At 32.6% G+C, this 60,613-nt stretch overlaps 1 protein-coding gene across 1 annotated transcript; it reads left to right on the top strand.

The window, feature by feature from the left end:
- Nucleotides 1-6,059: 6,059 nt before the first annotated feature.
- Nucleotides 6,060-42,760, top strand: LOC129223813 (uncharacterized). The gene is made up of 5 exons (XM_054858171.1): nt 6,060-7,737; nt 25,420-25,585; nt 33,626-33,788; nt 39,041-39,793; nt 42,311-42,760. The coding sequence occupies exons 2-5, from the start codon at nt 25,424-25,426 to the stop codon at nt 42,418-42,420; spliced, it is 1,188 nt and encodes a 395-aa protein (XP_054714146.1). The 5' UTR covers nt 6,060-7,737; nt 25,420-25,423; the 3' UTR covers nt 42,421-42,760.
- Nucleotides 42,761-60,613: the final 17,853 nt, after the last annotated feature.

Here is a 60,613-nt window from a genome sequence, read left to right as displayed (position 1 = left end):
ACCAAAACTTTTATCCTCTGTCATGCGCAGATACAAGTTCAATATTTTTATGATTCTCAGTTTAGGAGTACGGAGTACGACGTGAGAAGAAAAGGTGTGGTTGGTATTGGTTCTAAAGTTGGTTAGATTTATAGTTAAATTATTGATGAAGAAAATTTAAATTCATATAAGTATCGAATTTTTCGTCTTTAAACCATTTTGCCTGCAAATTAAGTTTGATAATTAACGAGCTATCGTATCTAATTAGTGCAATTATTCGTAGATGGATACTTAGATCATATTCATCTGTCTTATCACACTGCTTTTCCTAAACTTATATTTCAATTACTTCAATGTAAATTATGAAGTTCTTAACAATTATCATTTGAAATGTATTACTGAAGTGTTTTGTTGTGATTAATGTTATGTATTTTTTGAGTTTTGATCAGCGTTCGTTGAATAAAATTACATTGATAGAAACTTCGATTGAAATCAAGTAAATAAAATAATCATTGATTTAAAATAATAACTTTAAGACTTTTGTTAACTGATATTACAGCTTCAGGAATTTAGAAATCTAAATATGAAATTTTTTTATTACGTTGCCCATATACCTTTGACCGAAAATCGGGCCAGTTAATTTAAAACATGGCGGTTCTCAAGATACAGGGCCGCCGCTTATATGAATCACATTTGTTCCCAGGGCCTGACTGACTAAAAGTGAGGCCCAAGGCCCACAATAATTTGGAGGCCCCCTGAAGGCTATTATTTTAAAAATGTGAATTTTTTGCATAGTTGTAATGCTATGCATAATGCTTTAAGTAATTTGAGGCCCCTTAGGAAGAGGGGGGGCCCAGACCTAGTAGGCCTGTGCGGTAATCAGGCCCTGTTTGTTCCAAACAGTTCTGATTGCATAAAACTGCTGATTCAATGAAGCAGTTAATTCAATAAAGCTGGATTATGTTCTGCTTTTGAGGATTTGATGCATTAAAGCGGTAGATTCAATCAACTACTACTAATTCAATTAGCTGTCTTCCACTGTATTTCTCTTTAAAGCATTTTTATCTCTGAAACACCACAAAACACTTTTGGTGCTTATTCACCAATTTATATGGGCAACCGCCCGGTCATTTTCAAGAGCACAGAGGCTCCCCCATCCACTTAATAAACATTCAAAAAATTAAAGTGTTGATTGATTCATGTGCTTTTAAGAAAAATAGACTTGGAAAATATGTACCTCATAACCAGACAAACATAAGTCACATAATCACAACTTTACAGGAGCAGAAAAACTGCTGCTTAGTGCATACAAAGGATTGGACTCTCGCTCTCAGCACTGGCAAATTATTGCAAAGAATTTTTTTTTTGAAATAATTTTGTTCTCTTGGCTTAATGCGGAGTAAGATTCTATTTGACATTCAATGCACTAATAAATGAAAAATCCCAATTTACGGACTTACTTAAGTTTGGCTCTGGGGTACAAAAATGTGTGTTCTGTATTTTTCTCGGGTTTTTATTTCACAAAAAATGAGACGGAACTCGGAATTGGAAGAAAAGTCTACTGAGGTCGGTTGTCCCGATTTTTGAGGCAGTGTTAAGATTTTTTTTGGTACATAATGATGTTAGAATACAATAATATAGCCCAATACCCCCCTCCAAACAAAAAAGATAGCTTTTAAAGAGTGCCCTTATCCTCACCCGCACACAATTTTTGATTTTGATGAAATTTCATGGTAATAAAACTTACATTTTTATAGAAAAATTTTATTTTGGAGGTATAGCTATTTTTTATACTATGTCCTGGAACTTACGTCCCAGTTTAGGATGTGTTGGCAAACATATATGGTGGAAAAGTTATAGAAAAACAAGTAAAGTTCATTTTTCTGTAAGTTATCTCCCCTAAGCCAGGGCTGTGGCAGAACTACATATTTCATCACCAAATGAGAGGGTTTTCTTCAGTTTAGGATTGATCCTTTTCAAACTTAGAAATGCACTTTCTGTATAAAAAACTTCAAAACTGGTATTTTGTTCTCTGTGGAAAGATCAAGAATAGACCTAATTAAAATATGTAAATGTTCACAAAAGATATCTCCAAGTCCAGATCTGTAGACCAAACGGGGGGGGGGGGGGGGGTCACGCTTTTATGCCAAGAAATTGAAAAAAAAAAATACAGTGGTGCTCAAATTATAAAGACAGCAGAAAAAAGACGTTTTTTGAAGTAATTCTGCGAAATTTATACACAAAATGACTTTTTATGCTAGAAATTGTGGAATGCCAAAATATTGGAAAATACGATATATAAATGTTTTTCCGTGAATAATACAAAATGGCATTGATAAAATTGTAAGGACAACTACTGTTTTGCCCTGAAAATCCCTACTACTCAATAATACAGTAGAAGACCATTATAAAGCACACCTTGGGACCAGAGCTTTTACGTTATACAGGTTATTGCATTATATAGATCATTTCACAAATTTTAAAACTAATATTCAGAATATATCTATATACAGTAAAACCTTGTTAAGTCGTCACTCAAGGGACCAAAAATTTTTGACCACTTATGCGGAGTGACTACTTATGTGGAGTGGAAAATTAAGGAAGAAAAAAAAAAAGCCTTACAAATATTTATGAATAGCAGTAGAATTCTGTGAGAAAAAAAAGCTTATGTAAGAAATGTCTATAAATTAGTGGAAATTTTAAAAAGGGGGGAAAATACTAATGAGATAGTTACTTTGTTTTATTTCCTCTTACTTATACATTACTCAATAACAACAACTTATTTTAATGTAGTCACGGTACATTTAAGACAATCCTTCAATGTCGACTGATGAAGTTGTTGCTTACGGAAAAGAACTATCTCTTCTAACGTACATCAAGCTTTAAATTTTGTGTTTTTGGTTCCTTGTGAACGGATGTTAAACACTGACTAACTTTCTCCAGCTATTAGATTTTGTCTGTCTTGCTGGAAGGAGTTATTCATATTCTCGGCATTTGACAGAGTCACAGCAAGAATTATGCTTTGATGACCAGAACCGAGGATCGAGATTTCAAGGAAAATAAATATCAAACAGCCTTTCAACTAAGTCCAACACAATTTTCTAAGCTCCGATAAGGAAAAGGAATTTTAGAAAACAACTTTTGAGTGACTAGTTAAGCGGGTAAAATTAAATTTGGTGACCAGTAAAGGAGGGTCATTTTACATTACTGTGAATGAGACCTTGTTGGGACCAAAGAAAAACGACCACTTAACCGGTCGACTACTTATTGAGGTTTCACTGTATTAGCATTTCAGAATGAGTTTTATTTGCAATGAGTATTAAAGCACCAATATTACAATTAGTTATTCACAAATAAATATGTTCCACAATCGAAAGAAAGTGCATTTTAGCTTCATGGTTTGCATAACAGCTGCAATTTCAAGAACCATCTGGTATTTTCGTTTACTATGAGTACTAATTTTCAATTTAAAAGTTTTGAATTAAGATGGAAAGATGAGAAACCTTCGAGATTTAATTTGCCTATCACTTTTTATGTTTGCAAAGCAAAACAGAGGGCTTTTTTAAACTTCAAAACCTCTTCTTTACTTCTGAAAAGTTGTGCAGTTTATTGAGAATTGCAGTATATAGGTCGGCATTATAACGGTCTTCTACTGTATCCCCTTTTTTTCCAATGTTTGTTGCAGGGGGCCTCAAAATTTATGGATCCAGTCCTGGATGTTGATTTATTTTTATGTAGCTCTATTGTCAATAATAGCCTTTTTCTTCTACTGACTAATGCAACTTGTTGAATCAAACTAAGTTTTGGGAGTTTTGATAGCACATCATTTAAAAAAAAATCCAAAACAGTCGAAAACTTCTTTTAGTGTATGAAATCAAAATTTATAAAGCTAACGGCCCTATTCTCAATACCGTCACAGCACGGAGATGAAACTCGGCTCCCCAAAACCGAGAAGTAAGGGAAAACTAGTTTCGAGCGCGGTGCGTATTCTTCAAGTCATTTCAAGCACAATTTAGGGGAGCCGAGTTTTAACTGAAGTAGAAATAAAACGGCTGTTACCATTGGGTAGAGTGACTCAAGTGACATCTTCTACCTGACTGCATTTCACGTGGTAGTAAATTCGCGCGCTGAAGAATGATTGACATATAATAAGAATTGGGAGTAGCAAAATGGATCTATAGTTCATGCAATTTTTTTTTTATTAGACTCAATTTGAAATTTAAAAACATCAATGCATTTTTTTAATGTTTCTGGAAAGTTTTTCATCTTGTTATTAATTAAATGTTTTTTTGTTCATATTGTTATTAATCAAGATGAAATAAAAACTAATTCAATAATATAGTCACGTTTTTGGCAAGGGTTTCCTCTGGACCGGGCTGTAATTTACGAAATCCGCCCCCTCCCCCCTCTTTCAAAAAGATGTTTTATGTAAATATTAAGTTCGTGCTATTTTTTAGAAACAACAACTTATTTTTATTTTGGTGTTATAACTATAGTTGCAATTAAAAAACGAGTTTAATTAGGAATAAATTCTATGTAAAATTTTCCCTAGACGCATATGTAACGTGCCCCGTCCAAGCGCAATATTGTGCTTTGTTTTCGTTGGCATTTTTGATTTAAGAAAAAATCGGGAAAAACTTCAGAGAATTAATTAAGATATTTTATTTTATTAACTTTGCAATCCACTTTGGGTGCAATTCCGGGGCAGACCATTGTCCCCCCCCCCCCTCTAGACACTCTACTGATTAATATATTAGTCTCTTTCTAATATTGAAAATCTGTCAGTCATAAATGTTTTTTTTTTTCTTGTGTGAGGTAAACATTTTTAAATAGTATAGATAGAAGCTTAATATTTTCTACTATATTGTGTATGCATTTGAAAGAAAGAAAGAAAAGAATTTAAAACATAGAAAAGAAAAATAATTTACAATAATATTAAAAACTTTTTACAATGTATTGGCTTTAGAACCCGATCCCCTCCCTCCTCCATCTGTTCCATTTCGTGAAACATTTGTTAACATTCATTGTCTTTAAAATCCATAAACTTATTAATATAAACGACACAGGACAAATTCATAAACTGCATTTTGCCCTGCATTAGTTTTCCATGTGAAGAACTTATTTTTCAGCAATACAGTCCTTTTTAAAAGTTGAAAAAATAATTTTATATTTTTATCATCCAAAAATTCAAGGGCACCCATATGGGGAGGGGGGCAAGTGGGAGCTCAAGGCCCCCCCCCCCTGAAAAATTAGAACTTCCTTGCTTTAGTATTTTTTTCTTTGCTAAAATGTAAAAACATTTCTTTTCCAGCCATTATTGAATAAGTAAAGATGTCAAATTTTATTCACTCTAATCTGTACTGAAACCGGTTTCCATGGGAAAATATCCTTCTAAAACATGTGGAAAATATCTGAGCCCCCCCCCCCCCCCCTTAAAATTTTGCATATGGACGCCCATGTAAAAATTCCTTGCTTATCATTCACACCTTAACTTTTACAATCACTTGTTTTTCAAAGCTCATTCTCTTCCCCTATCTTGTAATTATATGCGTGTTTGTACACAAAAATAAAGTCACGTTCTAATTGCTTCTATATTTACATTCCCTAGCATAAAATCAAATGTTATTTCATCCATTGAGAATATTTTTCCACATTAATGTGTTCATGAAGTTAGTAATAGTAATTTCTTCTGCAATTAAAAATCTCCTGAGCCGTTTTATTTATAATTATTGGAAACAAAGAAAATTTTAAATTCTTTTAGATATTATTGTGTTGCGCATTGAAATTTTGTGGAACATTCAGCTTCATTCTATCATTTTCTGTCTTGGAATGATTTATGTAATTCGGTCTCTCAATTGGACAAGATACCTTGCTACTTCAATAATTGATCTGAGTAAAAAAGTTGCAACAGGTACTACTGTTTAAGAAAAGAAATTGATTTTTCCAAGGGTCTCCCCCCCCTTCCCGAACACTACAAAGACCCCCCAAATTGGATGACCCTTCTAAAAAAAGAAATTATTCCTTGATCACCCCCCCCCCGAAAAATTTCATGGCATATTCTGTGCCATGACCCCTCCCTCCTCCCCCAGCTGAGTTGAGCACTCCTGATTATTTTGCTTCAGACCATTTTTTCATTTTTTTCCCCAAACTCATAAAAATAATGGTAAGTGCTATTTTGTCACATTTTTCACAAATTAAAAACAAAACTTTAGCAATTATTAAAGCTCCGTTGTGACGTTGTATGACTATAATTCAGGAAAGAATTTGTTTAAAAAACTATTAGCGGTTTAAAAATTGTTTGACCAGCATTTTAAAATTAAAGTAATGCTGCTTTAAAAAAAAAAATAAGTTTTCATGTTCCAGAAATTATTTGATAAAGGATAGTTTGTAATGGATGAAAGTGTTCTAAGATATTCTCTCAGAAGTGGCATCTAATCCCCCCCCCAAATAGTTATATTTTCATGCAGTATTCTTTTGTAACGTTTTTCTTGTTAATTGAGGCGAAAGTTTAAAATACGAAAAAACGGTGCGGCAGAAATAAATCAGATTTCAAAAAAAAAAAAAAAAGAAAAAATTTTCTTACCAGTCGCAACTTTTTCGCGCTACAGTGACATGAAAATTTATTTAAAAAAAATGATTTTTTTCGCACCATTCTGTTGAGCATTGCATTAATGTTTTCGGCCGTAATTTTTGATAACACCTATAACGAATGTTAATTCTGATTAAATTTTGTAATTAATCTTTGTTTCTATCAAGAATGTTTTATCAATAGTTTTTAGCATTTGCAAATCGCTCAAAATAATCCAAACGGCCGTCGTCCATTTTGTTTGCTCACAAAGGAATGATGGGAAGGAAATCTAGTTTTAAACTGTCGAAGTTCCGGTTACAAGCCGAGCTCTGGAAGTGGGCGTTCGGTCAAGGTTCCGTGACAGAGTTTAAAGCCAAACCGGGATGGAGAATAGAGTAGTTTTTCAGCTTCGAGGTTTAAGCCTCGGTCCGAGTTTTAACCGGAGTGGAGAATACCGGTGTAAGAAGTATTTGTTAGGGTAATTTTGTTATCAATATTGTAGTTTTAGACAGATTTTGGACAGAAATTTAGGTTTTTGACTTTATAATAAAAATCCAGTTATAAATATTTTTAGGATTCAGAGAAAGTCGCTAACTGTCAAAAACTTACTAACTCCCAATTTGTTTGGGAAAGTCGGCAGTTTTCAAGCAAGGACTTTAATGTCATGGCTTTAAAAAAAAATACCTAATCTGGTATATGAAAATATTTTTTCACAGGAGATGAAGATTTGATAAACAATAGGATAGGTTTATAAATCTCTGCAAACAGATTTTTTCTTAAAAACTTGTCTTAATATTTCTAGTGGTTAAGTTTTAACATACATGTTAGTTTTTTGTTGAGCCATTTTAAATTTTCCCGTTCGTTTTTTGTATTATGATAATAATTCTGCATTTTCTCATTTAACATGGTTAAAATTTCCTTTTTTTTTAAATTTTAATAATTTATTTACTTTTTTAAATTTTTTTAAAGAATTCTTTTGTTTTTGTCTGGAATTTATATCTTCCTGGCAGCATCCAATGAAAATTAATTTATATATTATGTTGCACTGTGTAGTTACAACAAACCACTGGTGTATAACAAATACTGAGATTCTTTTCTGTTTTCTCTTGTCACAGGTGAAATTTGATCAGTGTTCTGTTAAGAGTGTGAAAGGCGGAATCTCTGTCATACAGTCATCTCTGTTTTGAGTTGTAAGTTACTTTAATGCTTTCAGTTGTATTTTACTTTTCTATGAAAGTTTTCAGTGTATAAAATTAAGCTTAGAATATTAAAATAATTTGTTTGCCTACAGTAGACATTTTGTCTCATTTTATACACATACAAATGTGACAACCAGGCTCTGGAGCCCAGCTAGGCCTGTTCTAATCAGTTTATTAGTCCCCAATGAAGATCAATGGCCCTTTTAAACTATTTATCCTCTTACTCATTACAGCCTCTTTCAGTAAGCTGTTCCAAGTGCCCACAACTCTACTAAAATTATAATTTTTCCAGATAAGCTTGAGATTTGAATAGCTTAAAACATTGACCACTCATCCTGCTTTCCATGTAAATATTAACCCATTAACACTTTCATACTGATAAAGTTAAATAACTGAATCATGTCCCTTCTGACTTGCCTTTGTTCCAATCTATACATATTAAGACTGTTAAGCCTGGCATCATAATCTGAATCGGAAAGTCCCCTTACTAGTCTAGGTACCCTTCTTTTAACCCTTTCCAATAAGAAATATCTTTCTTCAGATAAGGAGACCAAAATTAAACAGTATATTCAAAATGAGGTCTCGCCAAACCTAATAGTGTTGAGAATACAGTGAAATCCGTTTAACACAAAAATGCTTAACATGAAAAATCGGTTTACGCAAACTGGTATAGTGATTCGGACTGTATACTGCACACTTAAATATAAATCTTTTAACACGAAATTCATTTATCATGAAATTTTTTTATGGTCCATTCAGCTTCGTGTTAAACACTTTTCACTGTATTCTTTGCTGAATTGATATTTTATTGTGATAAAACATTTTTGTTTAGTAAAAGGCTAAGTGTTTTTCACCTTTTTTTTCCTTTTTGTATAAATGCAGGGCTGCTCTAGAAAGCTAGGTTTTTGTAATACAAATACAAATACAAAAGTGACGACCAGCAACAGGCTCTGGGCCCAGCTAGACTGGTCCTAGTCAATTTACAATCCCCAGTGAAGGTCAATGGCCTTCTTAAAACTAGCTACTCCCTTGCTCATTACCACCTCTTCCGGTAAACTGTTCCAAGGTTCCACTACCCTGCTATAATAATAATTTTTCCTAATATCCATGTTAGCCTGAGATTTAAATAGCTTAAAACAATGACCCCTTGTCCTGTTTTCAGTGCTAAACTTCAGCCCCGTAACATCTTTCATTTTAATAAATTTAAACAACTGAATCATGTCCCCTCGGTCTCTTCTTTGCTCAAGACTGTACATTTTTAACCTTCTAAGCCTGGAATCATAGTCTAAGTGAGAAAGTCCATTTATTAGCCTTGTAGCTCGCCTTTGAACCCTTTCCAATGCATTAAGGCTCTTCTAAACCTCTCCGTAAAATCTGACACGGCGAAATCACGAAATCTGTGGCAACACAGAGGGTGTTTCTGGGAGGGTCTAACTCGATTTTTTTTGCACTGCTAATTGGTCAGATTTCATGATGGACAGCGTCAATCACTGAGTACGTGAATGGACAGCCATAAATCTAAGCTGTGCCCGAAGGTACTGTCTTTGCGATCGGACGAGGGCAGAGAGAGCTGCGAAAGATTCGAAGGATCCTGTTCCAAAACATGTTTCCCACCCGGCCTGTTTCCCCTCCGTAAATCAGTAAACATGTGTTTTCGTTTCAAAGTGTTTCTAGAGCTGACTGCTTACGATTTCCGAGAATTTAGTATTCAGCGAAAGGAATAGCAGGGAAAGCTGTCTGAGTTTTCCACTCAAGTTCTCCCGCCAAAGGGTGACAGAAGAAAAGAAGAAAGAAGACCATGTGTCAGGAAATTAACTTATTCTGCAAACTGTAAAATTTGCAGAATGCGTAGAAAATAGAATTGAGAAATGAAGGCAGAAAAAAAAGAGAGAAAAGAAAAGTTATAACATAAATTCAAGTGCTTTATTAATCATCTAAATTTCAATATTGAACATGGTGCGCACAAATGATGAACAAAATTTTTAAAAATCGAATTTCCGAAACTACTGCACATATCACAATAAGTGATACTTGAGAATAAATAGGAACATTCTAAGGTTTTTTTTCCCTTTTCAGTTACAAACAGGGGCGGAGGGCGGGAACAGAAATTAACGTTGCGAGGGGGGAGGGGGATGTATAATAGTCATTGAGATAAAAGGCGCAATTTCAAGAACTATCACTAACAAAAACAAAAACATATTCCACTATAAATATGGATGTTATTCTCAGACATTAGTCATTCGCCCTGAATAAAATTTTATCAGTTCCACAATGCTACAAGTTAGAAATAAATTCCCGTTCCTTGAATCTATTTTTTCATATCAACTGATGTATTTGACTGTACTCGGGTTTTCAACGCAACATTTCAATCCGAAGAAAGGAGCAAGTAATAAAAACTACCTAATAACATAACATAAAATCAAGTTACATGATATAAAGTGGAAACAATAGATCGCAGTCCGACGGAAAAGGTATTTCTACTTCTTTCATTCGATTTAAAACTGCTCAGGGTTTGAATTTTTTAATGCAGTAATGAAAATAATTCAGATCAATATCATTAAGTACAATAATGACACCTTGAGAACAAAAATTAACATTACACAAAAACGGTGAACTGTGCACTGGAAAATTGTTAAAAGCCATTTTATAACTGCCGAGCACAGACCAGGCATTAAAAAAAAAAAGGTTCAAAAGGTTCGCGTACATTCAAGGAGGATATGATAAAAATTCTAATTTTATCAACCCAGTATGTCGAAGGGAAACATGTTAGGAAATATTTTTTTATCATTTCATTGAACAAAAGAACCTTTCAGTAATTCATGCATTAGAGACGTACCGAGTAGCACTTTGGTCGAGTATCGAGTTCCAAGTTCCAATTATGTTTTAAGAAGAACCACCGACACACACGTGACGAATTTTGAACTCAGTGGTCAGTGGAAGAGTAGTACAGTCGACGCTCAATATAACGACCACACATTATAAAGACCGTCCCATTATAACGACCAGTGGTAGATGTCCCAACTTTGTTCCTATAAACTCTATGTTAATTTGCTTTCGTTATAACGACCGTTCTGTATCGACTAATCCAATACAGCGACCGAATCAGCGGACGCTATTTCTTGTGTTCTTTCCAATAAAACAAATTTGTAGCTTAAAATGACATTGATTATTGTTTACGGACATCTGCCTGCAGTTTTCAATGTCAAATCCAACTTTAAGTGGTTTAGGGTTCACCACAGCTTGCACAAAAAAAATAATGGGAGGAAAAATCGAGAAAATTCCAGATTCCTAAGAAAAGGGAGTTGACAGATGTATTGGTAGTTTGGTGTTTGAATCTAGTATTTTTAAAGATTTGGGGTTTTCGGGGGACTTTTAAATGTTTCTTTGGAAAGCAAGAGAAACACAATTTATCACCTATATCTGAAACAGAAAATAATGTTTTGTAAAAATCACGTCTGCTAAAAAGGCAGACCTCTGTTTCTGGTTTTATCTTCAGAAATTGTTGTGGTAGTAGTAGTAGTAGCAGATCTGAAAGTGCGTAACATTTTCCTCCCTATATTTTCTACTTTAAAACTTGTTTAATATTCTGTCATAATATTTTGCACACTACTTTTCTAAAAATTCCTATGATAAAAAACATTTGGGCATTTACTTGGGCATGCATGATGACGGTGTACATTTTTTAAATTTATACCTCTTATAACGACCACTCGTTATAAAGACCTTTTTCTCTGGGACGGAGATGGTCGTTATATCGAGCGTCGACTGTATATACCTCCATGTCCACACACACACACAAATAATAGTTTTAAAAACAAAATTCCAGCCGAAATTTAATTGCGCATTATTGAAAAGATTTGTTTCTGTCAATAATTTTGACAAATAAGTTATTTTTTAAATTAAAAATAAACAAATACATAAAAGGTAGTGTTAATCAAGTTGGAATTAAAACAAATTATATCAATCCATACTTCTAGTCCGCCAAACGTAAATAATGTTTAAAAGCAAGTGAAACAACGTTAACACACTCTCAGAAATGGACTTTCATATTCGACGAAATTTTCTTCGTTTCTGACTAAATCGCTTCCAGGGATATGCTCCGAGCGAACATTTCGTCAAATTGAGGAAACTGATTTCGTCTCTGGTTTGAAGATGCGAATTTCGTCAAATGTAACGAAATATTTCTTCATTCTAGTTTCGTCAAATCGACAATCATTTTCGTAGTTTTGAGAGTATTAGTTTCGTCAAATTAATTTCGTCATATTTGAGTATGTTAATTTCGTAATTTTTTGAGTTTATTTTTTATTTTAATTTTTCTTTTTTGAGCTGATTAGTTTTCTTTCTTTCTTTTTTTTTTTTTGACAATACTGACGAACCTCGTTAATTCGAACACGCTTAAAAAGAATTACTTCTAAAACGGACTTTTTTGTATTCTCTGTCCCATTGTTTTTGTTTTTCGAATAAGACGAATTCTGTTAAGAATAATCGATTTTAATGATCCATTAAAGTTCGTTTTAACGAGGTTCGACTGTATCTTATAAGATTTAGTCAAATCTTCACTTCAGAATCTTACCACCATAATTTCCCACTTTGATGCGCATAGTCACACTCACAGGCCCGTCATTTACGGGGGGGGGGGGGGGGGGTTGACATTCCCCCCCCCCTTGATTTTTGAACATTTATTCTTTACGTACGAAAGGCCGTGGTTTTAGTTGGTTCTCTATAAAAATTTTGAAGAGTGTACACCTTTTTCCACAATTGGAAAAAAAAATCGAAATGACTGGCCTGCACTCCCCCTCTCCGCCTAAAGCAAAAGGCAAGTATTTGTTGAAAAAAGAGACACATAAAAGATGTTAAAAAAAATTTTATTAATGTAAAAATACAAGCAGACAATTTCTTTAAAATGTAAAAATAATTATTGCAAATTCAAGTTAAAGAACAATGAAATGATGTCTGGGAATTAGGGCTTTACGATGCATCGTAAAGCCCTAAAATTAAAATTGGAACGGTTTGGTTCTTTTTTTGGCGTTCCAAAAACCACCTACGTTCCTACTCGGGTGCCCAAGTACCTCCCTGCCTTGTGTGTGTGTAACGGAAACAAACTGTTGATTATATATAACTAGCGACGATTATTCATAATTTTCAATAGACTTGGTAAATATGATACATTATGTAATGTTTATCAAATTTACTAGTTTATTCACATAATTTCCTATTCGTGGATAATGCAATAAATTAGGATTATTTGTGGAGTAATGAGATCTTAATTGTAAAAACTGAACATTTTCAAGCAACACCAGAAAACTCAATCGTCTAAAAAAAGAAAAATGTCTCGGTTGCAATTAAAATTTCTAATAATATTTCAATTAAAAAACTGAAATGTGCCTTTTTTTTTGTACATTACTTTCATTTCTTGCCTTGGAAAATGTATATTAGATAATAGTTTTAATTCTATAAAAAAAAAAGTTTATATTATTAACTATTTAATGTTTACCTAAACAAAACGGAACTTCAAATTTAATTACATATTTAGAATTCTATATAATGTCAAAGTCTTGAAAATTAAAGATCTGAAAGTAAATGCATAACACACAAAGCCTCGATATCAAAAAGCAAACCAAGCCAATATTCTAAAGAAGAACATTTTCTTGTAAGATAACCTATTCAGACTCATTCTGCTGTGACTTTCCGAATTATTAGCAACTTTTTTTACTAAACTTCATTTTCAAAGGCATCGTTGTGTGTGATATATCTGATCCTTCCAGAAAGAGACGATTATTTTTAATTAATATTGCTAGTTCAGGAACATTGTCAAGCAAAATATTTTTTCTATACAAACTGACCTGATTTTTAGAAAAGCTATGGACTTTTATTGTATTCACCACTACGAGTCAAGAAATATATTTGATAAATATTAAATAGTAGTCATACCCACACGGCTTTGCTTGTAGTAGAAAATTAAAAGGTCTTATGGTTCGCCTGTATAATTACAAAAAATGTATGGTGAATTTTTCGCCTATTGGCTTACCATATTACGGTTCCACGTTATGATAACTTGGTAATTTACTCGTCCGTCGTATGATAATTTTGCTCGGGAAAGTGTTCTTAAAATTGGAGTAGAAAAAGAACAAAATCGAATTTTCGAAAAATTGCTTCGAGGTGCACACCTCACGCTACAAACTAACTTTGTGCCAAATTTCCTGAAAATCGGCCGAACGGTCAAGCCACTATGCGCGTCACGGGAACCGGACATAACGTCCAGATCCATAACGTCCACGGACATAACATCCATGACCAAAACGTCCAACGGACGAAACATCCGAGGGACAAAACGTCCGACGGACATAACGTCACAGAGATCCAGACAACCAGACATCCAGACAGACTTCAGCTTTATTATAACAAAGACTATTTCCCAACTTTAGTGGCAATGGGGTTGATTCCAAAATTAAAATTTTTTTTTTTTTTTTTTCTGAAAGAGCATGCTTAAAAACATTCGCAACTCCAATAAACTATAGGGGGCGCTTCAATCACTGTCTAATAGTGGATGTAAAAGGTAAGAACAAACAGATGCCGTAACTTATAACCTGCTTTGACGGTGAATGACAGTAATTTTTGATCGTGTTTGTGGGAAGCTTTCATTTCTATTCTTCTGAAATTACATTACACAACAAACTGTCTGAAGCCTGTAATTTACCCAAAGAAAACACGTGGCATGGAATGTTTTACCTTTTTCTTTAATATTGTTAATCACCGCAAGGTAGCGTATTCGAGCTCTGGAGTTGCAAATAGAATCTGACCATTCTTTAAATAATTTGACTAAGTTTAATAATTTTAAAAATTTATTTTAATCGGTACGCTTTTATTATGTACGCTTCTGCCGATGACATCACAAATGATGAAATACCATTCACTGTTGCCATTCGTAGAGCGTAATATTTAATTCGCATCTTTACTCAAGTGTAATGGCAACGATATGGTTGATAGCAAACGTAGAGCGCAATATTTAATTCGCTTCTTGAATACAATAACGTGAAAACGCAAAACACAGATGCGCCTAAGTACATCATTTGTGACGTCATAAAGACCACGTCTTATTTTCAAAATCGGACATGTTAAAAAATAAGCATCTGGAAATGAAAGTTTTTTTCTCGCTTCATGTTTTTTTTTTTTTTTGCTTATTCTATCAATTTCAATGACTAAACATAGTACTTCTGACTGAAGGAAACAACCCCATTTTGAATAATCTCTGGGGAATATGTATAATTGCCAGATTAATCTCATTCTACTGCACATACACTCAGGAGTGGGAAATTTCATGATTTACTCGCCACTTTTCCCCTAATGTGGCTAGTGTATTTTAAGTGAATTCGTTTATATTTTTGCAAATTTCACATCGAGATATAAATCGCAATCACTGTACTTGGCTATATATTTTTTAAATTAATAATTTAATAAATAAATACATAAATAAAAATGGCATTTCGAATTTTTTTCCCATTATAAGATGCGGTAATTTTCACTGATTTTCCAAACAAAATAACTTCTACATTTAAACGGGGGTACTTATATTAAAACAGCATTGAAAAATATATCACCTAAATAATTTCAAAAACTTATCGAATAGAACTCGAAAGAAGAAAAAAACTTCTTTTTAGAACGAGTTTCGTCGATGTCACAGAAATACAAGACCAACACACAAAACGACAAAGAATGAATGGTCATTAGTAGGGATTCAGTAATTTATTGCCTGCCATTGAGGCAAAGCGGAGGAGCGGAGAAGCAGAAGACAAGACCCCAAGACCCTGAAGACCCTGGGGGAGAAGAGAAAGTGGCCCCTCAAAGTGGGAGGAAATGGGTGTGGTCTGGTGAAAGGCGTGTTTTTCGCAGTTTTTCACAATTTTTCGAAAACAAGGCTTTACTCCGTGGAGAATATCAATAGAACAAATTGTCTCAGAAACAAACTCAAAATATGTTTTTAAAGAGAAATGTTCAATCTTTTGCGCTCCTTTTTCAGTTTTTCCATATCATTTTTCAAACGTGTTAAAATAGTCGTTTAAAGTTTTAAAATGCTATTAAAAAAATTTCAAAATAATTACAGAAAAAATAAAAAAGCGCATATCTAGTTCTGTGTCATAGCCATCGTTTAAAACAAACCGCATGAAAATATTCCAGTAATTTCTCGTGTTATGCTTTGCACAGGTAGCAGATTTTCCCGTAGAGAAAGCATTAGCGTCGAAATCCAAGATGGACGGTATAGAAGAGCCTTAATGTCTTTTCTTAAGATAAGGAGACCAAAACTGAACAGCATACTCCAAATGAGGTCTTACCAAACTTCTATATAAGGGCAGAAGAACTTCTTTAGATTTGTTTGAAATAGATCTATTGATAAACCCAAGCATCTTATTGGCCTTGTTACTAGCAATGCTGCACTGTTGGCTAAACTTTAAATCCTGACTTATTAAGACCCCCAGATCAGTAACTTTGTCTGCCTGACTAATGACTGAACCTTGCAAATAATAACTTGTACACTTGTTTCCATGCCCTAAATGTAGCACTTGACATTTCCCAACATTAACAGCCATACCCCATTTATCAGCCCACTCCGTAATATGATCTAGATCCTCTTGCAGCTGTTTTGCTTGTTCTTCATTATCTACAGTCCCCATAACTTTGACATCATCAGCAAAACAATTCATGTTCCCAGAAATATTTTTGTGAATATCGTTCATAAAAACAATTAACAAAACAGGCCCTAACACTGATCCTTGAGGAACCCCGCTTAAAACCTCACTCCAATTAGAATAATTTCCCTTTACAACTACCCTTTGTTTCCTTCCGGTCAGCCAGTTTTTTACCCAAATGAAAGTTTTCCCTCCTATTCCTATATCAGCTAATTTGCTAAGTAGAGCAACATGCGGTACCTTATCGAAAGCTTTTTGAAAATCAATGTAAACAACATCTACAGGCTTCTTAGTGTCCAAAGCCATGGTAACAGGGTTCCCACGATCCTTAAAAGTCCTTAGAAACTCCTTATTTTTCACTTTCAAAAATAAGGGCCCTTAAAAGTACTTAGTTTTTGCTCAAGGTCCTTAAAATCCTTTGAAAGTCCTTAGTTTTCACTACTACTGGCAACTTTCTAAACAGGGGCACTTTCTAATGACAAAATTCAAAAATGTCTATAATCATTCGAGAACAAGGTTGTGTAAACGTAATTGCAGGCAATTTTTGAAGTTTGGAGAATTAAGAGGAATGGTTTAATAATCCTTAGGAGTGTTTGATCCCTTCGAATGTTTTGAAAGATACTGAAGTCGAAAAAAAGTTTAGGCTGTCTTTAGTGATGTAAAAATATTGGAGAGTGGTCCTTTTTGTTGAAAAAATTACAAAACTGGAGTCTTGAAAATGCTGAAGAATTAAAAGCTCTGTTTTAGGCTATCTTTGGGTGAATTCGGGAGAGAGGATTCTGAGGCTCTATCCAGAAAAAGTTTTGCAACTGAAGTCTTAAAACTTTTAGGCTGTCTCTTGTCTTGAGTAATACCAAGGTAAAGGGCAGAGGAGTTCTTTGTAGAAAAAATTAAAATCAATAGCCTTAAAGACTCAACTGTAGGTTATCTTTCATGAGTATAGGAGAGAGGTTCGGGGCTTGCTGACAAATTTTTGAAGCTGGATTAAAACATCTCAGCTGTCTTTAGCTCTTAGCTATCTTTCTATAACTTACGTATTTGGAGGCGGTCTTACGAAAATTTTTCGAATTTGTACTCTTAAAATTTTGGATGGTCTTTGGTAGCAGGGTTGGCAAAAACCCGGGTTTTTTAAAAAAAGCCCATGGACCCAGGGTTTTTTGGGTTTTTTTAAATAAAACCCAAAAAAACCCAACTAAAGCTGGGTTTTTTAAAAAGAAATGAGGGTTTTTTGTCTTTTTTTGGGGAAAATGTGGAGTACTTGTAACATATTGTAGCATAAGTATATGGGTAAAGTGCAAAAATTGTCTTGGGGTAAAAAAGCTGGAAAACTAGTTAAAATTCAGAGTTTTTTGAAGAAAAGTAAAAGACTACAAAACCCAAAAATGGTGAAGTTTCAGATTTTTTAGTTTCCATGATTACCAACAGTTAAGTCAAAGTTACTTCTCTCGTGATAAAATCTATTGTTCGTTTTTAATTACTATGATTTTTTTTCTTGCATTTTACTTTATTCTATTTCATTTTGTTATGCAAAACTACTGTAGAACCTCAAGTAGTTTAAAAATCCCTTTTTAGTGAATTCTAGCTTAATCAAGACTTTTCTTTGAACTTTATGTTGCTTATTTTTCTATTCCTGTGCAGAGTAAGAAATATTAAACTTTTTCGTAAGATAATGAAAATACTGTACATCCTATTCTGTTTTGTGTCTGACCATTTGAGAAACCTGTTGATTTCTAAAAAATATACCTTGTTTATACGAGATTTGTGACGTGTTGGTTTGCAGAAAATAATTCACATGAAAGCCTTTTAGCTAGAGTAGTTTCCTCTGTACAATCTACAAATATTGAGAAAATCAGACAGGACAGGACTAAGTCAAGATAATTTGAGTTATTTATTGACCAGTTAAAGAAAAAAGTTTAATATATTTATTTAAAATCTTTGAAGTATTTTTTAATGCCGCCAAGAGTTATAAGAAATACTATTAAAGTTCAAAATTCATTTTTTATGTACATTGCCTGTGGTAAAGAACAACTAAAAAAATAAGTTTAAATTGTGAAAGTATTTAAATTAATCAATTTTTTAAAAAATTTCTCAGAAAATTTAAAAAACCCAAAAGTGGGTAAAATAATGGGTTTTTTTAAATGGGTTTTTTCAAAAAAACCCATTGGGTCCAACCCAATTGGGTCCAATCCGGCCAACCCTGTTTGGTAGTGTAAAAATACTTTGGGTGCTCTCCCCAGATAAAAATCTGAAACTGAATCATTAAAAACGCAAATGTAAGCCATCTTCTGGTGAATTTATCCCAAGGATTTCAGGGGTAAAAAATTTCTTCAAACTCAAAACTCTTTCAAAAAAAATTTGAAGCTAGTATATTTAGAACTCTGCTTCAAGCAATCTTTGGTGATTCAATGGTGAGGAAAGTTTCGGACTCTCGTCCAAAAAATTTGAAGTCTTAAAACTTTTTGGATTGTCCTTGGTGATGGAAATATAGGAAGGACTGAGAAAAAATTCTGAAACTGGAGTCTTGAAAAATGCAAATTTTGGCCTTTGGTAAATGTAGGGGTAGGTGTTTGGTGATTCTCTTCTAGCCTCCGGAAATGTTTCAGAATTGATAATTTATCGGCCCAATTTTAAGCTGCTGTCTTTTGTTAAGTTAGGGGTTGGTGTGATTCCCCCCGAAAAATTTCCAAAGCTGACCTATATGTAAAGAACACTACTTTAGGAAATTTTTAAGTGACTTATGAGGGGAGAATTAGGAGCCACTCTGCCAAAAATAGTTTTAGTATTAAAGTCTTAAAACTTTTAGGCTGTGTTCGGTAAGATAAAAGTAAGGTTCTTCTTTGAAAAATTTTGAAACTGGAGTGTTAAAAATGCAAATTTAGGCCAATTTTTGTGAAGGCTGGAGGGCTCTCCCTCAAAAATTGTTCGTAGCTGAAGTTTTAAAAACACTATTTTAGGCCATCTTTAGATGATTTGAGGCTAAGGAGATTCAGGCGCTATTCTGTAATTTTTCTGAAATGGAAATTTTCAAAGCTCGACTTAAAAGCTTGCTTTTATGAAGTTCAATGAAAGGGTAACAGTGGGGGATGTTCTTCAAAAGTTTTTAAAACTGAAGTCTAAAAAACTAGTAGGCTCTCTTTGGAGATGTAGGGAGAGTAGTAAACTAATTTTAAATGGAAAAAACATTTGTTTTGTTAGTGAAGTTTTTGCATTCTTACTAAATAATGTTCCCAAACAAATCAGCGATCTCAATACATTTTGTGTTATTTTTGCTCATTTTTCATAGAAAAAATTAGTGCCTGAAATAGTATTATTGGCTAGGTGCATTCAAGTAACAAGGAGGAGTAGAAATATAACCTTATGAAAATGAAAAATTGGCTATAAGAGAAATCGGACCAATTTAGTTGGACAGTGAGAAGTCAGGGAAGATGATTTTGTTCTTCCTGTGGTCAGCTTGTGTATATCAAGGGCTAAAATTCAATTTCTTCAGTATGCCGGTATTGTAAAAATTTGTGCTTGGAGTGCTGTGCTTATCTCAAAATTTATACTAATTGTTAACAAGCAATTCTTTTTAATATAAGATAATGAAACTTCTTTGGGCAGGAATTTCCTGTCTAGACTATTTTCAAGGAAAGGATTTGAGAAAGCTCTGTATGTGTCATTCTGCCCTGAATTTTAGCCCTTGAATAAATGATTCAAGATAGTGATTTAATTTCTGTGTAAATATTTAATCATATTAAAAACTAAACTATTAAAATATGTACTATTAAATTAGTTCTCCCTCTCATGTTTTTTGGAAAAAAAATACGAATTGAGCTTTTTTTTTTCTTACATCAACTATTTTTAGTCTGACTTTGCAATGTTTAAAGTGTTTTTTTTTTCTGCCGAAAAATGCTTAAAAACTAAGACATATTTGCATGATACACATATATAGATTTAATAATAAATAAGTTGATGAGCAGTGGTCCTTAATTTATTTTAAAAAGGTCCTTAAAAAGTCCTTACTTTTTGTTTTGGTAAAAGAGTGCTAACCCTGGGTAACTTTGTCATAGAAATGTAATAAATTAGTTGCACAAGATTTGCCTTTCCTGAAACCGTACTGAAAACTAGTCAATAGATTATTAGTCTCTAGAAAATTTACTATCTTAATTTTTATCAATGTTTCAAAAATTTTGCAAACCACCGAAGTTAGACTCACAGGTCTATAATTTCCCACACTCCCTTTAGACCCTTTCTTGAAGAGCGGTGTAATGTTAGCCAGCTTCCAGTCCTCTGGCACTGTCCCCGAGTTATAAGAAGCATTGAAAATATTTACGATTACATCTGCTAATTCCTCCGCACATTCAACTAAAATTTTTGGATAAATATTATCAGGTCCCGGAGCCTTAGTCTCTTTAATTTTTTTCAAATGAAGTAAAACGTCATCCCTGGAAAATACAAAGTCCTCAAGCCTCAATGAATCCTGATTTCAAAAAGAAATGAATGTAAATTGTTTTTGGTTACTTTTTTTTAAATTATTATTTTGGACTTTAATTCCAAGTATTTACGGAATCATGGGTAGTAGCAGTAGGCTGGGGCTGTGTCTGCTTTTCCTCAACCTGATCTTCCTCTATGAATGAAATGCTGAAAGAATTATTGGTGTTAGATTCAGGGCTCATCTCTGAGTCAAGAAGGGGTTCTCAGGGAATGTAAAGATTTGAAGTTCTTTGGTGGTAAGTCCCATTGTTTGTACATGTTCAGAGTTTTAGGTGTTTTGCCAATTTAAGCATTAAAATTTGATATGAACACACAGATTTCGTTTAGCAGTTTCTCCAATTTGCCTTTCATGTAAGACAAGTAGAGAAACTATTAGGACTCTTGTTCTGAATCAGGCAACATGGCAGCAGTTAATGCTGTTTGAACTTATTGTAACTTTTTGTGTATTTCCAAGTTGTATAAGATTGTCCTAGTGTGATAGAAAATAAAAATGCTTCGGACGTAGCAAAAAGGAGAGTGTTCTGACAAGTGTGGAAATTCTTGAAAGTTGGTCGAGTCATGGAAAAATGTACAGTCGAACCCCTCTATAGCGATCCCCCGGTTGTAGCGAACCTTTTAATTGGTCCGAACTGAAGCCCTATGTCATTAATACAATTCCATATGCTTATAACGATCCTGAAACACGAAAAAATCGGCTATAACGATCCTAAAGTGTTTGAATTTTTAAGTTCTTCTTTGCACATGCCCCAAAGAAATTCTTTAGCAATTGTTCTCTCAGCACACTCCATCTTCTACAACGCTCACCCCTTTTTCTAGGAAATCCCCAGTCCAAACCACATTTCTCCTTTATTGTTCCTTGCAAGAGCAGCTGCTTCTTCAGGGGGGGGGGGGGGCGAGCCGGTTTGCAAGCTCCCTCAATTTTCTCTACTGGTTTTCGTCAGAGGACGAATTTATTGGTCACTCGTGCGTTTGCTCTGATTTTTAGCTTTCTTTCCATTGCGGATAATCGTGTGAACTAGGTAGAAATCATCATGGCCAGTGGAAATAAACGCAAAGCATTTTCTGTTGAAGACAAAGTGCAATTCGCAAATTAGAAAGTGGCGAAACTAGTGATGTGGATCGGGTAAATACCCAGTGGGTAGGTAAATATTTTTTGGGTATTTACCCGGATATTTACCCAAGGCCTGGGTAAATACCCAAAAACTGGGTACTTTATAAAAAAAAATGCAAAAAGTGAATGAGAATTTTTTTTTTAAAACTAAATATGAAACAATTGGTAAAACTGATACATACATATGTATTACACAGTTTATAATATTTTTTATCGAAAGACTTAATGAAATTATGAAAGAAACATATCACGAACCAAAGGATCTTTCTTTTCAATGCCATAATTGAAGAAGATGTTTGCTTTTTTTTTTTTTTTTTGTAACCAGTTAAGCTTTTTACATTTTGTAGAATTGCTTTTTATATGTGAAATTTGGCTATCAACATTGATTAGGCATATCCAACACATTTAATGTGAATATCAGATTGCTGAGTTGTTTCACACAATAATTCTTTAAATATGAGATCAAAATACAAATTTTAGGGAAAAATTTATTGTTTTGTATATAGTTGGTTATACAAGGTGTTTCCTTTTAACCTGCAAGACCTTTATTTTTGCAACCGTTAGTCCTAGATGCTTACTTCCAATTGCAAAAATATTCAGATGCAGAGTAAAGATATTGGAAGTTTGAAGCAAAAATAAAAATGAGTCAAAAGCTACAAAATTTAACTTTTTATACAGCTCTAGGTCCCCTAACTTATATTTAGAGAAATGATCTGAATTTAAAACTTACTGATACAAAAAAACTTGACATTTGTGCAATGAAAACTCAAGGAGATATTCCATTTGAAAGTTTTAAGGGACCATGCAGAAGATGAGATTAGAACTTATTACCCTTTCAGAATAATGACAGGTTGGCAAAGTAAAAAACACAAGGTATTACATTTTTCATTTCTACTCAAAAATTCATGCAATTTTTATGCCGTGATACGCAAAACATGCTGCAAAACCTTGAACAATTTGAAAAATCACTCTGCACACATATAATTTTATATAAACACTCATTAACTGCTATATTTTCCCCCAAAAGATGTTACTGACGGCGAGTGTAAAATGGTGTAAGTTACAAAACGCTGCGTTTCATATCTCAGTGAATATTGGTCGTACTAATGTCAAACTTTTTTTGTAATTGTTTTTCAGTGGAGATTATTTCCCTAAATATCAATAAGTCAGAGGATCTGGGGCCCGTGTAAAAAGTTAAAATTTGTATTTTTTTACTCATTTTTATTTTTACTTCAAATTTTCAATATCTTAAGTCTGCATCTGATTTTGAACATTTTTGCAATTGTAAGTGTGCATCTAGGACTAACGGTTGCAAAAATAGAGGTCTTGAAGATTAAAACAAAACGCTCTGTATATATACATAGTGGAATGAATACATACAGAAAAGTATTTTAGTTGAATATAAATTTTTGAAATAAATACCCGGGTAAATACCCATTTTGGGTATTTACCCAGGTATATACCCTGGGTATTTACCCCTAAAAATAAATACCCGAGTATTTTACATCACTAGGCGAAACCCAATCCTCACTTTGCAAAAAATTTTCGCTCTCAAAATCTATTGTAGCCACTATTTGGAAGAACCATGATGCAATTGTTTCTGCCTATGAAAGAAACATAAACGGCTGTAAAAAAATGCGAAAAGCAGAAAGGGAAAAATGTAGACGAAGCATTATTTAAGTGGTTCACTCTGCAGAGGAACAGAAATGTACCGATAACGGGAGCCATTCTGCAGGCAAAAGCAAATGAATTTGCCGAACATTTTAATGAAAAAGGTTTTGTCTGTTCTAACGGGTGGTTGGATAGATTCAAGAAACGGCACAACATAACGAGTGCAAAAGTTGTGGGTTGAGCTGCAAGTGTGTGCTCTTCTGATGTGAAGGAATGGATGCAAAATGTGTGGCCGGACATCATTCGAGATTACGACGAAAAAGATATTTTTAACGCCAACGAAGCGGACTTATTTTATAAGCTGACTCCAAATCAAACATTGATGTTAAAAGGTGAAAAATGTGTCGGCGGGAAACACTCCAACATACGGATAACCATTCTTGTTTGTGCTAACATGACTGGCTCTGAAAAACGAAAGTTGATTGTTATTGGAAAATCGAATAAACCGAGGTGCTTTAAGAACGTGAAAAAACTCCCTGTAGTTTATAAATCAAGCAAAAAGTCTTGGATGACTGCTGACTTGTTCCAGGGGGTATCTCCAACAATGGGATAAGGAGTTGTCCCAAGAGAAAAGAAAAATTATATTGTGCTGATAGATAATTGTTCCGCACACGTTGAACCACGGAATTTACAATGGATTAAATTAGTTTTTCTCCCTCCCAACACTACTTCAGTAATGCAACCGATGGATCATTGAGTAATTTGTGGCCTTAAATGTCATTACCGAAAACAGCGCATTTTAGAATGTTACGATAACAACAAGGACTGTGACCCTTCTTGATGCCATTGTTTTGGTTGAAAAATCTTGGAGGATGGTATCTAAGTCCACTATTAGAAATTGTTTTCGTCATGCTGGACATAGAAAAACGCAAAAGGATGAAGATACAGGCAATGATGAGGACGATGATGATTATAACCTTCCCATTTCCAAGTGGCTGGAAAAACACGGAGTGCACGTATTTCCTCAAAGTGAAATTGAATATTTCGAATCTTGTGGTCACGATGTAGCTACATCTGGCGAAGTTAGTGACAGCGATATCGTATCAGAAGTAAGCGAAAAGATGAACTTGACTTTAGATATGGATGACGATTCTTCGGACAATGATTAAGGAACGGCAGATGCAAATCAAGGACCGTCCATTTCTGCTGCAAAAGCAGCTGTAAATATTTTGAACAATTTTTTTGCGACTGAAAACATTGACTAACATTTTGTGGATTCTTTTGCAGTAGTTGAGAAAAAAATTGATGATATGTATATAAAATCCAAAAGTTTTCAACCGAAAATAATGTCTTTCTTCCATGCTACTGATAAATAAAAAAAAAGGTAAAATTTAAATTTGCTTATTATTAAGTAAAATATAGTTAGTAATTATTTCTAAAACTTCATTTTATTACCCTAACTACTAATGAAATCATTGTGCAATTATGATGTTTATGATTGTAAAATATTACTGAATTTTGACTATTTTTTTGGAAAATCGGATGTAGTGAACCCCCGGTTATAGCGATCTCTCAAGTCGGTCCGTTGAGTGTTCGTTATAGCGGGGCTTGACTGTATTAAATTTTGATGCTTTAAAATTTTGATGCATTGTTAGCAAATAAATACAAGTGTTTTAATCGGTTTGGTAGCATTCATAAATATTGAACAGTCTTGTTAAATATGAAATGAAGCAAAAATTCTTTACTGATTTATTTAAGACTCACATTCAATTTTTTTTTTTTAAACTTTGACAGAGTGATGGGCCGTACCTGCTCGGACATTGTTCCGTTCTTGAAAAGAGGACTGGAAAGAAAATTATATACAACGCTGCTGTATATTGATGAAGTATTTTGCATCGGAAGGGTAAAACTCCCCCGAAAGCATAAGCAATTGAGTTATTGTGAACAAGAGATGTTAAAGGTAAGTTGGTATTTCTTGAATTAACATATTTATTGTGATTTTCAGCCCAGGAGTTAAATTGCTGAATTTATAAGTTTTTGCTAACTTATTATGCACAGTAGAGTCTTGAAAGTTAGTACAATAGAGTCTCGAACATTACCTCGGATTATTAAAAACGTGGATTATCTGGAAAATTCTTCCAGATAAAAATTTAGTGTTCGGACGACATAAAGAGGAGCACCGTTTGCTTCTTTGAATACAGAAACAGAGCTATCGTCTTCACGAAAAATGTATCACTCAATTTTCAACATAAATTTCATTTTAATTGCATCTAGTGATGTAAAATACCCGGGTATTTATTTTTAGGGGGTAAATACCCAGGGAATATGCCCGGATAAATACCCAAAATGGGTATTTACCCAGGTATTTATTTCAAAAATTTATATTCTGCTAAAATACTTTTCTGTATGTATTTCACTATGTTTATATACAGGGTCTATTCCAAAAGTAATGCAAAGTTTTTTAAAAAGTAATTGAACAGATTTTCACAAACACTTAAAATTCTTCAAAGTAATGTACTTGGGCTTCTGTACATCTCTTCCATCGTCTCTGTCATGACTGGTAAGTGCCCTGAAAGGCGTTTTTGGGGAATTCTCCTAAGGTCTTCGTCATGGATGATTGATCTCTTCTAGGGATAAATGGGTTCATTTCAGGCCTGCCTTAATCCGAGGGAACAAAAAGAAGTCTGTCGGGGCGACGCCAGGACTATAGAGGGCTGGGACGGCGTTTTCACCTGGTGTTTAGCCAAGAACTTGCGGACTCGCAGCTCGTTATGGCAAGGTGCTTCAGCACTTTGTATTTAGAATGAAGACCAGGAAATAAAAACACATCATTTATTTAGCACTTTAAAATCCAAATAAAATGGCAGACTTTGCTTAAGCATTTTAACGAAACTAAAAACAACATCCAAGATTGAAACACAAACTCCAATGCCCCACCGCATGTGAGGCACACACGTTTTATCACAAGACCAACGCCTTCCCAGCGAGAGCCGCCGCGATCATAGCTACGGCGCACCCACGTGGTCCGCCAATCACCAAGAGGCGCAAGTGCATGTGTCATCTACGCGAAGGAGCGCTCCGATGACTTAATGCACCTCCGTTAGAAGTGATGCACGCGTCGCTTTCCCCTCTGCAATCAACGGAAACAGCGCATTCTGTGACTGCAGGAGAACTTACCGATCTTTGCACAGGGTGGCGACAGATCAGGGAAAAGTCAGGGAACTTTATAAGTCAGGGAAATATCAGGGAATTTTGAAAAAATAGTAACAAAAAATCAGGGAAAATTAATTTTATGAAGGAAATTTTTTTTTTTTTTTGCGTTACAAAATTAAGTACTCGAATTCCCGACGCTTTTCCGCCAATTATCTGTTCAAAAAAAAAGTAAAATTAATGAGGAGCGATTATACACTGCCGCATATTTGTGCATCTTTTTTCCTCAACGTCAAAGTATTGAATCTTACTTATTAACCACAAGATGAACTTCCTAAGATTGCTTCTGTGTCTGTTAGGTTGTTTATTTTACCTAGCTTGAAATTACCTTTTACGTTTTCAATTCTACTTAAAATAAACAACCATGCAGGCAAAGAGGAAGCCTTCATTAATGCCTGAGCTCCTTTGCCTTTATTTCATTCTCTCGAAGTAATTATCGTACTGCAATCACGATTTCAAGAAGAAATCTTTGGTTTTTGAATTAATACTATAAAAGCTTAAAAGTTATTACTTCTTCGTGTTTTAAATTTAATTGCTAAAATTGAACCTTCAATAAAAAATTTTTTTTTTTTTTTGCCGTTATACTATTTGTTGTCACCGCAGATTATAAAGGTTTTCTTTTCTTCAGACTTAAGTGATTCTTTAATTTTATAATCGAGTTGTATTCTTCTTTTATATATTTTGAAATTAACTAATTGCTTTTTTTTTTCTTTTTTCTTTCCCCTGCATTTCAAATTTGTTACAAAAGCAATCTAAGATTTTTTTTCGTTACGTACTGAAATCATTTGAAATAAAGTTAACTTGTGTGCTTAAGTAAATATCTTTATTTTTTTATTGTTAAAATGCTGTATTCATTCATTAAAACCTATGTTCTTGATTAGAGAAAAGCTCCCTATGAATGAATGTCAAATGGTTTCATCTGTTTTGCATAAATATGTCAATTAGTTATATAAGAATAACTACATTATTTCTATTCTTTCACTATTACTTGTTATTCTTGCAACAATTATTATACTGTTTGAAAACTTAGTTCAAAATAATTTCAATTACTTTTTAGTTCTATCATAAATACGCATATGTTTTTAAGAGTAATTTTAATAGTTTCTTAAAATTCTTACGCTAAGTGGTTTCTGGAAGTAAAGTTTTTTTTTTTTTTTTTAATTTTCTCTAATCTTTGCATATAAAAAAACTTAATATACTGTTTTGTAGGGTTTTTTTCCCAAAAAAATTGATTTGATATGTTTTTTTTTAAAAGCATTTTATTAAAAAAGTAGCATCTTTTTAAAATATATCTTTAGTTCAACAACTTTACACAACTTAAAACGTTTAAAGTACTGCATTTTATACAAACATACAATGGATTTAAAGTAGAGCAAAGAACGAAAACCATTATTATTGGTAACGTAAATCAGGGAAATTTGGTGAACTTAATCAGGGAAAAGTCAGGGAACTTTTTTCACGATTCCCCATCGCCACCCTGTTGCATAACACTTTTCTCCTCGCTAAATCTTGAGTTATGCGAAACAGAGCAGTAGACATGTTCAGTTCATTTGCAACCATCTTGGTAGTCAATCGAGGGTCAAAGTCCAACAATTGAGGAACACGAGCCACATTGTTGTCGGTTTTGCTGGTTGACTGCCGCCTAGAGCGTTGTTCATCTTGAACCTCTTCCCGGCCCTCTTTAGAGGTCTTTAACGATCTCAAAACAAATGAATAAGACAAAGAGTCCCTGTAAGTCTCACCATGGGCGCCCATATAGGGGGGCAAGTAGGGGCTCAAGGCCCCTCTTAGAAATTAGCATTTCATTGCTTTTAGTACTTTTTTCTTTGCAAAAATGTAAAAACATTTCTTTTCCAGCCATAATTGAATAAGTTATTAAAAATGTCAAATTTTAATAACTCTAATTGGTCGGTTTCTATGAAGAAATATCCAGCTTAATTATGGGGAAAATATCTGAGCTCCCTCTTAAAATTTTGCATATTGCCCTTGAGGCTCACGAATTATTTTGTTAGTCTCCTCAAGAGATTTTGTTGGTTAAGCAACAAAACTTAATCGTGTACCATTTTTCTTTAACACAATCGATGCACAGAGGTTGACAATAACTTAGGTCTGGCCACTTCCACAGCTCGGAGAACCCTGAGACTGGTTTTCGGAAAACCCTTAGAGTTCCCCCTCACCTAAACCAAGTAGTTCGATTATACTCCGACCAATAAAAGCGGCCTGGAAAAAACCATTGCATTACTTTAAGTACACACCTTGTATAACCAACTATATACAAAACAATGAATTTTCGCCCCAAAATTGTATTTTGATCACATATTTAAAGAATTATTGTGTGAAACAACTTAGCTATCTAATATGATATTCACATTAAGTGTGTTGGATATGCCTAATCAATGTTGATAGCCAAATTTCAGATATAAAAAGCCATTCTACAAAAAGTAAAAAGCTTGTTACAAAAAAAAGCAAACATCTTCTACAATTATGACATTGAAAAGATTCTTTGGTTCACACGATATGTTTCTTTCATAATTTCATCAAGTCTTTCAATAAAAATTATTTTTAAACTGTGTAATACATATGTATGTATCAGTTTTACCAATTATTTCATATTTAGATTTTAAAAAAAGAATCCCATTCATTTTTTGCTTTTTTTTTTTTTTTTTTTTTTGTAAAATACAAAGTTTTTGGGTATTTACCCAGACCATGGGTAAATACCCAAAAAATATTTACCTACCCGCTCGGTATTTACCCGATCCACATCACTAATTGCATCTAAATGAATTTTAACGTAATTTTTTCTCGATATTTGTACGCATTTATGCGTGAAAGGTAGCCAAAATATGCACTTTGACTGCAGTTAAGGAATGTTTAAATTTTTCCACAGTTGCAACTTATGTGATGTCAAGTTGTGCACCTCCTTTTTGATTCCTGTAATTTCTGGTAAATAAGACGCCCTATCTTATACATTGCATGAAAAATAATTTACTAATGAAAAATAAAAGTTCATGGATAAGCCACTTCATATGCTGCAGAAGAGCGTATCAAAACATGCCCCTCCCCCCCGCCTTCTATACAGTAGACCCTCATTTCCTGCGGGGGTTACATTCCACAGAAATGACGCGTAAATCGAAACCGCTTAAATTGAGAACTGATAGTAGTGTTAAAATAGAGGTTACATTCCGTAGATAGAAAAAATTACTTCATTCTAGTGAAGACTAATTGTATAATAAGTTTAATGTGTACTTATATCGATTTTTACGCAAAACATGCATAAAGAAAACAAACTAATGTTGTGTTCTGTTTATAAAAAAGGTATAGTTTTTTGACAATCATTAAGAATTTTTCTTTAATTCTTTGCGGAGCATTAACGCATCCATGATCACTTGTGTCAGTTCCATGACAGAATCTTCCTTAACTAACAAATCAGAAAAATCATTTCTATTGTCTAGGAGTGGCTCAAAATTTTCAATGTGAATGTTTTTAGTTGTGTGTCACCAAAGTTGGTATCCTCATTGGTTTTGGTCTCCTTTGTCACTCCTAGAAACTCTTCTTCCAGTAAGTTCTGAACTGTGTTAGTTTAATAACTTTACTTCTGGAAAGAGCTCTGGAACCAATCGTATAAAATGTCTCCAGGGGCTCAAGTTCGGTTATTAGCACGCCAAAATGCAGTTAATTACGTGTGATCTGCAATCTTTAGGAGTTAAGATTTTGAAAGTGAAGGAAAAGTTATTTGTTTGCATTGCCGCATCCGCGTAAAAAAGTATGAACAATTATTAATGTAAGAATATTAAATTATATTTTTCCGCACACAACGCATGAGGTTGGAAGTTACATTTTTATAATTTTCCTTTTGCTCTTATAATATATGCAGAATTACTATATTTTGTTGTTCACTTAGCTTGTTTCTATATATTTTTACCAATAACATTGATTACATCTCTTATAGTTATTGTCAATTTTACACATCAAGTTTTTCCTCCAAGCATATCTTAATCTATATCTTGTAGTCGATGAGTATTTCATACAACTTAGGGAGTGTTGTGTTGTTGAAACCAACCTTTCAATGTATTTTCCATATTTACTGTTTATAGTTAAAAAGTTTTACAGTAGCAAAAGATTTCTATTTTCAGATTTTAATGTAAATGAAATTTTTAACTATTAGAATAACATAATTTAAAATATGAATAAAGAGTCTCAGATTAAGTGGCACTTCTAACTTTTCCAAGACCCTACTGCAATGAACATTGAAATATTTAATGTGTCCCAAAATAACTTCCATTTAGACTAGTGATGTAAAACACCCGGATATTTATTTTTAGGGGTAAATACCCAGGGTATATACCTGGGTAAATACCCAAAATGGGTATTTACCCGGGTATTTATTTCAAAAATTTATATTCAACTAAAATACTTTTCTGTATGTATTCCACTATGTATATATAACCAACCATATACAAAACAATAAATTTTTGCCAAAAAAATGTATTTTGATCACGTATTTAAAGTATTATTGTGTGAAAAAAACTTAGCAATCTAATATGATATTTAACATTAAATGTGTTGGATATGCCTACTCAATGTTGACAGTCAAATTTCAGATATAAAAAGTCATTCTACAAAAAGTAAAAAGTTTAACTTGTTACAAAAAAAAGCAAACATCCCATTTAAGTTTTAGAATAGTTCATTCTAAATTCTGACAGTTTTTTTTTTTTTAGTGATAAGATTCATCAAGCCTTTGATTAAAAAAATTATAATGCATAAATTTTTATATTTTAATCTCTCATTTTACGATTTATGTTTTAAAAAGAAAATCCTCACCTTTTGATACCACCCAAAAATTTTCTGCAAACTGCGCAATTACTAGGGGTTTACCCTGCCTTCGGATGAATACCCAAAAGAATATTTACCTTCCCACCCTACATCACTAATTGTGTGTATTAAAAATAGTTTTAATAAATCTTCATCATAAAGTACCCGGGAGCAAAATGCAAATGAGCAAGGCAACAGAAAACAATATCTTGATTTTTTTTTTTTTTTTTGCTTACTAATGCGAAAACTTTCTATATTTGCCACGTTATCACATAAACAGCAATAAAATTAATAAATAACATCACAGTCTTAATAATTTCTTAGTTTATTCTTCCAAACATCCCTTATGCTTTTTTTTTTTTTTTTGGATATGACTAACCTAGATTGATTTTGAAATTCTGAAGTTCATCATAAAATTGCTTAAATACTTCTCTAATTATGACATTGAAAAGAAAGATTCTTTGTTTCACAACATGTTTCTTTCATAATTTCATCAAGTCTTTAAATAAAAAATATTATAAACTGTAATACATATGTATGTCAGTTTTACCAATTATTTTATATTTAGATTTTAAAAAAAAAATCCCTTTCACTTTTTGCATTTTTTTGTAAAATACCCAGTTTTTGGGTATTTACCCAGGCCTTGGGTAAATACCCAAAAAATATTTACCTACCTTCCGTCTAAATTAGTGATCCACATCACTAATTTAGACGGAACCAGTACCTTTGCTGAAAGTGAATAATAGTTGTGTCAAATTATCTCCTAATCAAGGTTCGCCGATATATGTCCAATATATATTTTTAAAATATCATATTTTGATATTTTTTATATTCTTTCAACCATGGTATTTTTAAAAGTTGTATTAATCATAGTGATATTGTTCATTTATTATTAAAAATAACCAAAGAGTTATGTACTATATTTTTATGATGTATTGAAACATCATTAATATAATATTCTTTTTTTATATTATATTCATTAAAAAAAGTAATGTAACAATTTTTATTCATATTAAAAGTGCCTAATTAAATACTAAATCTTGGTCAGAAAAAGAGAAAATGTCTTGTGACTGTGTACTGACCAATGCATATTTTTTTATTTCTGACTCATATAACTGTGTAAAACTAGCTAACAGAAGAAAAATGAGTAAAACAGCTAATGCTAAATTAACGCCATTCAAATTGATAAAAATGTAAAATGAAATATTAGATATAAATAATGAAAGAAACCTTAATTTTAAGTCTACACATTGTAATAGAGTGATAAGACTTAAGTTCGTGCTGATTGAAAATATCAGATATATATCAAAATATCCGATATATATCAACATATCGGATATTTTTGATATTTTCGAACCCTGCTTCAAACTAAGTGACCATATGTCCTATTTTCAGGTACCCTTTCCTTTTGTCTCCGCACTTACTGGAACTTCCCATTTTCTGTAGTTACATAACTAGTGTTCAAAATTAGCAGTCGTCATCAGTCATATTTTGCTGCCATAGCTTTCGTTTCTGTGCAGCTTTCAATTTCAGAAAATTAGATTGTTACAATTGTGTATCCAACAATCCCAATTTTTTGACTAGGCTGCTGTTGCAATAAGAATTCAATATAAAGAGTTTTTGATTTTTATGAAGAGTCCTTTGCCTTTGACTTAAGTAATTTGATTCTATTATCTAACAAACCGGTGTAAGCCCATGGTGTTATCAACTTTGGAACTACGATATTTTTCTTCTGTCATTTTGTTTTGAAGATTTTTATTTTTAAATTGTGGGAAATTATTTGAGGGTTTTTTTTTTTCATATTTGTTTTTAAGGTTTAAAAAGTCCAGAAATTTTGCTTTTTAGATTCTACATTTAGCCTGTGTTGTTTGTCTACCCTAATCCATTTCCGAAATCCCAATTGAGCCTTCATTCAGATTAATTTTTCAGTTGCTTGAGTATTATAAAACACTTTTAATTGATACTTAATTTCTTTCAGGCGTGGGATACCTTAAAAGGTCGCACGTATTGTGGTATTTCTAACTATTCAAAAGCCAGACAGAGATTCCGGCAAGCTATGAAGAAATCTATATTTATAGAGAAATTGAGTGTCAACAACAAAGAGATTGACTTCCGGTTTCGAACAGAGGCTGAAGTTTTAGGTATACTTCTAAAAAAACTTCCAAATTCATTTGTGTGTCCTTTTTGCCAAATAAGCATGTATTGAAATCTTAATTTTTGATGAATAACAAAATACTATCTGTCAAGGCACCCTTTTTATTTCCTTTTACAAAAAAGGAAGTATTGTGTGCATGAAAAATTTTTCACTCAAAAATCAACCTTAATTTCCATTTTGCTCACCCCCGAATGAATGTTGAGGTTTTTTTTTCGACCTGACCACACGTTCATATGTACCTAAGAATGTGTTGACGCCCGAAATATCCATTTTGACGATTCCAGAGTTAATTACAACGAGTTTTCTCGTGACATCTGTACGTATGTAGGTGTGCATGTGCGTATGTATGTCGCATAACTCAAGAACAGTATGTCCTAGAAAGGTTAAATTTGGTACGTAGACTCCTAGTGGGATCTAGTTGTGCACCTCCCCTTTTGATTGCATTTGGATGTTTCAAAAGTGGTCTTTTACACCTTTTTGGGGGGAAATCATTGTTAATTTCGATGCAAACTCAAGATGTTATAATTTGGCGACATATAACTTATAACTTGGCTATATATCGCCAGTCTTGGTCCCCAAGTTTTGTCGCTTGGCGACAAAGTTGGATTTTTTTTTTTTTAATCTGGTTTTAATTTGGAATATTGATGATATTTAGAGAGTTAACTTTTGTATCACATTAAAATTGCCAATATTGGGGGAAATAACATTAAGTTGGTGTAAAAGGAAGTCGTGATGCACACATCAGCTCATTTTTTTTTTTTAAAAAAAGGTATTGTTATCTTAAAATTGACTTGACAAATTTACTTTGCCTTTTAAGAAATGCATCTGTACCAGATTTCAAAAGATAAGTGTATATTTTCACAGGTGTTGAACTGTTCGTAAGAAATAGCATTGTGAGTGAAACAACTTTTAATATCGCGCAAAAAATGAATAAAAAAGAATTTCGTGTGTTAGTGAAACGTGGCTTTTTGGCAGAAATTAACTGTTGAAGCGAAGGTTGGCTTGATAAAGATTATTCAGACTTTATACCAAGAAAATCACAGTTGAGGTAGTTTGTTTAATTCAAGGGTGGAAAATCTGCCAAATTGCATCAATTTTCTATTTTTGATACAACCTGATACAAAGCAGAAGCTCATGATTTTAGTGCCAAAAATATGATTTGTTACCCAAAAACATTCACTACAAGAAAAAAAAAGCTGTTGCTTTTTTTTTTTTTTTTTTTGTCATTACGAGCTAAAAAGGAGCAAATAAGTAAAAGAGGGGGAAATTAATTCTTAATATTTCTCCTATTTACCGAAAATTATGTGCTATGCTTAAAGTTTCAATCCTTTTGCATCAATTATTTTGAAAAATGAAAGTTATTTTAACTTACGCTACTTTATTCCTTATTTTGATAATTATTTTATTTTTTGAGTAAAATTAAGATGTACTTATAATTTAAAGATACAGGTGCAGAAAAAGTGTCTTAAGAGTTCATAAAATTATGAAAATCTATTTTTTTCTTGAATTGCATTTAAGAAGTAATCCCTGCCATGCATACATGTAACCATTTCTGTCAAAATATAAAAAAAGTGGTTTATTTAACACATTATCTACTGGCTGCCATGCGATAATGCAACGCACTTATTTAGTTTCAAATTATTAAAAAATCTAGATTATTGACTCATAATCAACCAGTTATTATTGATGTTTGTTAAAATTTCCTCTGGCACCTTGTGAAATTAAATAAAACGAAACTTTGTTGAGACGTCAGGTAATGTGTAAAGAGGCATGCAAAATAGCAATATGGGATCCACATCCATTCTTTAAGCCAATGAAATGATGCTCTTGAAAATGAGCTGATTAATGAAGTTAAAAGTAATGTTAATCTATTGTCTGAAAGGACTTAGTGTGCTCTCTTTCTATACAAATGTTGATGAATAATTTCTTCAGTTATTTGTTAACTGAAATTTTGAAACACTTTAAGCCTCTTTTTTAAGGGTTTTTAAAATCTTCAAAGGGTTAAGAACCTACTGAAAAAGGTTTTAAAATTTCAAGAATTTTTTATTTATATGTTTATTTTCTCAAGACTTTATTTGTAAGTGAATTCAAGTATTAAATGTAAAATTTCAGATATTAATGCAAGGATGAGAAAATTTAAACAAGATCTATAAGTTCAGATGTGTATTTGTGAATAACTTATCTATGTAATGATTTCAAAACTATATTCATGACATTTGACATAGGTGGCCTATATGGAGGGATCAAGGGGAACAACTGCCCCTCACTTTCAAAAGTAGAAGGGCCTTCCCCTTGCTTTTTAGATTTAAAAATTAATGATCGATTGAAAAATTATTGTTTATAGGGTAGATTGATTTATTTCATGAAAGTAAAAACTAAAAGTTCCAAATGGATTTTTCTTACCTTAATTCATAAAATAGAACTTTGAATTGGAAGGGGAAGTCTACGGTGGCCATCCGTCCCTCTTTCTGAGGGCATATTCCAGTTTTTGGAGGTCATTAGAATCAGTAATGTGAAAAACCTTTAATAGAGTCCAATTTTACCAAAAAAAAAAAAAACAGTTTCAGCGGCCAAACCCCCTAACCTTGCATACTCCTTTTGACCCCCCCCCCCCCTTTTTTTGGTGCACCAGCTGCCTATGCATGTTGAGCTGTAAAAACTTGTTTCTTCTAATTAATCTTGAATTCATGCAATTTTTTAAATATTAACTTGATTTTTTTAATCGTTTTGTTAAAGAAATGGTTTTTGCACTCCAAAACATTACTTTTCTGGTTGAAACAGGTAAATAATTCTAAAAGAAGGTTTGTATTTTTTACAGGAATGAAAAAGAAAAAGTCTTTAATTTATACATAGCATTCCTGGTGGGGGAAAAGTGTAGTAAAACCTGTCTACAACACTACTAAGAGACCTAAAAAATATTGTTATGGACAGTTTGGATATTTTTACTCCACAAGCCGTATTTATCGAGTTTTACTTTAAAAAAAATTAAGTTTAACAGTTTTAATTTCAGGTAATTTAATCTTTTGGTAATTTTAGCTTTTCTAATTAATATAAATAAAATTTGAAAATGTATTTGTCTACACAAAGATATTTTTGTTAATATAAGTTTTAGGAACATCTTTATGCAATGAAAATTAATTCTACATTGTCGCTTATTACAACTTTCAGTCCCTTTTGTTTGGTGTCCACTTTCTCTTACTACTATTTTTCCTTTTTCAAAAAAACAAAGAAATTCCGTATTTTGCATCTGTATTTACTTGTTCGATCCTTTATCAACTAGATGCCTGTACAGTTCAACTTTGCTCCCAACTGCCCTGAAGTCATTTCTAATCAGTGTGCTTTCATCCAGGGTTCGTACGGGTCATGGAAATCCTGGAAAATCATGGAAAAAAATTAACAGAATTTCAGACCTGGAAAAGTCATGGAAAATTGAAATTTTCATTGAAAGTCATGGGATTTTTTTTTCAAGTCATGGAAAAATGTCCTGGACAAAGAGAAAGGAACAGTAGCTAAAGGAGCATTAAAAATCTTGAGTGATTTAACAGTATAGCACATAAAAGATATTAAAAGCGGAAAAGTGAACGTTTCAAAAATCAAATCTGAATTTTTAAATCTCATTGCATCCACTTCTGTCCCAGCCGCTTGCTATTTTTTGCGATATGATTTTACTGCCTGGACATCACTTATTTTGAATTTTTTGTTATTTTCAACACTTCTTATGTTTCATATTCTGTAGTAGCAAAATTTCACGTTCTTAGTTTCGCCACGCCCATTCAAAGAAAAGCAATTCAATTGCATGCAAGTTCGATTCCATCACTCATAAGGACTTTATTATTAAATTTATCAGAATTTATCTTAATTTGTTGAATGTTTTAGAAAATAAAGATCTATAAGTCAGGCGATAGAATACAGATAAAGAGGAATTCTAATGCTCTAAAACAGTAGTGCCCAACATACGGCACGCAAAACTAATCCATGCGACCCACTACTACGTTCAATGTGGGAATTACAAGTGTTCTGGAATTCCTGAACCTATTAATTTATAAGCATTTGAAAATATGCAAATTTGTAAACAAAACAAATATACTTTTGAAGCAGAAGATTGATTCATTACTGAATGTTTTTTTCAAAAAAGATCTGGTTTAGAAACATAAAGAACTAAACTATGTGGCTTTACTTTAAAGAACCAAAATACTGTCAAGTTACGTGGATGATTAAAGGCACTGTTGACACTAAAAGGAAACTTTTGAAGCAAATTTATTGAAACCTAGTGATTGACTCATTCAACCTTTGTCCCATTCAATATCATTCTGCCTGTTTTTTAAAAAAAAAACATTTAAGCATCATCGTATTTGTTTCACTGCATTTTTACTTTACGAAAATTTATATGTTGAAGACAAATAAGAATAACTTTTTAAGTGTGCACTTATATTTTTTCCATTACGAGTAAGTGCTTCAATGAGGCTGTGGCATTCATATAGACATTTCGCTAATGCTCATTTCCAAATATTACCAAGTTTGAGATTAAAAACTGCTATTCTCTTCGTGTAACCAGGTCATAGAAATTTTCATTGAAGTCATGAAAAAGTCTTGGAAAAGTCATGGAATTTTTTTATCCAAGTAGAGTATGAACCCTGTTCATCATTTCTTATCTTATATTCCTGACATAGTTTTTAATAGATAAAGAGCGGTGATAATGAAATTAGTTCTTATGATTTCAAAGAAAAAAGGCATACATTATCATTATACACAGGTGCACCTGAAATCGCTGTAGACAGGTTGAAAATACATAAGGTAAATGAGAATTTTGTTTGAACCAAAGAGAATACAGTAAAACCTGGCTACAACGATATTGTTGGGACCTAAAAAAATAATGTTGTGGAAAGGTTATCGTTATAGACAGTTGGATTATTCATGCTGACATTTTTCTAGGACTAAAACAAATATCGTTACAGACAGGTTTATTGTTATAGACAATATCATTATACACGGGTTTCACTGTATCTTTATAGACAGGTTGATTGTTATAGCCAGTATTGCTATACACAAGTTTCACTGTACCAGTTCTCTCCACAAATCACCAGACACCTAGTTGAGGAGGCTATGGTTAAATAAATGTTTAAAGATAAAAATTGTAGGGTGGGTCAAACCTCTAGTTTCTACTTCTTAATTAATCTCAATGTTAAAATTTATCCACACCTTATTATATTTAATTTATTCTTCATTTCTTTAAAACAGAAATAAGGCAGAAAAAAATACAAGCAAGGACTGGAGGGAAAAGAAATGATAGCTTTTCAGAAGACGTTCCTTCACCCGCTGGAAGCTGTTCTTCTGGTTATTTCAGTGGCAGCGAAGATATGGAGCTTGACATGGAATGTCAGCAAGGTTGCGAAATGCCATTTGCTCTGCAATCGATTTACCACGATCACGATTTTGGTAATGTTATGTGGTGCAGATTTCCTGCTGAAGTAAAGGTGGAAGCAACTTGTAAACCTTCTGAAGATAAGGAGGATGGTCCTTTAATTGAAAATGGAAACTTAATGATTGAAAATGTAAATATTTTATCTGAGGAGAATGCTAATGTTTCTTTTTATGAAAATCCAGGGATGTTTCCAAAGACATTAAATGTACCAGAGTCACTTGTAACTTCTTCTTCTCTGAAAGCTGAAGTACCTCAAGATACAAATAGTGTCTTACATGATGACACAGATTGGAATTCCTTGATGGGGGAATTGTTTGAAAGATATTGTGCAAATGAACCGTTTTGCAGTGATGTTCCACAAGCACACGGAGACAATGGCATGTGTCAATTACCAGATTCTGAAAATAATGAGTTAAGTCAAGACACCATACTGCGTTCTATTGATTTTGAAGCATTTGCTGAATTTGAAGCTGAGGATGATATAAAAGCTGATTTTTCACAAGCAGATGTTTCTTCAATTAAAAAACAGGATCAGTTGAATGAAGCTCAACAGTCCTTGATCATTGAGGGTAAGATGCTAACTGATTATTTATAAAACATGCTTATCCTGACAGTATAATACATATTATTTTCTTATTAGATGAACTTGACAGGTTTAAAATTGTTTTAGTCTTAAACTGTCCTAAAGTATACAAAAGCGAAAGGGGTGTAATCTAATCAGTTTTTAATAACTGCAGTATTGGTATTGCATAAATGTAAATATTAATTAAAAGAAATTAATGAACATTTAATAGTATTTTTTTTTTTTTTAAATGTTCATTTAAAAAATTTAAAATGAAAATTGCCAATAACTATTGCGAAAAAACTTCCTCATGTAAGAGCCCAATAATAGAAACAGCATGACACTACGGTATAGTTTGCAGATTCTTGAGAAAGTCTGAGGATTATTTCTTAGTTAGGGCATGAAAAAAAAAATGAACCTAAAAATTTTTAAAGAAAGAATATTTTGCATATCAGCTAGGGAAGATTTTACGTATTTTCTGGGACAAAATCCACAGGTAGTATAAGCATTTCTCGGTGCTGATTTAGATTTTAAGATTAATCTAAAATCAATTCATCTTGCACATTATTTTTGGCTTTTTTAAAAATTTACATTGCAGATTGCCAAAAAAAAAAATCTGATCCTTGGTGTAAGAGTTAGTGTTATGGAAAGCTGAGATCACCAGCAGCGGAACTTTAATGAGAAAAAAATTTCAAAGTTTGTTCACTGCTATAATAAGTGCTTTAATTTGTATGGTGACTATGTAAAAAAGAGAATTTTAGTCACTCTTTCAGATGTATATTTAATTATTGTGATTAGTTTTTCTTAAATTCCAAAACATTCCTTACTTTCTGGTAGCCCTTGTATTTTTAAGTTTCTTAATAACTTCTAACAAATCCATTATCTGCCATAAATTTAACCTTTTTGAAGAGAGAATGTCATTGTGAAGCAACATTCTTCGCACCTGCTATTATGTGTCCGAAAACTAGTTTTTTATTTAAAAATAAAAAGATTTGCATTTAAAGAACTATGCTTGTTAAAAAGAAAAAATAATAATAATGAAAGGCCAGGTAATATCTAAATTGAAGCCTATACGAAGCTGATTGTTATAAGTTCAGACAACAAATCACAAGTTTAAAAAGGAAGAAATTAAAGTTCAGGACCTTAACACTTCACACCGCACCTGAACTTTAAGAAATTATTTCATCATTCATCTACAAGTTTAAGAGTTTTCATTTTTCAACATTTTAATTGTCAGTGCTTTTAATTCCCCCAGATTCCATTTTTGCTCAGAAAAAAAATCTGTTTTCGAAAAGTATGTAAATGACCTTAGTTAAGTATTTTGCTTCAAGTACCTACCGGTTAGTTTTGGAAATGAAAAGAAAAATACCTTTCTTTATTTATTCATTTTTAAACAGTTTAAAGGATGTTTTGAATAAAATTGCTTTTTTATATAAATTTTAATTCAAAGTAAAGTTTGGCCTAGTACCAACTTATGTTCTCCCCCCCCCCCCTCTTCAAAGAAGAAAGAAGGGATCAGTCCGCATCGGGGGGGTTGGGGGAGGGGGTGATGGGCTTACGGTTAAGAACCACTGTTGCATATACTATTACAACTGAAATGGGAACTTAGTGTCCGTTATTCTCTTTTCATTTGAACTCATTGCATTAGAGCAAGGTTGCAGGCTAAAAAGCCATATAGAATGGTTCTTCTGACTTGGTGTAATTGGAAACATAGGGAAAGTAGGAGGAAAATTGTCTACACTTGTAATTTACTAAACTACTCGTAAGTGACAACTAGACAACATGGGAAGAACATTGGAAAGTTCCACATATTTCTAAGCAGATTTTTAATGCCGTTACAAGCACACTTAGCACATTGAAAATTTGAAACTTGCCCAAGATATCTAATTGCACTTATTTTCAGGCAATTCAAATGAAAATTTGACATCATGGAAAAGGGGTGGAAGGAGCTGTTGGGACTTTAAAAATATTATGTTTTTGTGTGTGTGTTTTTTTAATTTAAAAGTTCTTTCAAAAACCACTGATTTTATAGTTCTATACTGCCAAGAGCAAATCCTAAATTATATGTGAGTGGAGTACCACTATGAAACCAACTTGGTTGCTAAAATATAATTGATGTCAGATTCATGGGCAACAAAACTTATTGCCATACAATAAATAAAATCAAAGGATGTTATAGAAAGAAAACTGAGTAAATAACAAAATTTTTAAAGTAAATATTGAAACTGTAATTTTAGAAAATTTCCAATTGCAGTGTTTGCCTGTTCGTCTATAACGTTATCCGGGTCTGGTAGTGAGAGGCAGTATCTTATGCAGTTTTTTACTCTTGGATGTCGCATTATTGCTTATTTTTATTATTATTATTAATTTTTTTTTGCTTATGTTATACAATTGACAACATTGAAAGAAACCTTGAAATTTTTCTTGGAAGTTTCCAGAATTGTTATGTGCCTTTTGAAGTTGCATATGTATTTTTTAACCACAATTTCATGCCCTTTTAAAACTTTTATTATTTTAATTTCAGGAACTTGTCGGGCTTGGGTATGTACTACCCCACCTATAAAAATAGATATGATCCGTCAACTTGTTTTCAAAGAAAAGGTAAGTGTTTTTAGAATGCTTTTACTTGTTTGACAATTCAAAAAAGAATTGAAAAGAATGAAAATTGAAAGAAAAGAAAAATTGCGGTTTAATTTACGTCTAAAATATGTGTTTTCGGCGTTAAAAATCATTATAAAAAAAACAGTCCTGCAGACAAGTAAGTAGGAAGATATATTGATCCACAAACAGAATGATTGGTCCATTTGAAACAAGAAAATGAAGTTCAACTTAAAATATATTTCTACATAAATTTATAACCATTTTACTTCTTTTTTTTTTACAAAATTGCCATTATGTAGCTTTAATTTGAAATTCTAGAGAAAATTTTACTTAAATTTTCAACAAAATTATTGTAAATAAAAATTAATATAAAATTATGCAATTGGTGCTGTTTCACCACTGGTCTTGGACCAGCAGACCATAAATGATTTCATTTTATCAAAAGCTGGTTTTGTGGATTTAACTTCTATTTCTCCTACTAGAAAATCGCCTATCAAATTATGGCGGGTGAAAATTGCCTCTACATTTGAATGAAGCAATTACCTGCTTGATAGGGTTAAAATTTCAACTATTAAGCTAACTCCAGTGGATTAGCCCTAAACTTGACTAGATAGCGTTCGTTGTTGACCACTTTTTTGTTTCTTCATTCTCCTAAAATGAGTCTTACCAGTAAAACAGTTAAGATACCGAATCCTGTTCAGTCTTGTCAATATAAAGCATTTCCCTGCATGTCAAACATTACCAAAAATATTATCAAATTATCAAGTGGTGGAGCCAGTTTCATTGTTGATGATGATGACCATTCACTGTTATATATATGAGGATTTTAGAAAGCTCTTCCTTGTCCTTCATTCAAATGAATGTTTGCCTTTGTTCAATGCCATTAGTTATGTTTTGTCATGTGTTTTTCCTTTACCCACTAATGAGACTGATGGATTATCCTAATACATACTTCCATCACCTGACTTCCTGTTGTTTTTTACGATTTTCTCCTGTTTTTGCAGTTTTTTTCAGTCAGTCATCAAATAGGTTTACTTTTTTCTCAATAGATGGCGCCTTTTTCTAGTCTACCAATGTCAGGAAATAAGAATTTTTCCAAGTAATAACTCATTTAGTAAAAATTAATTTTTTGGACGCTTTCCACATTGCATGTAACAAAGCACGTGCATTGCCAAAATTGCAGCAGATTTCAATCCTTTTGCATCTTGAAAACGTTTCAATTATTTTGAAAGTTTGAAGTTGTTTTACCATATGCTATCCTGTACCTACTCATTTTGTTTTTTATTTTCATTATATATTGGATTTTTTTTTTTTTTTTTTTTTTTTTCAGATTTCTGTAATTAAATTTTTGTAGCTACTTTTTTGGTAGAGACTGGGGAATGTACGAAACTTTAAGCAAATTCACTCCTTATTATTTGGTTTTTTCCTTTGCTGTATACTTTTCTTGTTGCTACTAATTAGCTTAAATCTGCGAAAAATTCCCATTTCACTTTAAATTTAGTATTCATGTTATTTAAAAGCATAATTTAATAATTTTGTTGCGAAGATGTGTTGCTGTTGAATCAGCTCTATACCACCAATGGAATCTCCTGTTTTTTTTCCTTCGAAAGTTGGCAAGTATGCTAATAATAGTAAAAAAATAAATAAACACATAAAATAAATTACCAAAACTTTGCCAGTAACCTTGTGTGACTATGCTATTGGGTCATTCCATGTCAAATCAATCAAAAAAAAATTACAATCGGACCTCCATATATCGAAGTAGCAAATTGCAGGAAAAAATTCGATATATAGAAACAATCTTTTTTTATCATAAAAATTTCCTAACACATTAAAATTAAAACTAATTTTCGGGCATGAAACCCAATTTATAATTTATACGAGCATTGGATTAAACGAAAGTTAATAACTGAAAAATTAACAGAAATTACATTATTGTGCTTTCATACATCTTCATTCTTCGGCAGTACAACTTGATTCGCAACATGAGGGGATTTTCGTTGTGACAATGTAATCAAGAGAAAAGTAAAAAATCAATCTACTTAATTTGAATGATTTGTACTGAAGCTAAAAAGACTAGGAGTGACAATCAACAGACAAAAAGGATAATTGAAACTGATTTTACAGTGTTACTGGTTACAACTAAGATTTGAAATAAACTTGAGGGAATTTAAGAACTCCAGAACGGAACAACGACCTATCTACACACCCCTCAAACCCAGATTTCTTATGAGTTTCTTAGCAACCTTTAGTAAACATAATTTTCTCCCCTAAACTTCATTTTTCATGAGACAAACAGTCTAAAGTAAAAAAAAAAAATGTACGAATGTCTCGAAAAAAATTTTGATGTATAGAGATTTTTTCGATATATAGAAACAATTTTTCTATGTAATGAACATTGAAATTTGCTGGAATTTCGATATACAGTCGACTTTCGCTACAATGCGATTAGACTTACAGGAAATGGCTATAACGCGAATTTTTCGCAAGTAACGAATTTTAGAGCTAACGCGAATTTTTTTGCCCACAACACGAATTTTTTGGAAGGAAGTATCAGTTTCCTTATTGGCGACTAAATACTGATTTCGTGAATGTTATTGCATCTCTTTCAGCATCACTGACAGCCAAAGTTCCCACACCAAACTAGTCTAGTGCATTTAAATAACAGGGTTCGTACGGGTCATGGAAATCCTGGAAAGTCATGGAAAAAAGATAAACAAATTTCAGACCTGGAAAAGTCATGGAAAATTAACATTTTCGTTAAAAGTCATGGAAATTTATTTAAAGTCATGGAAAAATGTCTTGGGTAGTAAGAAAGTAACAATAGCTAGAAGAGCGCTAAAAATATTGAATGATTTAGTAAAATTGTATATAAATTGAACAATCTGAAAAACAAATCCGAGTTTTGGAATCCTATTTCATCCGCTTCTGAAACAGCTGCTCGCCTTTTTTTTGTGATGTGATTTTACTACTGGGGCATCTTTAATTTTGAACTCACCATTATTTTCAGTGCTTCTTATATTTTATATTCTGTAGTAGTGGACTTGCATGTTCTTGATTTTTGCCACACCCGCTCAAAAAGTGTAATTCAATTGCATTTGAGTTCATTTCAACTACTTGTAAAAAGTTCATTATGAAATTTATCAGAGTTTATCTTAATATGTTGAAAGCTTTAAAATAAAGACTTTAGTAAGGCAATAGAATATACAAATAAGGGAATTCTAATATGCTAAAACAGTAGTGCCCACCATACACCTTGCAAAACTGATCCTTTTGGCCAGCTGGAATATCCGATTTCGAAAAATGAATTAACTGAAAAAAGCGACTTTACTTTAATGAATGAATATGCTGTCCAGTTACATGGGTAATTAGATGCACCATTGACATCATAGGGCAATGTTTTTATGAAGCAAATTTATTATTTTAAACTTAGTGATGACTCATTCAATTTTTGTTCAATTCATTACTATTCTGCCCTATTTATTAAATATTTATTAGACATCTAAACATCAGTTGTGTTGCATTCACTATATTTTTATTTTACTTGAATTTATGTGATGGAGACAAATGAGAATAATTTATTACTTTCAGCAGTATGCACTGATATTTTTTTTAGTCACAAGTAAGTGCTCCAATGAGGTAGTGGCACTCACGTAAAAGTTTTTCTAATGCCCACTTCCGAAAAAATTGGCAAGTTTGACATTAAATAGTACTATTCTCTTCGTGTAACAAGGTCTTGAAAATTTTTATAAAGTCATGAAAAAGTCATGGAATTTTTTCATCCAAATAGAGTATGAACCCTGAAATAACCACTCAGCATCTTTCATTTATTTATGTTTTCATTTTAAATGTAAAAGTTGTTGAAATATAAATGGCACCTTAGTGTCACCTTCATCTAAAGTTTGAAGATGGGAAGAAAAAGAATGTGTCTGATAAAAATAAAATAAAAAACGCTAAAATTCTCAATATGTTTGAACAACTACAAAACTTCGACAGTAGCGCGACAAAAAGTGTGAGTGAATCTTCTATATGTACTATTAAAAATCGAAACTTTTTAAAAGATATTCGTAAAAGTTCAGAACTTAGTTTCAATATTGAAGCTTGCAGAGCAGTCTTGCAAAGTAAATATTTTGAAAATGGAAGCTGCTCTTGTATTGTGGATTAATAAAGAGATCAGGAAGAGGAGATGTTGCCTCAAATTGAAACGTTGTAAAGGCGAAGCAAGCGTATTTAAAAATGTACAATTAGATAAGAATAACGATCTGATCATGAAGCGTAAATCATCACTATCTTCATTTTTTAACTCTTAAATATTGTTACTGTATCTACTGTAATATTATAGTTTTTCATTTTAATTTTACGTCTTTCATTCCCATTCGTCATTCATTTTGTTCATCTTAAAGTATTTCATGTTGAATTACAGTTTTTATTTTTTAAATACAGTAAAAGTTCAGTTCTTTATGCAATTAACTGTAGTGTATAGTTAAGGAATGCTTTAGAGCAGTTTGAGGGATGTGTTTATAAGTGTTTGGTATGCTTTAAAAAATTTGTATGCATATATTTTTCCACAACGCGAAATTCCCTCTTATGCGAGGAGTCTTGGAACGCATCCCTCGCGTAAGTCGGGACTCGACTGTATAGAAATTTTCGATATGTGAAAGTTCGATATATGGAGGCTCGACTGTATTTTCAAATTTACCATCTCAGATTTTTATGAAAATTTCAGGAATTATACTGTTTGACATTCTAAATTCAGATCTGCTTTTTAAAAAAATTAATCTCTTTTGGTTAATGAGTTATTAATCTTTTAAATCTGTAAAAAAACACGTTTTTTAACTCATCTGTTGTGATTAAAAATGCTACAATTTTAGTTGTATGGGATCAATACAGTTGGTTAATAGCTCATTTTAAAAGAGAATTGCATAAGCTTTAATTTGACATGCAACTTGCATATTTTTCTTGCATTTTCATTTTTTTTAAATTTAAATTTTTTTAAGTTAGTGTTCTTAAAAAAAATTTGAAAAAAAAAAAAAATGTTTTATGTTTTAGTTGATTTATCCTAAAAATTTCAGAGTGGGGACATGATGGGATCAGCAGTTATAGCAAATAATGCTATGGTGCTACTTAGCATTTTTGTTTAAAAATTAAAAAAACAAATAAATAAATAAAAAATACTTTTTTAAATGCACAAAACTATTTTTAACAATTTAAATTTATTTCAAAATATACATGTTTTAGTTTTTTTTAATAATATTATAAACATTTTGCAGTAAAACTATGAATAGTTCAATTAATTAAAAAACCTTTAAATTTCAAAAAAAATCTTAAATTTTGGTTATCTTTTTCCTTTGAAGTTCAGTAAACAGAACTAGCACAGAAACTTCGAGGATTTAATTTTGAAATGTACAAACACAAAGTAGAATTCGATACATAAAAATACCTTGTGGCAGATAAGTCTTTCATCTCCTCAGTTTGGAAAGTAGCTTTTTACTGGCCTTTGAACTTTCAGATTCTGAGAGATTATAATCCCTTCCAGTTTGTGTTGTAGGGTCAACTTTGGTTAGTATTTCCGTTTTATTTACAACCAATACATTAGGAATATGACTGTACTTAAAGGATGGAGAAGGTTCATGAGGTTGTAAAAAACTTACTTTAACCTCATTTTCAATTCCTAAAACACAACCTTGCCACCATTCATTATTATATACACATGTTACAAAACCAACTATATCATTCAAGTCCAAATCATCAGCATCATCATGTTTGCTTACTCTCTTCTTTTGTGTGGTGTGAAAAGGAGTAATATTTAACGAAAACTGTCCTTTTGTTTTTTGGTCTGTAATTGTGGAACTGTTGAGTTCCTTTCACTGTTATGGCTTTTTCAAACCTTGTTTTCAGAAATGCTAATTCTTTTTTGTAATCTTTTTCTGTTGAATATTTGAAATCGATATTTTTAATATTGTCTTTAGACCATTCATGTAATTGACGGGGGGGGGTCATAATCTGTTCATTATAGACCGTACGAAGACTTGCTTGTGCAGCTAATCGCTTAACTGTGCAGCCTACACCATCACAAGCATTTTTCCCATGGTATGATGCAAAAAAATTCCATTTTGCTTCAATAGAAAAATCTGCAGTATGGTGACAGAGGTTTACAAAATTCGATTTACTCTTGTACTGGGATGTAGCTCCATCTGAGAAATAATGAATTTTGTCTACTCTTTGCAGCAATTTTTGCTTTAAGTATGCTATCATAAGCCTCCGGAACAAATGCACAGCAACTGTATCAAGGCACATGCAATCAGAGATAATAGCTAAATTCAGGTGCTGTAACATGGCATTTTCCATGTAGTATACAACAAAAGGATGTATCGTTGCTTGTGCATTGTTCCAGTGGAACCCTTGTGCAGCATCTTGTAGAATGAAAGAGTAGTTCCCAGCAAAATCACATAATACAATACATTGATTTTCAACCAGATTTTTTTCCATATATCTAAGATAAGCAGATTGTTTGCTAGCAATAAAAGAATGTTTCAGCAGTTTGGGTAAGCTATCAAACAAACAATTTAAGAAATCATCAGTTTGTTTTGTTATTGCTTCAAGTGCAGTCCTATTATCGATTTGCATCCACTGCTTGTATGTTACAGCAGACCCCGAAGAGTTCCTATTTTTCCTACTTTTCAGATCTCTCTCCTTATTTTCCTACTTTTTCTTTCTTTAGTATAGCATTTTTAATTGTGCATTGATTCTTATTTTTACAATGCCGCACCGATAATTTTCTGCATGTTTCAATTTTGAAAATCAAAAGAAGCAAGCAGATCCTGAGCTTTTCATTGACTGACTACATTAATTTCTGGAAAGAACAAGAACGTTGCGGGGTTTGCGTGTTTAAAAGTTAAATTTTCGTAAGTAGCTTTTTTGCCGTTGCGGCGTTTACGATCGACTTTTCTTTTTATCGCCCCAACTTCAGCCTACTGTTTTAACGAAGCTAAAAAAAAAAAAGATACTGGCACATTCTGATGCAATCATGTATTTACACGTCAATTACAAGCTTTAGTTAAAGTAAACGGCCGACTGTTCAAAAAGTTCGGGAAAAGCAGAATATCCTATTCGCAAATTGTTTGTATGATTGCAAGTGAAATGGAGCTCTATTTAAACAGAAAGGCAATGTAAAACCTTAAAAGGAACATAAGGAAGCAAAAAAGGAAAAACTTGTACACTGTACATATTTTATTAATGTTAGTACAAAATAAAATCAACAGATAACAGAAATTCGCAAAAACGAACCACTTCAAAAATAATCGCGGAAACTAACTTTTTTCGTACATAAGTATGATTATTGTTCATTCTAAATCGTAAACATGATTATAAAATTTATTAAATTTCATTTTCTTTCCTTGCAAAGAGTGTATTTGCAAAAAAAAAAAAAGAGCGGCAAAACCTGGATGGGCAAAACGTTCTCGATTTTTGGAGAAAAATCGGAAATCAATTTAAATGGGAGATTCCGTTTTTATTTCTTCACATTTTTAAAAGTTGGGGGATAGAGCCACAAGCATTTTTTTTTTCCTTTTTATGGGTAATTTGTACTCTGATATATCATCAATATCGAGGATAGTCCGGTCAATTTAGACAATGGAAATAACAAAAATTCCGGGAAAGCTAAATTTTTGTAGAGACCTTGGGTTTAGCATTACAAATAAAGTGCCAAAAGTCCCCATCGATCCCATGTGCGCTAAAAAAGTTATTCGGGGTCAAAGGTCAAAATTTTAGGTTTTTTGGATTTTTCTCAAAAACGGTAAGTTTTATCGAAAAGTACCTCAGACCAAAGTTGTAGATCTCAAAATTCTCTATAAAAATGGTCCTTATGATTTTTATCTCCAAGACCAAACCATTTCCCAGATATTGCGTACTCTCAAAAGACAGCCAGTCACTTACAGAATCCAATCTACTCGCATGGCCTTGAATAACATCTGGCTATTCTAGTCCGTGTGGCGTCAATGACATACCCAGGGGTGCCCAAGCCACTAAGGGCATGGGCGCACCCCTCAATATCGTAGAGTCCCCCCCCTCCAAAAACTGAGAAAAATACCCCTCAAAACAATCCCCCTAAAAATTTCGATGGCGCAGTCTGGGCCATGATCCCTTCTAGGTGGGCTGACGTACATGCTTCTTTTAGAGTTAAACCTGAAATTCGAGTGAATAAACGTATTTATTACAAGCGTCTACTGTTTGTGCTGATCAATATTTAAGAAAAATGTCACAATTTTGCTTTATTTGCAACAAATTTTTGACTGAAGGTGAAACTGTTGTGCTAGGCAGTCGTGGAATGCCAACTTTAATTGATGCAAGTCTCGGGAGAAGTTATAAGAATGCTGATTATTTAAGAAGTCAAAAGTCCATTACAATTCACGTTTATTGCAGAAAATCATACACCCGGAAAAGTTCAATCTCTGCAGCAACGTGAGGATTTAATTCCAAGGCCAAATACTTCAAAAGTAAGTCCTCCTCGTACTGTAGCGCGATTAAGTGAATTTGAATCCAGCTTTTGTTTTTAAAAACACTGCTTATTTTGTGGCTGTGAAGCGGATGAGGAGGCTGAGAAGAAGAAAGCTCAGAATTATCGCAGAAATATTCATAAAGCAGCGACTAAATCATACTCAACGTTAAAACGTGCAAGGGCAGCTCTTGGTACACCTCCGAACGATCTTTAGCTAATTTTAAAAGGGACTCTTTGAATGCAAGTGTAGAAAATTTAAGAATTTTTCTGCAATAATTCTGTGTTTTGTTCTTCTCAGCCTCTTCATCCGCTTCCTCGCCACAAAATAAGCAGTGTTTTTTACAACAAAAGCTGGATTCATATTCATTTAATACCGCTCTAGTACGAGGTGGACTTTTGAAGTACTGGATATGTTCATTAGGGTGGATTGAAAAAAATCAAAATCTGATAAACGCTAAGTAATAAACCGGAAAAGTTGCCTTTTGTAGAGATATTTGGTTATGCAAAAGGATTTCGACTGCAAAAAATATCTTGAGGTGTCGTTCCGCCTTGAAGTTGATTATAAATGCATAAACACTGGAAAAAGTTACAATAATTTCATCAAGTATCAAAATTTGATAAATTTGATGTTATCGTTCTTAAGAGCAGGCTTTTTGTGTAGATTACACATTGCATAAGATCATTTTAATAATAAACTGTATTTTAAAGTTCCACACATGCGTTGAATCTTGAATTTGACCAATATAGTGTCAGAATTGATTAACACAGTGTTGCTCCGTACCTAGAGAAAAAACATTAGAAGTTAAGATTTGTAAAAGGTTGCTTTCATATTGATTAATACTTACATACATACGGAAAAAAAGAGCAATAAAAGCATTTCTTATCTAATAAAAAAAATGTTAATTCTCCACTTAGCCCATAACTTTGGCTCAAAATGTCAAATTTACCTATGATAGAGAACAAAGGTTAAGTATAAAATTTTTTAAATATAAATGTGGCTTGCAACAGCCCACATAAGTCACCCTTTAAAACAAAAGACATTGCTAAAGAAACTTAAATGGGTTTTGAGCCTTCAAACTGTAACCACATTGATTACAATAAAACATAAGTTTGGCGTGCGAGTTGAACTATTTTGCTTCTCATAATTTTCAGTCTTGATTGAAATTGTGGCTTGATGGTATTGTGGCTTAATATTTCTAGATTCTAATCTGAATCGAATAAATCCATCCCTTTTGATTTGACAACAAACTGTACCTGACACTTCTTTCTCTCATTTTACCTCAGTATGACATGTGAGGTTTTGAAAGCCATACTACTTAGTACGCCATCAAGCAATTTCTTTCAAAGTTTTATGGAAAGTCCCTTTTTTGAAAGAGGGAGCTGCCGAGTTTACCAGTTCTGCTTATCAATGAGCTCATAGTATTCTCTTAGCTTCAAAATTGAAATCTGGAATTATAAATGTTCTTTGTCCATCTTCGAACTGGTCGTCGTTATCAGTCTCGAAACAAGTTCTCTGACGGTCATCCGCAATACCTAGTGTTATATTTTTTAGAATCTCAAAGTAACCAGTTTGCAGAACAAGAGCTGATGATCCAAACATAATACGATGACAAGTTTGAAGAATTCGATTGTACAGCGAAAATTTACAATTCCAGATTTCAACTTGAGCTCTTTGATAAGCAGAAGTGGGAAAACTCGTATCATCTTTTTAAAAAAGGAATATCAGATAAAACTTTAAAAGAAATGGTGCTTGATTGCGTAACTATTGAATTATATGATTTCCAATACCTCACGTTATACTAAAGCAGTGAGACGACGCGCAAAATTAGATGAAGAAGAGTCAACCACAGTTTGTTGTCTAACCAAGAGAGATGGATTTTTAGAATCTAGAAATCTTAACTACAATGTATTACTAAGGCCAAACAATGTCAGGAGTCAAGATAATAATGCGACTCGCCAGCCAAACTATGTTTTATTGAATGAAATGTGGTTACAGTTTGAGAGCTCAAAAAACATTTAAAAGGGGGGGGGGTGTTTAGATGGGTATTTTTCTCAGTTTTTGGAGCAGGTTTTTGAGGGAGATGGCTCCACGTTATTGAGGGGTGCGCCCATGCCCTTAGTGGATTGGGCACGTCCGGGTACGTGAACGATGCCACGCGGATTAGAATAGCCAGATGTTATTCAAGGCCATGCGAGTAGAGGGGTTCTGTAAGTGACTGGCTGTCTTTTGAGAGTACGCAATGTCTGGGAAATGGTTTGGTCTTGGAGATAAAAATCACAAGGACCATTTTTATAGAGAATTTTGAGATCTACATCTTTGGTCTGAGGTACTTTTCGATAAAACTTACCGTTTTTGAGAAAAATCCAAAAAACCTAAAATTTTGACCTTTGACCCCGAATAACTTTTTTAGCGCACAAGGGATCGACGGGGACTTTTGGCACTTTATTTGTAATGCTAAACCCAAGGTCTCTACAAAAATTTAGCTTTCCCGGAATTTTTGTTATTTGATCACTATTTTTATGTCTAAATTGACTGGGCTAGGAGTTGCTCATCATTTTTATGTGCTGTGTTTATGGCAATGCGGAATTTCTGAACATTAAAATTTTTTTTGAAAGACTATTGCTCTTTTCGGGGTGCGGCAATCATACCGATGCGGCGCATCTACTGTAAGTTATAGTACTTAGTGCTTCTGATCAAAGGGAGGGGGGAGAAAGAGATATATGCAGGCATTTGATGCCATGTGCTCCCCTCTCACTCTCAATTTCGTGACCAATTTCCGAATGAATATTTTTATTGTATGGTGAGGATTGAGAGATACTACATTCCTTCCCTTTTATGCACAGAGAAACATTAGAAACTGATCTTTGTCTTTGATAAAAATATTATGGTTACCATGCATGGATATTTCCTTTTTTTTTTTTTGGTGACAAAAATTTCGGAACAAGAGGGAGGTAAAAATCATCAAACCATTAAAACAATATTCGTTTTTATTGCTTGATTAAAATTAAAACTGGCCGTCACATTGATTCCCCCCCCCCCCCGCCCCCGGAGGTGGCTAGCAAAGGATGTATACTAAATGCAAATTTTGTCCGAAAACAACAAAAAGCGCCCAAACTTGTATAGTTTAGCATTAATTTTCCAAAGCCAGGAAGGGGAGAAATTGACCCCACTGACCCCCATAAATGACGTGCCTTAAACAAAAATGTATGTTGAATGCTAAAAATACATAACATAGTACACAAACCCTTTTGTTTACTTATTTCGTTATTTATTTAGTTTAATTATTTTATTATAAATTTTATGTCCCATATTTAAGAACAAATTTTTTTTAGTTCTGCATTTTCAGTCTTTTTCCGATTTTTTCAAATTTAAACATCTGCCTCCGTTTATGCAAGAATGTCAGCTGCTGATTATTTTCAACTAAAACTAATTTAATATTTGCTTTGCTTTTGTATCATAGTTTATGACAACATGAGCTGAAAGTGTTAGAGTATTTTTAAATGATAAATGGATGCACTCGAATGTTTTCGTCTTTGACAAAACTAATCTTTAACATAAATGGTTTTATTGCACAAAAATAGGAGTTTTATTATTATTATTTTTTCACACTTAAAAATTTTATTACTGTATTGCTGAAAGGTGTTTCTTTGTATTTTATTTTCATATTTTTGTAATTAATATCTTTGTTTCCACCAGTTTATTTTTCATACTAATGACTGTCAGTCGTCTTGACGTGTGTGTAGTCCTATCTCTTTCTATTTTTTCCTACTTTTTTAAGTGATTTTTTTCCTGCTTTTCCTACTTTTTGAATTTTTGATTCCTTATTTCCTACTTTTTCTCCTCAAAAAACCACTTCGGGGTCTGTTACAGTATCAATGCTGTTTTGCTCAAAGGAATCTTCAAAAAGATATTTCAAATTATTAGTATCTGGACAGTTGTTACATTGACGGAAGTAACACTTGTCTGTAGGAATTTCACAAATCATTAAACTGAGTAAGTCTTTATAAGTTTTGATTGGTTTGTCCCTGTTAATCAATTCTGGTAACTTTCACTGAGCCATCATCAATTTTGCATTCTGGTGAATAGCGCATACACAAACTGAATGTGTTCCAGCTGATCCAGCAAGAACACAATTTTTCGGTCTAAGTTCACAAAATTTTGAGAAGCCTATTTTTTTTTATCAGGATTGGTTGGCCAAGTTACCAGAATTGATTAACAGGGACAAACCAATCAAAACTTATAAAGACTTACTCAGTTTAATGATTTGCGGAATTCCTACAGACAAGTGTTACTTCTGTCAATGTAACAATGTTCTTTGAATAGCACATAAGATTCTCTTAAGGTATTTAAAATTAAAAACTTTTGGAGATGAATTGCTCTTCCATCCACTTTAATAGAAACAAAGTCTTTCTTACCAGGCATCTGACGACTGATTTCATCACATTCATAAAATTGTTTCACTAGATTCGCTGTCTCTGGGCTTAATGCCTTTCCGGGTTTTAGATCAGGAGCAGACATTATTCCTTTGTCCTTCATGAGTTTTTTAGCTTTTCTAGCAATGAAATTTGTCACTTTAAATTTGCTTTCTATTTGCTTTAAGGTCCAACTTTCTGGAAGTGTTGTTAAAATTTGCAGTTTTAAGCTTTTGTCAGTTGCGCTGGAGAATTTCTCTTTAAGTCGGCTAATTATTTCACTATCATAATCGAACTTTATGAGATCATCTGATTTTTTTGAGCTTAAACCAAATAGTTGAGTTCCTAAAACTTCAGTGATCTTTGTTAATTTTGTCTGGGGGTACTTCTTTTCACTAAGACGAAATTTTTTTTTATGGGAGTTTCATCAATTACTCCAAGACTTTCATTTAAAATTTCAATAGCTTTAGACTTTTCTAGAGTTGAGAAATTTCAGTCTCATGATTTGTTTCACTCAGAGCTTCATCTGAACTTTCTTTATAATCTGAGATAACTAAAGGTAATTTTTGTACAGCTTTGCGGCAAGTATCACATATTTTATAGCCTTCAATTACTTCCTTATGATGCTTTGATACATTATTCTTAATTTTTCTTAATTGTTCTTAAATTTTTCTTGTAATAGTCATGTCCAGGCATCTTAAACGGATTGCAGCAGTACAAAGAAATAATTTTTGAAGTCCCTGCTTCAGTCATGTTTTTTTTTTCTTTAAAGCTTGGTTAAAAGGTCATTATTAAATTCCGATAAGCACTCTTGAAAATTTGCACAAAAATAGTTTAAAGTAATCAACTTTATAACTATTAAAATATGAGAACATCTATTGAAAAACAAATAAAATTCAAAAAAGCACAATTATCGATACATCAAACACAACCTACTCTACTATTTGAAGGCCAGAATAAGAATGAACAGCTTCCTTCAACTATTGGACTTAGTGCGTCACACACGAGTCATATACTACGATGTTTTCCTCTAACGCCACCTGACCCGACCTTTATTGATGCAATTCCACAGGACCGAGGCGAACGCGGAGAAAAGTGCTCTCTGTTGACGCCTCGGCTTCCCATCTTCGACTGACCCCCATTCTTACGCGGGATTTCGCCACCAGGGTGGGAGGAGCCATCCTCTCCTCTGATTGGCCTATCCACTCACTTCCTTTTATTTTTCACTTTTTAAATTTTTTAGTCGTTTTTAATTTTAAACTTCCTATTAGACATTTTTATACAGGGAATTTAGGAGCTCTAAGCTCCAGGCGTTCCAGAATAAGACATATGTTCATGTCAGGGAGTGTTTCAACACGTGTGTAAACAAGCTGCTGCATGATCTGCCTGTTCTTTAAATGGTTTTAATGCATTTCATTTTCAATTTTTAATTATATTTTAATTTATATCATTTCGAAAGAAAATGTTGCCAAACTAAAAATTGCTTAGTTAAAAATAAAATTAAAAATAATTTTAAAAAAATATGATTTTAAAAATGTAAAAGAAAATCTAAAAAAATGTCTAATGAAAAAAGACATTATTTGCTATAACTGCTGATCCCATCATGTCCCCACTCTGAAATTTTTAGGATGTATTTATTAAAACATATTAAAATATATATATATTTTTCCAAAATTTTTAAAGGACACAAACTTTAAAAAAATTTAAATTTTAAAATTAAAAAAAATATATTAAAAGTTCAAGAGAAATATGCAAGTTGCATGTCAAATTAAAGCTCATGCAATTCTCTTTAAAATGAGCTGTTAACCAACTGTATTGACCCCCCATAAAACTAAAATTGTAGCATTTTTAAGCACAACAGATGAGTAAAAAAAGTGATTTTTTACACATTTAAAAAATTAAAAACTCATTAATCAGAAAAGATAGATTTTTTAAAAAAGTAGATCTGAATTTAGAATGTCAAACAGTATAATCCCTGAAAGTTTCATGAAAAGCTGAGATGGTCATTTTGAGTGATTGGTTGATTTGACATGGAATGACCCTTTTAATGTTAGCCCATTGCATAACAAAGTTAATTGCTGAGAGCAAGTTAACCAGATTAAATATCTCTGTAAGTGTAGATGCAGTATCTACATGTAGTGTAAGTGCCGACTTTCATCTTTGTCCTGTATACTGTGAAGAGAACAAAAAAAACCATTTCATTTTCTTTATCTCCATTCCACTGAGCAGACTTTTTGAACTTCTAACTTCAGGTCCTTTCATAAACTGTTCTGTTAAATCTGATTAATATTTTAAATAAGCTTGAAATTTTAAGCTTTGTGAATCAATAGCAACAAAGATTGATGAATGAATCCTGCAAGTACTCTGGTCATTATGACTTGCGTAATTACAGAAAAGACAATGGTTGGAAGATTTTTCTCTATTTGTATTATAAATGTTCAAACAAAGCAGATCGTAATTACTTGTACTTAGTTATTGCAATACTGGTATACCGAATACCAGTATTTAGAGCAATTTCGTAATACCGATATTTGCTGGGGTAAAATACTGTTATTTTGGTATCAGCCAAAAGTAATAAATCATTTCAATGAGAATTTTTAATTTAACTGATTAAATATTTGCACTTATATTTTAAATATACATTTCCTTTCCATGATACAGAACCAAAATCAATCTATTGATGTAAAAATTTAGTTTCAATAGCATAAACTAATAGAATATCACTAAACAAAAGTAGCAGAAAGATTGCAAAATGATATTGTCAAAACTAATGGTGAGGTGAATCGCATTTTCTTATGCTTTTGTGCACCCAAGTTTTTATTTTCACCATTCCTCTAATCACTTCCCCTTGATCACACCCCTTTCGTGAGAGTTAATTTCGAGTGTAATTTTGAATGCATTGGTCCCATGAACAATTTATTACAACCATCAGATGCCTAAAAACTTTGATTTCCTTTTTAATAACTTGTTTCAATTGTACTAAATTTTGACAAACTTTTTTTTAGCATAACAAATGGTATTTTTTGACACCAAGAAAAGAAAAGATGATGTTAATATTGGAAAAGTATTGTTTCTCGGAAAGAAATTACAACTATCAATTAATTTAAATAATAATACACACAATACAAAAGAAACGCACCCACACAAAAGAATTTAACCAAAAAAAACATGCAAGAGACTGAATTCTTTGAAGGTAAAGGAATTCTAGACAATTAGAAGAGCTGTATTGCGCATTGTTAGCAGTACTACCAACCTGCGTGAATTCAGAAATAGTATTTTCGACTGTAGTAAAGTTGAGCACTAAAATGAGTTCCAGGCTGTGAGACAACTCAATAGATGCATTATGTTTTTTACTATTATTGTTTTTTATTATAGTATTTGTTCCTTCATTTTATAATTGTTTACAAGACGTTTTCATAAATAATACAATTTTTGACAAAATTATGATGTGTGGCAATGAAACTATGTTTTCAAGCATTTTTTTGAAAAATTTTCGGTATCACGTTCTAGAAATACCGAATACCGAGATTGAATTTTTGGTCCGGTATTGCAATCCCTACTTGTACTCTTTAAAACTCAAAGCTGTAACCACAAATTACTTTGAAGTATGGTTCCGTAGCAAAATGTTTCTGAAATATTTAGTTATTGTTTCCTTGTTTCCCAAACTGTCATGATTTCTATCTTCAAAACATAACTTTAATGGCCTATATTCATTTTAAATGTAAAAGAAAATTTATAATTGCGCTGAGCAAGGTTATGAGAATAACAGCAAAATATATTTAAATTTTAAATATAATGAACAAACAAAGCAAGATGCTGTGACCACTAGAATCCAAAGCTAGCCAGGCAACAAGTGGACAAAATGTGCTTCAGAAAATTTTACTTGAGTTTACTATCACCCCTGATTAACTGGTTTGTTTATGGGATCTCCAGAACCAGGATATAAATTTCGCAAATACATAAAAGGATAATAATTTAACAATTATGTACAAACCGTAGTAAGAAATCCTAATTTGTAGGTAAGAGCTACTGTAGAACTGGAGAGAATTAGGAAAGTGCTTTATTTTGAATTCCACTTTGGAGTTGGAACCCTGTAGGTGCCCCCCTTCTCTAAATAGTTTTGCCAACTCGTTAATCTTGCAGAGCTCAAGCTTACTGTTAAAACACACACACACAAAAAGACTTGTGTGCAATATAACCAATGGTTTTGTTCCTTTTGACATCCAAAACTTTGACTGAGTTACATATCTTAACACTTGTCCATCTGATATATGAAGTAAAATATTAGTAAAAAAAAATTGGAATTTTGAGTTAAAGTTATAGTGAGATTTTTAGTTCACATTACTTAAATTTTACTGCATATTTTTAGTTCTTATGAAGCATGAGGAATTTATATCTTAAGGTTGTAAAATTTCTGTGTTGAAGATGAGATAGTTATCTTCCTTTTTTTAAATTTAGGTTTTTCAAGTAAGTTCCATGTTGCATGAAAAAGAAAATTCTTTGATTTCAGGTAAGCTCTCTTTTACTAAAACACTTTTTTGTGCTGTTAAAATTTTAGTTCATAAATTCAGGGAAGACTATTATAGTGTAATATGCCTCAATGCAGAATACTTTGTGGTGGTCTTCAACGGGAAGTTATTTGACCAAAATTGTTCTGCAACATAAATTCATACATTATAAATTTACCTTCAGAACATTTTCAAATATTTCTTCAGGGTGGCGACAGATCAGGGAAATCAGGGAGATCAGGGAAAAGTCAGGGAACTTTATTAATCAGGGAAAAGTCAGGGAATTTTGAAAAAAATAACAAAAAATCAAGGAAAATTGATTTTTTTTGAAGAAAAAAATTTTTTTTTTGCTTTACAAAATTAAGTACTCTTAATCCCCTTCCTCATTTTCCGCCAATTTTCTGTTCAAAAAAAAAAAAAAAAAGTAAAACTAATGAGGTGCGATTATACACTGCCGCATATTTGTGCATCTTTTTTCCGCAACCTCAAAGTATTGAATTTTACGTATTAACCACAGGATGACCTTCCTAAGATTGCTTTTGAGTCTGTTAGGTTGTTTATTTTACCTAGCTTGAAATTTCCTTTTACGCTTTCAATACTACGTAAAATAAACAACCTTACAGGCAAAGAGGAAGCCTTCAATCATGCCTTAGCTCCTTTGCCTTTATCCCATTGTCTCGAAGTAATTAGCGTACTGTAATCACAATTTCAAGAAGAAATCTTTGGTTTTTGAATTAATACTATAAAAGTTTAAAAGTTATTACTTCTTCGCGTTTTTAATTTAATTGCTAAAATTGCTAATCTGCTG

This window comes from Uloborus diversus, chromosome 6, assembly GCF_026930045.1.
Source record: "Uloborus diversus isolate 005 chromosome 6, Udiv.v.3.1, whole genome shotgun sequence".
In the NCBI taxonomy this organism is placed as follows: Eukaryota; Metazoa; Arthropoda; class Arachnida; order Araneae; family Uloboridae; genus Uloborus; species Uloborus diversus.
The sequence above is the reverse complement of the archived record's forward strand: the minus strand, read 5'-3'. Positions and strand labels throughout refer to the sequence as shown.

Excerpts from the sequence above, each read along its gene's own strand:
- LOC129223813 (XM_054858171.1), top strand. The coding sequence starts at position 25,424 with ATGGGCCGTACCTGCTCGGACATTGTTCCGTTCTTGAAAAGAGGACTG. Across the intron at positions 25,586-33,625 it reads GTGAACAAGAGATGTTAAAG|GCGTGGGATACCTTAAAAGG; the intron begins GTAAGTTGGTAT and ends AATTTCTTTCAG. Across the intron at positions 33,789-39,040 it reads AACAGAGGCTGAAGTTTTAG|AAATAAGGCAGAAAAAAATA; the intron begins GTATACTTCTAA and ends TCTTTAAAACAG.